Here is a 72,089-nt window from a genome sequence, read left to right on the forward strand (position 1 = left end):
GACAAGCTATTATAACGACATATAGAGACATTTGAACAAATTTAAACACCACATTCACACTGACTGATTAATTTGACCATCATTTTTAATAGAAATATCGAGGCACGTCAAGCACTTTTCACAAACGCATGAAAATTGGTGAGTAGTGAAGGTGGGCGATATAGCGTCAATGGGAAAATACATTACAGACTCCCCCCTTGGGCCTGTATAGCGCCAAGATTTATAGCGTCAATGGGAAAATACATTACAGACACACACACACCCCTTGGGCCTGTATAGCGTCCAGATGTATAGCGACAATGGGAAAATACATTACAGGTAAAGTGACGACACAATACTGAAGATTAGTAACAATGAAGAAGAGGCTGACCCCAATAGGGGCTAAAGAGCGGGAAAAAAATCTAGAACGTTTTGGCAGGACAGAGACATATAGAATCTATGTTGGGGTTTGAACCGAGACAAGGAAATCCCAGTCAAGGGTTTACCTTATTTGTCTCCCCACGATTCTTGCCCGATATTGGCTACTCAGCTATACTGTAGTTATACTTAGTACAAGCTGTAACGAATAGTAACATCTTTCTTTAGATTATTCATGGGTAATTAGAGATCTGTGTCCCTATCGTATATAACTATTCTTTTCTTTGGAGGAGGTGAAACTGTGTTTGACATACTTGTGTTGTCGTTAATATTGATTGTAAAATTACCCCCGTGTATAACAGACCCTCCAAAAAGGGACTCTAGCGGATAACCATGTGCTAAAGTTTCAAGTTCACGTATTCTTTGAACATTTATTTTTCTGTCCTGGAAATATGGCAAGTGCTACAGTGAAATTAGCTATGGATGAATGTGTTGACGGATAAATGATTCCTTCTGGCCGGTAAGTGCATTACTTGTCATTAAATAGTGTTGGTATATTTTTGATTCAACCGGGGCACAATTGTGATGTTTAACAAATATTAGAATAAAGCATGTTTTATATAACACTTTTCTGGCTGTTACTAAGTTTTCCGTAGTTGTTAAGAGAGTTGGGGGGCGGGGGGGGGGGCTATGAAGTGTCTAAGTCTATAGTCTATTTGCATGGATAAGTGTTTTCTGTTATAGTTCATTTCACACAGCATTGAGAATTTTATCCTATCTGTAGCACAGTCATTTTTCAGGTCAGCGTCATTAAATGTAGCTAACAGTATATAATTTGTTTCACACTAAGTATTTAAAACTAGTCAGGTAGCTTATAGCTACATTTAATGACGCTGACCTGAAAAATGTACTGAACTAGGCCTGCATATAGATAAAATTTACCATGCTGTGTGGAACAAATAGCATAATACCAAAAAGTTCGACATCGTATACGTTTGTGTCTTTGTCTCTCTCGAAATATTTTTTATGGTGTGTTCTCAAAGATGGATATACCTTAAGTTACTATGCTTTTGTTATAGATTTGTTGCTATTGTTGTTGTTGTTGTTTGATTTTAGTACAACTACGTCAGGCAGAGCAGAAGACAGCAAGGGTTTCGTTTTCTTAAAGTAGTTCTGAGCGCGTGGACACCTTGACTGAGACGACTGGTCTGAGATGACTAGACTGAGATAAGAATAGTAAGGTTAGCAAAACAGCTAGATTTCTCTGTCGCATGGATGAGAAATAGATAACACATACAACAGACAACATAATAACACAAACAACTATACAACCGATTAAAAAATTTTAGGCAAAAAAGCAAATCTTTTGAGGCATATGAGTGGCCCTGAAAAGGGCCTTTTGGTTATTCTTCTTCTTCTGTTTTCTCTAGTTCTTCCACCATCTCCTCACTTTCTCAATAATTCCTTTCTTCTTCTTTTTTTCCGTCTCTGGAATCCAGTTAGGATGTCCCATCGCTCTAAATTTTTCCTGTATATTCATCCAATTTTCATTCAGTCTTTCAAACTCCCTTTTTTTTCTTTCTGTTTTCTTTGTCCTTTCTTTCTTTATCTTTAATCTTCTTCACCTCTTCTTCCATCACTTTTCTCATCATTTCTTTAGTTGGTCCAGCCCCACTCCACAAATGACCACTCTGTCCAATGCAGTGTGTCTTCTAGAAAGTACCTTACTCTGATAACACCAAAAAGTGACTCCTTCAAGGTTCCCACTCTTGCAAATGGTGATTGAAACCTTTCAACTTTTCTACTGCCTCCTCTATCATACCTTGTACCAGATTACTGGTTACTTTCAGGCTAGCCACAAAGTCTAGGCTACCTTGATACTTTCATTCCTTCTCAAGCCTTTCCACCACATAGGCTGTGTCCATGATCCAGTACCAACAGTCCTTCAATTTGTTGAACAACTCCAGTGTCATCTTAGTTTATTCAATGTTGAATGGCGCAAACGATCTATCTATCTATGTAGATTAAAGAGGTTTGCGCTCTTCTGAGCACGTACCTCTGCTTCATGCCTACACGGTAGGCTATTTAATTGCTCCTAGGGGAAGGAATTGGAACCACTTCCCCCAGGCATTTATGTGCTCAGGGAGCACTTTTTAATTGAAGCCGTCAGGCAGTGGACCTAACAAGAGGTCCTAACTGTCTGAATTGAGGGCTTGAAGGCGAGTGGGAATAGACCCAGCAAACACTCAGTCTATTCAGTCGTTACTACTTTGCTGCATTTAGGTACGTATTAGTGGGAATGGACCCATCACACACTTATATGTTTGGTACTGAATTTCCAGTGGTATTAAGGGCGTGCACTGCACGCTGATTGTTTTTTATGTCCGGCCGTGGCAAGGGAGAAGAGAGTGGAAAGGTGGATCCAAGGTCACTGGTCGGTGCTCCTATACTTTAGGGTATCGGGTCTAAATTGTCGTCCTACACAATTTTGAAAAAAATCTGCTGTTTTGAGTTAGAGTTTTCCTTAGGAGAGGTATCTTAGGTGACAGTTTTTAGTAAAGTTTGCCACCTTGTGTGGCTGGTCCTGATGGTCTTGGACTTTTGAGACCAACTTATATGTTGGAATCCGTTTTTAGGGTCTTACTTGTCTAACTTATCGTTGTTTTATTTGAAGCCTTATGCTGCTGGGCCTGATGGTCGTTGGAGTTTTAGACCACCTTATAGAAGCTAATCTGAGGTATTTCTTTCCTAAAGTTGTTTGTTGGTTTGCCACTTTGTGCGTGGGCCCTGATGGTCTTGGGTGTTGGACCACCTTATATGCTCTAATTTTAGGGGCCTAGAATGTCTCGTGATATAAATATTACTGTCAGCTTCGACTAGAGTGTTAGATTCTCATAGGTATTAATGGTGTTACGTACATGCTAGCTTGTCAGGTGTAGTTTAGAGAAAAGGGAAAAGGAGGGTTTATATTGAATACATAAGAGAGAAGTAGCTATAAATGTTTTTATAAATAAAGCGAAATGTTTTATTTTTCTCCCCTTCTCTGAGGAAAAAGGGGGAAAAACAACAAATTCACCCCTTTTTATTTTTTTTTATTTTTTTCCCTTCCTTATTTATGTTCCTAGTTGCCTTATTTATTATGTGTTATTTTATGTGGTCATATATGTTTGGTGCTATTGTATTTTCAGGTTAAGTCTATTTGGTTAAGACAGATATATTTGCCGAATACTCGGGTCGCTAAGACTTGTCAAAGACATCTGATCTTACTTATTCCCTACATTTAAGTTTGTAGGCCTGAATACTAGTTATGTGATGTTATTTTCAGGCTAAATCTGTTTTGATAAGACAGATATCTTTGCCGAATACTCGGGTCGCTAAGATGTGTCAAAGACATCTGATCTCATTTATTCCCTAATTTTATGTTTGTTAGCCTGTCTAGTAGTTGTATGATGTTATTTTCAGGCTAAAACTATTTTGATAAGTCAGATATCTTTGCCGAATCCTCGGGTCTCTAAGACATGTCAAAGGCATCTGATCTTATTGGTCCTTACATTTAGTTTATTTAGCCTGTCTTCTAGTTGTAAATAATTGAATTATGGAATTTTAGTTTTATATTTTGTGTTGTATCCCAGATTCATGTATCAAGTTAATTATATTCATATATGTGAGATTGAGGTTAGGGTTATTATTCATTAAAAACTCTAGGTATATTTCCGGGGATCCAATCTTATTTTGCTCCATTTTTAGTTTGGTCATTTCTTTCTTTAGTTTGTGGCAGGTGTTGAATATACGTGTTATGTCTTCTGGAACCCGGCAGTGGTAGCAGTTTGAGTTGTGGGGTTGGGGTCCTATGTATTGCCCAAAGCTGCTTGCCAATTTGCTTTTTCCTGTATAGATCCTAATTATGGTTTTTTGATAATTGTTGTTGATTTTAGGTGGTTTCTTATTCCTGTTAATATCTTTTAGAATGGAGTGTAGTTTCCTGCCTCTGGTGTTTTGGTTCCAGCATTCCTGCTATTTGCTATCAATAAAGTTCTTCGTTATGCGTTGGAGTTCGCTGACACTGCAATTGATGGCTATATGTGTTGATTCATTTAGTTTTTGTTTCTCTATTTGGTCAGCTAACTCATTTCCTTGAATGTCAATGTGGGATGGTATCCACATGAATTCGATTTGTTGTTTGTTGTTATGTAATTCTGTAATTAATAAGTATGTTTGTCTGAGGAAATGGTCTCTTGATTTAGTATTATGATTTAGGATAGAAGATTTGACGCTCAGCGAGTCACTTATAATCACTGCTTTAGGTATGTTGTTGTACTTAATCCATCTGAGGGCTTCTAGGATGGCCCAGAATTCTGCTGTGTAAATAGAGCAGTGGTTAGGTAGCCTTTTGCCGATTTTAATGTTCAGCTGGGGTATTACCACTGCTGCTGCTGTTCTGGGGAGCTCTGATATTTTGGACCCATCAATGTATATTTTAATTGAGTTAGGGTATTTTGTCATAATTTCAGTTGTGATAATTGTTTTAAGTTTGAGTTCCTGTTCTTTTTATTGCCAAATTCCGTGTTTTGTGTGTTAATTAATGGTTTTATATTAGACCATGGCGTTGTGTCGTAGTTTGTTGTTAATTCGGCTTGATACTATTCAGTTGGTAGTTGGTTAATCAATTGATGTATAAGCTTTCCTGCAGAGACGGTAGTTACTCGTTTGTTACTGAATGGTGTGTTGCATTTATTGATGGCTATACGGGTGGGGTGTGCATTAGGTTGGATAGTTACTCTAGCTGCATCTCTTAAGGTTAACTCCTGCCTTCTTAGGTATAGGGGCAGTTCTCCAGTTAGTATTTGGAGTTCGGCTAGGGATACAAACGGCAGAGCACCGGTACAGGTGACCAGCGCTTTTCTTTGTATCAGGTCTAATTTTTTAAAGTGTCTATGTAGAGCTGAATTATATATTTGACACCCATAGTCCAAATTTGACCTTATTAATGACCTGTATAGTATTAAGAGTGTTTCTTGATTGGATCCCCATGCGGTCCCTTTAAGGTTCATTAATAGGTTTATGTCTTTATTGCATCTATTTACTAGGTCGTTTATGTGGTGTCCCCAGTTAAGATGTTCATCATAATACATGCCTAGGAATCGTGCTACCTTTAAGAATTTAATAATTTTATTTTGTATGGTAAGTTTTGGGTAATGGAATTTATAACTATGTTTGGTTGTAAAGAGGACTCCAATAGTTTTTTATGTGATAGTTTAAATCAAAATTTATCTGCCCATCTCCCTATATTGTTTAAACTATCTTGGATTTCACTAATGACTTTGTGACTTGTAGTGTTACCTACTCTCCATATTCAACTGTCATCCGCAAATTGGGACATTTCGACTAGGTTTGAAGTTATGTTTTTCTTCAAGTCATTAATCATAATGTTAAAGAGTGTGGGGCTGAGTATGCTCCCTTGTGGGGTACCATTCTCGAGTGAGTATATGTCAGAGTAAGTGTCCCCAACTCTAGTTATAATTTTGAGGTCAGTTAAGAAGTTATCGATGAAGTTAAATAATCGTCCAGCTATTCCGAAGTGGATAAGTTTGGCTAATAAGTCTTTTTTCCAAACGAGGTCGAACGCCTTTTCCAAGTCTATGAATACTTTAATTATGAAATTTGTTGGTCTTCCATTATTTGACAAAAATGGAGGGAAAAAAAACAATCAATCTCAAAACACCCAAAAGCAGATGAAACATGTCCAACAACACGGGAAGAACTCTCCAACGAAACACTGCAACAAAGGAAATAACTCAACGTGAACTAGAAACCCAACAATCATGCTCACCCAGGATCACAAAAGCAAACACAAAAATGAAGCAAAATAATAACCTTGGAGGCTGCAATACAAATCAAGTCAAAGATAAAAAAAACAAATTAACATACAACTGAAATCAAAACAAAAATCCGAAATTCAAGCCCAAGACCTTCAACACAGGAACGTATCCACCACTAACAAGACAACAGGAAATGAAGAGACAAACAATAGAATAGCATAATCAGCATCAGTGACATTTTTACATGAGGATAACACTGACAACAATACAACAGAAATACATACATCAACAACAAATACCACCATACGACACGCAACTCCAAACAACACCAAAAGGACCAAGAGGACAACATAACTGAAACAGACAATATAGTACCGATAACACCAATGACACCCATACAGGATAAGATTGATAATAATAAAGCAGATATCACTAAATCAAGATCACATAATAACCACATGACACTCAACCCTAATCAACACCAAGAGCCCTAAGAGACTAATGATCGTCATGAAACTATTGCATCAAATCGGGATCAATAAGAAGATAAGAAGGTGGAGGCGGTACAACTGGATACAGTTTGAGAGATTGTGTTCGCTCATGAGCACTGAAAGAGGAAAACATGTGAAAGCATTTATCTTCGGAAGTCAAACTGAGGGCTCTACCACAACGGGTCTCAAATCAGACCTTGACTCTGTATATTTCTTGGACAATTGGCATGCCATTAGAAATATACAAGATGCTCTGCCCGGAGAATGCAATTGTCTGATGTTAAGAGATTAGGGCACCCATCCCGGGTACTATAAGTTACAGTGTTTGGTTCCTTGCTCTGTATATGTACCAGATGGTTTTGCTATAGACCGTAAACAGCGGCTTGTAGTGAAAAGTTTATCTTTTGTTTTGTTCCTGGCACAGCTAAGATCGATTGGCCTGCTTCAACATTATTACATGGAGATTACAACTTATATACTGGCTGTTAGGGTTACAACACGGTCACAAGAAGACATGTCTTGGTTATTGCGGCCCAGACACAACAATTAGATAACACCAGATGAGTTTGATTATTTCCTCGAGAAAGAAGTCTTTATTGTCCCAGTAGCAAATCCTCTCAGCTTTGAGCGACATTTAGAGTGGAGAATCTCCTTTACTTCAGGAGAGAGAGAGAGAGAGAGCTGATGTGGAGACTGAACAATACACAAATCGCTTGTTGTGTTCTGATGAAAATGATCAATAAATATTTCATTACACTAGCAGCTGGGAAAGGTCTTTCAAGTTATCACTGCAAGACCGTGTTCCTTCATTTGATAGACATAGAAGTTTGGAAACCGAATAATCTTTTGACCTGTTTGAATCTAATTCTGAAAACGTTTCTGGGCAAAATACGTGGTCCATTAAGGACGTGACTACACAGTTTCCTGGTTCATCTAATGGACCAGGACTTCAAGTACCTTATTCAGATTGGATGTGATTGACTTGGACAAGCGTTATCAGACCTGTAGAAGCACCAGACCCAGCCCGATGCACTGCATTTAGTCTTAGAAGCGTATCAAAGAAGAAGCAGCAGCGATGTTAATCATAGTAGATTGATGTTTTGGACAATATATAACATATGGATTTGTTACCGAATGCTACTACCGTCTAGGCACCCGGCTGTGCTTTATACACTAATTCGTGGGTACCTAACTTGTAACACAGTTCTACAAGATTGCTTGTCCGTACTTATTGCACTTTTTTGTAGTCACTTTGGCTGTCAACTTGCATCTTCATGTATTTCAACGAACCGTGTGTGTTATACATATATAGTTATGGCACACATGTTCCTTCGGATTGGCACAGATTCTGACGTAACCACCGTTAGACTCAAGCTAGTCGGATTCTATCTCAAATGAGGATATGCATCTCTTGATAAAGGGGTACGAACTGCAGTGGAAGAGCACTTCAATAATTATGAATCATATCGTTCATCCGCGGATGCCGCATTTTGTAAAAATGAAACGTTTCACAACATGCTGAGAGAGGAAATGACACGGATCAAATTTTTAGGATTTGCATAACTCTGTCTGTGATATATCTACAATCAGAGATCCATTCCACTCTTCATCCCCTGTGTTATGAGATGTTCCAGTCAGTAGGCGCTGACCCAGACCTCAGTGAACCTCAGAAAGACTACTGGTATGACTGGGCGGTGGTGGACGCTATACCTTATATGCACTTTTTGTGCACCAAACATACTCGACCCTAGGGATGGAAACACACAGAATGGTGGCACTCCATAACCTGATTTGGTCAATAACGCAAGAGGGTATAAGACATCCGTAGACCTGTCTCAATGTGCTGGCTTACTCTTTGAGACAGGAAGGATGAGAAAATTTTGCTTTGGAGTGCTTTCTGTTATCGCTACAATTCAAGCCCGAACACAACGCGGCAGTTTGGCAAATCTGTGACATGTTGAACAAGACATGTAACAATTAAGTAGTGTTCTTACTGAAGTGTTGTTGAGCATAGCAGTAAATATGTGTCGACAAAAATAGGATAGATTACAGTCTTCGTTTCAATAGCTACCTAAGTATTGAATCTGTTTTGGAATGGTAAAATGACCGCACAAGAGACTCATATCAGAAAAACTTACGGTTACTGAAAAGGGATAATTCATCAAATTTTCTAGGATTTTATAATTGAGTGGAAAATAAACTAAACTTTTCTCTTTTAGTATATTCATTAATTTAATGAAACATGAAAATACTAGGTAAACAAAGTTTAAATGTTCAAGTCATAAAAGACGGAATGTTAGGTGTAATAAAGAGGCATTCTGGATTACATGTTTCTCCATCAATACAGTATTAGACATTGTAACACAAAACGGCAATACGGCAAATATTTAACCCGTTGAACTAGGCATATAGCAATAACGTTGTCTTCTAATCTAAGTATTCTTGATGACAAATGTACCACACCTATTCAATAGCTGCATACATACTGTATGAATTTAGCAAATGGGGAACCAATGACAGAAATCTACGGTCAAAGAGCTCATTGGGATGACTAGTTTAGTTCATGACATTCAGGAATGTTGGTGGTATGAAGAAAACATGGAAGACAGAAGAGCTTTCTCTGGGATAGATGTGCATGGTAACGTCACCTTCCTTTCAACATATATAAAAGTAGTCATTATATCATGGTATATAATTTAAACTTTTCCTTTGAAATTGGTATTAGACAAGTGGTAGGAAGGAGGATATGAATCTGTAGCACACGAAAACTCCAATGGATATGGTAACGAAGATTTGATTTGAAATTCTAGTAAATCCAACATTTTAGGACAGACTATATAAACATTTTCAAGAGCAAGGATAACCTCGATATAAAAGATATTTACATTGAAATATTCACTTTTTATTTTTCTGTCAATTTCGATAAAAGGGCATGTATCCTACAACGAATTATATCGTTTACTATCTCAAATCAAACAATAGTATCCCTAATGAACTTCTTATTTGACAAAAGAAGATCCATGTGTATTGCAAACAACTGCTTTGATTAGTTCCAGAAAGCTCACCATTTTAATCAATGTAACCGATCTTTCTTCCGTGACTAAAGATTTGAAATTATAGTAATTCCAATATTTTATGACAAACGATAAAAACATTTGTGAGAGCCCCGCATGTAAGTAGAATAGTCTGGAATTATGTGTATACAATGTTAATGCAAATGGTCCTCAATTAATCCCAACTAAAACCTTCTAGTGAAAACCGCATGTCTGGGAGTAGTGATAATAAGATGGCTGCTGTGGTGGCAATATTAGACAGCATATTAGCCCCATTTTAATTTAGGAACAACCAGACTTCATAAAATATATTTTGCGAAAACACCATGTTAATATGACCATCCATTGAGGTGGGATATAAGTAACAAGCTTTTCAAGATGGCCAATGTGACAGCGATATATTTCACTCGTAGGGAAATTTTAGGCAGATTCCGCCTGGATTTTAAGTGGATTCATGGTGTATTCGCCTAAAAAAAAATTTCAGACGGACTTAAGGCGGGCTGGGAATACGGCTAAGGAGACAGACTGAATTCGTCTAATAGTTAAGCTTACTAGTTCTCATATTCCTCCTAAATGATAACTGCTACACGGAGAAATTCTGATTGTCCAGTCCATTTTCCTACTGTAAGACGGATTTTGAACTTGACTGATTTTAGCAGAAATGTTAGGAGTAATTTTGAACTTTAACAAAAGAACTACAAGTATAGATGAATCTTTTGACTTAAAAAGTTTTGTGCAAGGCGGAATTTGGACTTGAGACTTATGTTTACTCTGAAAACAAGTTTTTTGCTTCCTATTAAAACATGCTCTACAAAAATCATACCCTAATGAAAATGTGGCTGAAATTTAAGTGAGATTGCAGTTAAAAATTTGTGACATTCACTCAAATTATGGTATTTCGCCAAATTTCAGTGAAATTTCCCTTTGAATTTACCAAAATTTCTGAAAATATCAGTGAAATTTTACGATTGAATTTTCACTGACTGCCAACATTTCTGAAAATATCACTGAGAATTTGTGATTGACATTTCACTGAGATTTTGCCAAAACTTCTGAAAATATAGTGATATTTTGTGATTCCAATATCACTGACATTTCAATAAAAAAATATCAAGATATAATATTTATTTTTTGTTTCTTGTACAATTTGAATCATTTTTCAGCAACATTTATATTTTCTGTTTCTGAAAGCTGTAGTTTTATTGTTCATTTTGGGAACAATAACTTCTTTACACATCTTTCCTTTTTATATTCTTTTTTCAAATTTTTGTTGCTGTTGTATTTTTGCTTAACTTCAATTGGATTTAATTGCCCTCAACCAAGATTATTTTCTTGTTGTCCGTTTAAAAGCTGAATTTCGCTTTTCTCCTTACCTGAATATGATTTTCCTCGATATGGACCCTTTTTAAATATTGTCACCGAAACCTTTTTTTCCTTTAAGATGCTCCATCTGGTCACATTCCTCAACGAGCTTTCTAATAAGTATTTTTCTGTATATTATTTAACAGATGATCGTTGTAAAGAGCTTTCTGATTGGTCAAAACTTTGTACTTGCTAAATGAATCATCGCGTAACGGAAACTGATGAGACTGAGCATGCCTGCCAAACATGGCGATTCGCATTTTCGAGCGGGATACGAATTTGAATAACCATTTGAAAAATGTGCGGCAATGAGAATGGCTTGAATCCAAAGTCGGTAGGAATGTAATTGGTCAATCTGTATGAAACTGAACGCCAGGACTCGCATTTTGCTATCAATGCCATAAAGAGCTTTACAGTAGTGGCTAACGTACTAAATATGACAAGAAATTGAACCAAGATTTCGAAGTTTTATAACTCCAAAATGATTAACTTCAGGAATTTAAGGAGGGACAACTAGTGGGAATTGTTGGTATGGTTGCTAGATACCCATGTCTATCAAAGATAGTCATATCTTTGCAAAGTTTTCTTGGCCCACAATTAGATTCATCCTTTATTATCGTGAATTGTATTACTGTATTGCTTATATTATCAAAATATTCTAAGCCTAGTTGCTTTAGAATTTAGTGTAAAATAAGAGTAATTACATCATGACAAACATTTATCTGCTTATGGAATTCAAGAGACCACACTAGCAGCATAGTTTGTACATAATCAGAAATCAAGTCTGCAGTACAACTTCCATATCTTTTGGATGTCATATAATTACATCATCTGTATACTTTTGTTTCATGTACACTGAAATATCACCATGCTTAATAAAGTCCTGTTTAATTCATATCTATTATTTATCTGAAACCTTTTGAAAAGTCTGTGAAAAATTACTTATACTTCAGTAACATACTATATAATGTTCAAACTTTAGTAAAATCTCAATAAAACTTTAGTAAACTCTCACAAAACTTTCAATTAAATGTTAGAGAACGTTTTGGCCGAAATTTGTTGGAAATCTCAAAAGAATTTCGGTGAAAGTTTTGGTCAGAATTTTAGCGAAATCTCACAAATATTTCTGTGAAATGAAAAAGACTTAAATGACGCCATCACATATTAGGTTTTATATGCAAGAAAGAAAATGAGGAGAAAATTTAAACCTAGATCTTATTTGATTATGTCTGTAAAAAATAAAATTTATGATCCATTTTAAAAATTATTATGAATATTTATCATTGATTGTCAATAATGTCTAAGCATCATTAGGCAGTTTAATAGAAATCTGAAGCAGATTTTTTTTATTGGATGATTTTTATGTAGACAATTTAGGCAGCCATTTTTTTAGATTGAAACCTTAGGCTAATTTTTTATTTCAGGTGGAATTTCAGGCGGGAATGTTTTCAGGCAGAATTTTATTTCAGGCGGAAATCTTAGATGGCATTTTTTTGTTTAAACGGAATCTTAGGACAACTAATCTGCATATTTCTCACAAAATTATGCTAGAAGTCCACCCAAAGTCCGCTTAAAATTTGCCTAAGCTTCTTTAAGTTTATGGTTAGGCAGAAAACGGAAAATGCTTAAGAAACCTGTCTGATATCCGCCTTAAGTCTCCCTGGAAAATTGTGTACAGGATTTCAGGCGGATTTTTGTTTCAGGTGGAGATCTTGGACGGATTCTTTTTACTTAAGCGGAATATTAGGATAACTAATTTGCATATTTCGCCTAAACTGAATCCACCTTAATTCCGCTTGAAATTTCCCTAAGCTTCCTTAATATGAACAGTTATGGTTTAGGCAGAAAGCGCTTAATAAACCCGTCTGAAATTCACCTGAAGTCCACCTGGAAAATTTCATACGGACAAAAGATCATCCCATACGTTCTTCTGGTCTGTAACCAGTAGAGCAAAAATCTTTTAACTGTTAATGCAAATTGTATTGACCCATCAACAATAACACTATTAATTTTTCTTTGCGTTTGTCTCGTTTTCAAATGCATCGAGTGAATTGTTGTTAAATCTAGAGCAATGAATAGACCACTAATGACTGTTCAGTCAAACGGCATACACACTTATGCCCATTGTCGAAATATGTTTCTCACCTAAATCGGTCAATTAACCTACCTAATAAGTACTGACAATTCATATTAATCCCATATAAAACTGGTTGCTGAAATTAGCCAGTGCTGGTTTTTAACAATCATAAAATGAAAGCCACCTTCATGCACATGTGGCATGGCCCTATTGTCAGCCAACTGTCATGTGATCAGCCTACTGCCAACTGAAAATCAATCATTTCTTTCGTAAACAATAAACTTTATTCCAAATGTCTATCCCTTGATAAATGCAATGAGAATAGGGAAAATGTGATGACGGCTGTCTGACTTTAATCAGAAGCACTTCTGATCATTACTAGATACATGTACAGCAGGCATGTTCAACCTATGACCTGCCACCTGGTTTTATATGCTTATGTACATCAGATGGCAAGGCTTTACAAAGTTACTTATCTGACCCATTCCCTGGAAGAAGTTGTACATGCCTGATATACAAGTACCCTTGCCCCATCCCATCCCCCACCCCTAAGTTTTGAACTATATATATATATATATATATATATATATATATATATATATATATATATATATATATATATATATATATATATATATATACATGGTTTTCAATAGACGCATACACTCGGGTTTTAACGCGTGGAATTTAAAAATAACCTATTTTTGACGTACGGAAAATGCGACTTGTGCATCTTTTTGACGCTCGTAAATTTGAGCTGAAACATCAATCTTAATTATCCTTGATTCACTTCCAGCTTAGTTTCTTACTAAGAGTACGATGTCCTAAACAAATTTAGTGTAAGAGGCACTGATTGACATGTGCTTGACAATAGTGTAGACCTTCACGGCCAATATTATATCGCACCAATGGAAGATATACATGAACTGGGCGAAGCTAAAAGTTCAGTGAAGTCAGGTTTAGATTCAAATGACTGGTTGGATTGTTTTGAGATTACGTTTGAAGTTTATGATAGATGAAGAAGAAACATTTATGACATGAATGGGCTATCTTTTGATGAAATATCAGCATTGGTATGTTTAGACATCAAATTATAATCAACTCATCAGAACTGGGGCATATCATTATGGCATCTCGTGAAGCGGGTTGTCAACAAAAGTGAACGAAGTTTAATTATTTTATTGGCAAGTAGCTTCACTTAGGGGAACGTTTTTTTAAGTCCGGAATAATTTATAACTTCACTGGATTCATTTCTGATAAAATATTGACATTTGTTTGATTTCGTTTTAAATTATAATCAGTAAACAAAACAGAAATATATGGCTTCTCGCTAAGCTAGTTTTCGTCGTGGGATTGTGTTTTATAGGCCACTAATTTGCTTAAATCGCCAAAAAGTTTAAAACCTCGAACGTTTTAATTAATGGATCATTCAGAAAGAAAAAAACTGAACGAACATAACACTCGGTGCATATATCTGAACTTAACTTTAAAATCACAATGGCGCAAATAAGTATCAGCAGAGAGGGTGAACAGACCTCTTGAAGAAACGTCATTTTGAAAACTAAGACCTCATACGAAACAAATAAAAAAATAAGGTCAATAACGCCAAACCGAAGCCTCTCACTTACCGAGAGTTTCTCTAATTGGGTTAGTTTTTTTGTTACTTTGTCTTTGTCGTTAGTGTTATTCGAAATTTGTATGTGTGTTGTCGTTTACCCATCGGACGTTTCACGAGGCCGCACCCTCTCGGCTGCTATAGTTAGATCATTATTATATCAACCAAATATTTTATGAAGTCTTGCACGATATCTTGATCGTGCAAATATATTGTTATAAATCCGTGCGGAGCAGATTATGTTTTGAAAAGAAATTTTTGAACTTAATCGTGTCCATATCCCCACTACGCCAAGTCTGATGAATGTTTCTCAAAGTACGTGTATCAACTCCGCGGCGATTTAATCATTCTTTATCAATCGTGTGGTTTTATTTTAGATATAATAATTCAAATAAATGTCTTCTGCTGATGACTGTTTTAATGAATATGTATTTTGGTTCAAGCGTGACAGTATCAGGACCTTGGTTTGGTAGTTATCTTGAATCTTTTGGTGGTAAACGCGCAACAACTAAATGTTTTAATCTAAAGAAAAAAAAATCAAGAAGTTCAATTCGATGAATTTTACTGCTGTTACTCTCGGAATTCCTAAAGGAACGGTTGATAGATTAAATGACGGTTGTAATGTTTACCGGAAGAAGGATCAATCATATTGGGTATTTTGTTTATGTACACGACGAAAGGCTGGAAGATTGGTTATCTGATCCTTTTGTTGATGTGTTTGATCATGTGACGAAAAATCTTTCAGAAAAAAGTAGAAGAAAGATAGATATTATAATATTTAATCATTCTGAGACTTCTATCACTGATGTGAAAACGGGGTAATTACAATATATATATATATATATATATATATATATATATATATATATATATATATATATATATATATATATATATATATATATAATCCCGTTTTGCCAATCATGAGATAGTCATGATACAACTATTATCTTATCAATCTGAGACTTATATCGTCAATGTTGAAAGTCCGCAAATTACTGTATATATATATATTTAATATTTGCGGACTTTCAACAATCACAAGACATGTGAGATATTTTTGCGTCGGGCGAAATGTCAAGATAGAATAATTATTTTGTCATTCTGAAGCTTTTATTGCTGGTGGCAAAACTATCCTAATTACTATAATATATAATATTAGGATAGTTTCACCAGTCATGAGATATGTAAGACATTTTTGTGTCGGGCGAAATGTCAAAATAGAATAAGTATTTTGTCAGTCTGAGACTTCTTGATAGTGTCTTCAGACCGAAAAAAAAAATATTATCGCGTTATAGCCGGGTTCCACTGTATTTACAGCGAATCTATGATGCAGTTTGATATCTGTTGCCAAGTTTGTCTCTAGTATATTATAAAATTCAGTACCTATGATAGTTTTCTCAAGCACACTATGAAGTCAAGTACCCAAGGAAGTTTGTCTCGAGTACGGGATGAAGTTAAGTACCTATGGAAGTTGTCTCAAGTACATTATGAATCAAGTACCCATGGAAGTTTGTCTCAAGTACATTATGAAGTCAAGTACCCAAGGAAGTTGTCTCAAGTACATTATGAAGTCAAGTACCCATGGAAGTTTGTCTCAAGTACATTATGAAGTCAAGTACCCAAGGAAGTTTGGCTCAAGTATATTAAAATAGTCAATTATCCATGAAAGTTTGTCTCAAGTATATTATGAAGTCAAGCACCCATGAAAGTTTGTCTCAAGTACAATATGGAGTCAAGTACCCATGAAAGTTTGTCTCAAGTACATTATGAATTCATGTACCCATGGAAGTTTGTCTCAAGTACATTATGAAGTACAGTACCCATGGAAGTTTGTCGCAAGTACATTATGAAGTCCAGTACCCATGAAAGTTTGTTTCAAGTACATTATGAAGTACAGCACCCATGCAAGTTTGTTTCAAGCATATTATGAAGTCAAGTCCACATGGAAATTTGTTTCAAGTACATTATGAAGTACAGTACCCATGCAAGTTTATCTCAAGTACATTATGAATTCAAGTACCCATGAAAGTTTGTCTCAAGTACATTATAAATTCAAGTACCCATGCGAGTTTGTCTCAAGTGCATTATGAATTCCAGTATCCATGAAAGTTTGTCTCAAGTACATTATGAAGTCAAGTACCCATGGAAGTTTGTCTCAAGTACATTATGAAGTCCAGTACCCATGAAAGTTTGTCTCAAGTACATTATGAAGTCAAGTACCCATGAATGTTTGTCTGAAGTACATTATGAATTCAAGTACCATGTAAGTTTGTCTCATGTACATTATGAATTCAAGTTTCCATGAAAATTTCAGTCAACTGATTTTTAATACCATAATTACAAGTTTCTTTTTAGAAACTCCCAATTTGGGCATTTTATTGTCATTCAGAAATCTGTTCTCTTTGGACACAACCAGCATGAATATTTTTGAAAATATAGTACATATTGTGTTTCATAAGGTAGTGCAAATGTACTGTCATGAATTGAAATATTTGAACTTGAACACAATCTGCCAGAATTATGTTACAACTTGGTAATCACAACAATGAAGCCCATTTTGCACATTCACCCCCCCCCCCTTTTCTTTTATAGACAATGGGAGACATGCAATAATTCATTCTGTCAACTTGTCTCAATATTGCACGATACATTACACAACATGATGGCATTTTGTGGACCTCAACCATAATGTTATGGTGTGATTGCACTGTACTTATGATGATATAATTTTTTCTAAACCATACTATATCATATACGATTCCATTACAAGACTGCCAAGTCTGCCCATTTACAATACCCACCTAGCTGGAAACTGATTATGAGTAGATCTCTAACTTTTCAGATGTGTGTGTAAGGTGGTTGTTGAACTTATGATAAAAAGCGAATGTCAAAGACAGATCCACTGTGTATTAAGTGATGAGAGCTCAAGGAATGTTCTACATCAAGGTCTGCACTGTTTGAAGTTGGATGCAAAGTACGCATGAATGGATAAATATTACATTCAAGTTGCTCATAAAGGCACCATTAAGTATAACAAAACACATCGTACATAAATAGATATATATTCTTCATTAAATTGTACAAATCATCATACTATGTTTAAAAAAAGAATTAGTTAAACTTCAGGCATACTTCTTTAAAGCATCATATTAAACCATCCATTCCCCTCCAAGTATTTTTTCCCCAGATAATGTCCTAACCATTAAGTATAAATACATTAATTGAAACCATACAATGACTAATGTATAAATAAAATATATGTTCATATAACATTAACACTTTGATCATTTTTCAACATTAAAGGATGAATCAATATTTTCATTAAGTCAGATTAGCACACTTATAACATGTGATCTTTCTGAGACATTAATACAATATGCTACCCTGATAAAACCAATTATGCCATAATGCACAAGTTATGATGTCATGTGTTTCACAGCTGACGTAAAATTTACCAAAAGCAAACATGCTGAAGACCCTCTTTGATACATACCTATAGATGAAAAACATTAAAATATGTTTCCACTGCTTTTCTCTTGAATACAAATGACTTTTAAATGGAGTGAAGAATGTATCTTCTATACTGTCCTTCCTGATTTTGATATAGTTGACCGTCATGAACTGGATTTCTTTCATATCATCACCAATCTCACTTAGAAGTTACTTCCATATAACTTCATTTTCCAAACACACTACTGAATCCTCAAATATTTCCCTCACTTACTTTACAAATTCATATCCATTTAGAAACTTTGAGTATTGAAACAATTAACTCTCGAACTTGTATGTATGTCTGTTTGTTCCATTATACTGAAAGTAAGTTTTGATTTTTCAATGAAAATTGTGTTACATGGGCATGACTCATACAAGGTGCCCTCTCACATCACCCACACTGCCCTGGTTGTGAGGGAAGACAACCCTCATGGGGGGTCCATTGTAACTTGGATTTGGCACAACATTCACATTATTTCTATATGAAGACAGGGATCCTGGAAGACAAAAGATTAATTTCAATATCAAGAATATATATATATATATATATATATATATATATATATATATATATATATATATATATATATATATATATATATAGACAGACAGACAATAACCCTCAAATAATTCTAATGAATGAGCTCACAAAGTCACATGTCTGTTGCTAACCTGACATATCATATATTGAATATAAGGTGACAATAATTATCCCATGCATTTATTTGGCCACTATGTTTTCGCCAAAGAGCACAAGAAAAATGAGATATGAAAGTTTATCTCCTGGACCCTATCATTAAATGATTGTCCCAGGGTCTGTACTATATAGAAATTATAGACCCTATAATTAAATGTGTCTTTATATGTCCTAAAACCCCTAGAAGAATATGAAACAGTAGGAGAGTTATAAAGGATAAAGAGAAATCAAAGAATTGATTTGCAAAATTAAAGTTGAATTAAATATTAGAAGCAGTCAAGATGGATCTGGTGCTATTTATGCAGTAAAAACCCAATGAATATCTATACATAATACATGATTTATAGTACCAAAAGTAGGCATAAAGCATTTTTATAAGAAGAAAAAAAACATGAAAAATTAGACAGAAATATAAAGCAGATATTGGTTTTTGCAGTTCATCCAATCATACCTTTACTCACATATCTAATTCTACAAAGCCACAAAACCAACTTTTTCCAGGATTAAAATGGTTTTACACCACATCAGCGAACATTTATCTGAAACTGCATTTCATACAGATCTGATAGGTTGCCTCTTTCACTCACGGGACTTATCAAATAGATTGATCAGGATTCCAAGTCAAGTTTATAACATCCAAGCTCCACATGTTCCCTTAAAACTGTATAAATTACTGTCAAGAAAGCATTGAGAGGAAAGCAGACTCTAAATGGTAGCTAGTACATATTAAATGGATAGAGGAATGTCTCCAAATTTGTTATTCTTTTACAAATGCTTGGACAGATGAGCTGATTTGAAAACTATGAAAAAGTAGGTAACCCAGTGAAAAAGTTGGGAACAGGAGGGCCACTTAAAAGTCTGATGACACATTATTAATTACATTATTTGCATGTTTTATGTTACATGATTCCTGTTAAGAGATTCTTTTTCAAGCAATGATTGGCAATAATGCCTCATATTCTACTCTCATGATGCCATTGACTTTAATGTCATGTCAGTTTTGTTGTGTGAAGCTGCTGATATAATATTCTATGTACTCTGAAATGAGTTAAAATTCAGATGTTTGAATTTAATTATGAAATAAACAATAACGATATATACTTGCTTATAAGTCGACTTAGAACTACATGACTGATCTGCCATTGCATAACATGTCATAGATCTGGGTCACTGTAGTTTGTTCAGAGTAATCAGTAGAAAAAACAACAGACCCTGATCTGAAAGAGCATTATGCAGTGGCAGATCAATGTCTATGCAGTTTACAGTAGACTCTACCTATTAGAAAAACTTCAATGAATGTGTATATGGGTGATATAGGGGTGGGATAAAGGAGGAATGTGTCAACAAATACCAGTCAAATGTATAGTAATAATGTTAGTTCACATCAATTAATTGTATATTTCACTTTATTAATTTATGAATTTAATTGTTTCACATTAATCTTTTACTCAGGAGATAAAGACAAATATAACACAATGTTTGATGTTGGCTGTGTTCTTTTCACCCTTATCAGATAATATTTGGTCGGTTTTTCTGTGGCATTTTAATTCCATTTTTCAGCACATGATATGCATTACATTGAGGCCAGTATATTCAGTGAAGGAAGAACCCAGGAAGGCCCTGAGAAGAACCACTGATCCACAGGAAGCTACTGGCAAGCTTTCTCACATACTCATGTTTATGAAGATGAGACTTGAATCCATGTGGACAGAGGTGGATTATTAGTCATCTGTAAAGGCAAGTGCAATAGACCACTTCGCCACATGGGACCCCTTTACATTTGAAAGTACAATTCAAGGAAAATGGTTAAATTTTGGTTACAGAATCCATCATAGCAGTAATGTGTATTATCTGGAATCATGTTATAATGAAGGATATTATAAGGATGGTTAGCCATATCATTGTTATTATCACATATCCAATTCATTAGACATTTTGTTTCTATTCCTTTTTCACTAATTACTTAATAATTGCTCATACTGTATGATGTCAGCGATATGATGTTTAGTAACAATCTTCAAATTTTCAAATTACATAAGTGCAAAATTATTTCATTAATGACATGATATGCCAAGGAAATATTTTCCATTTAGACTTCAGAATCATAAGACATAACATACATTGCACACAAACGAAAAGAAAGGTCATCAAACACTAATGTTTAAATTTGACCCATGGTGGCTCAGTGAATATTGTGCTGGATCAAAAGTTTGTGGAATTAAGTTATACCTTCACCTTGCACAGAAAGAAAATGTTTGCCTCTTCCATGGGCTTTACTCATCATAAAACAATTGGAGGGACACAGACATTCATACATCTACATTTATTATGGTGATTTTCTCTCAGACTCTTCAAGGTCATCTAGTTGGTTTGTTTACTATCAGGATGAAATGTACAATGTTCAAAGGTTGGTGAATCCAATTTATTATGAGAGTAGGTTGTGCTGCTGTACTCTGGTGGAGGCAGGAATACCGTCGTGGCATTCAGGAGAAATGTCACAGATGAAAAAATTATGTTTTAAGTATTATTATCATTTTACCATAAAATTATTTCTTTTAAAAATAAAAAGTGAATGGCTGTCAATTCTTTATATTTTCCTTTTGGTCCTTAACACTCAGAGCAGCACTCCCTCATCAAACTAGAGTACTGCAAATGATGCATTATATGCCTGCCATGTGGTAAATAGTATTATTATACCCATTTTATGCAAGAAGCTCTTTAATTGGTCAGATAATCAGGTGACAGTGGACAGTTTTGTAAATTGGTCCCTGCACAGTGTGTAGCCAATGAAATACCAATAGTCGGCAAGAAAGCAGACCTAGCAACTTATAGCAATATACATGTTGATTTAAGGCAAGTAGAATATCTCACAAACTGAGTGCCTGGATGAAAACTATTTTGAATTTATCAAGCTTTTAAGTACACAATATTTTTGAAAATTATCAAAAGGGAAAGGGTTTGTGTTTGCACTGTGAGCATCAAGTTTTCAAAAAATTGCCTTCGGACATGAAAAATGCATATATAAATGGGGTGAATGAACTTTATATTCTATGAATTTCCACTGACCTTGTTAGGTCAAGTGAACGATATTCTTATGTTTATTATTCCTATCCAAAAATATGGACCTTTCTCAACTCACTCCTGTATTTTATATTTTTGATGAATCTTTATGTTAGGTAGGTGAATGAAACAAACAATTTGTGCATAAAATCTGTCACTAGCACCTTTACGAATCAACCGTTTTAGTATCCATATTTACCGGTATCTTGTTTACTATGTTACTGTCACTAGGTAACATTGCCCTGAAATACTAAATAATGTACTGCACCTTACCAGTTCACAAAACAGGTTTTCTTCCTTCAGCCTCTGTGACCTTGATCTCTGATCTGAACCTTCTGGGTATTTCCTGCTTCTAATAATGTTATATGTGTATGGAAAATAATCTACATTTATCAACTGCGAAGGTTTATACATGAATAAACGTGTTTAAGAAAATAGCAGACAAATTATCAATGGACTTTAATCAATTTGCTTAACTCAACAGATATCCAACACAGAGGTTATATAAGCCTTTCCAACTCAATGATCTCGAGACGCAATAGTTCCGTTAGCTATACCAGATTGTACCTGTTGATAAGTAGATCCTACTTCATGTGGCCTTCAAAGAGAATGGAGAAAAAAGTGAACAACAAAAACAGGCAAAACATAGAAACAAGCATGTCACTGGGGATGACATATAAATATATGACAATTAGACAAATAAATCACTAAACAGATAGTTTTGAATGCATGGTATGCCCAGTAAATTTTTCGAATGAGGTTAGCTACCTTGATATTACCTATAGCAAAACTACCAGGTGTCTATAAATAGCACACATCAAAAGGCCGGGTATTTCCATTGATTTATGTTTCGTATCAATACAACATGGCGGAATGAGGAAAAGACTGTCATTATGAAATCATTTCAGCGTTACGGGAAAATAGTGGGACAAGATATGGATTACGGGTAGGTGCAGGTGAGATTTATAGAGAAAGTTATACAAATGCACATTAATATTAATACAAGTTTTACAGGTGTCTGAAACCAGTCCACGACTTTCAGAAAGAGACGTTTTTGTCAAGTTGTCGTTGTTGTTGTTGCCTGCAGGCTTTGGTGTTACCTGGATATGTTAGCAATGGGGTAGAGATTATCAGTTAGTTTCTTGATACATGGAATGTTATACAAAACGATTATAAAATCGTAAATAGAATCCTCATAATTTTTCTATTTGTCTCTGAAATTAGTCGTCATTTAGAAAAAGATCTAGATGATAAGGATGATGACAAAAAAAAAAAAACAACATCAGAGTAGTTGCATACTTGACATATTATTGTCATTGCTTCTTTCTTGAGCCTTTTGTCACATTTTTCAACAAAGTCATAAGCATGTGGCAAGGCGACAGCCCAGGCTGTCGTCATAAAGCGTATACATATGTTTCAAGACTTAATCCGACTTAGCGTACACCCCAACATAAATGTCCAAATATCTAAAATAGGGTGGCAAGGGTCAGAGGAAATTTTTAGACTATCCAAGACTGAAACAATATCAAAGGTACTACGACCCTAGGTCTTATAACATGGAACAGAAAGAAGTGAAACCATCAGTTTACGTAAACTCGACAAACAATTTATTTCTCTAGAATACAAAATGAGAATTTAAGAGACAATTATAGTAATTTGAATTAAATCGAAAATGATCCTAAATGTCCTATCAAATGTCCAAAAATAAAGAATGCTCCGAATGAATTCCTATAGTCTTGAATGTTCTGATGTAAAACAATGATGTGGTTCAGAATACATTTGAATGAGTTCTCAATAATTCCAAAGTAGGTTATATCCAAAGAGGATGAGTACCTAGTCATTCCAATTAATAATTTAATTAAATAATTCCCCTCGAAACATACCTCAACACAACTATAAATTATGATCACACATTGATTCCAAGAAATTGATCTAAAAAAGGAGTGAATAATACGTTTCTCAAATCAATATTTATACACATTTTCAATTGACCTACGCAGTAATAGAATGTGATGGAATCTCAATGAAAATTCCAATCTAATTGTAAACAAGACTGCTCTTGAATTCAAATGTAACGTCAACATTTTGTTTACCAGTACAACTTACAATCATGACACATTCTAAGTACACAATGTAAATTAAATATACATAACAAAAGAAATTATGGACAATTGATATTAGATGAGATTTAAATTGCATGTATATTAGAGGTTTAGAAAACGAGAAATCGTTGATCATGTCGACTAGAATCGAAACCCTGGATTGCATGGTTGCAAGTCAGTTCATTTTTGGGCCTATTCTTGGCGTCAGCGTCATCTATCATTATTATTATTATTATTATTATTATTATTAGTATTAATAATATTAAAAGTAGTAGTAGTAGTAGTAGAAGAAGAAGAAGAAGAAGAAGCATAACATCAGTTGCTCTGCCCAGTATTTTCCAGTTGTTGTTGGCTTTGTGTGCTCCGAAACTGTAATGCACTGGTAACCACATACATGATTTTTGTAAAAATGCATTTGGCACTTAAAAAAGTGAAATCGATTCATTCAAAAATCTGGATCAGTTTTGGGGTCCTATGGGAAAATCCATGTCAAACAGAATTAAAATATTTTGTGGGTCTCTGGGAATATAACATAGATGAGCGTTAAATCTTATGCTCACAAATATATATAATACCCTCAATGAATTGTACGGTTTAGCCTTAGATTACCTTGCAATATTTTGGCAAATCAAGCCAGAACACAAAACGTCAATATGGCAAATTTTTGACATGTTGAACTAGACGTGCAGCGATAAAATGGTCTTCTATATTAGTGTTCTTGATGACAGACACATGAATATATGTTGGGAAAAATCAAATATATTGGAAGACGCCAACTGAATAGCTGCATACATTCTGTATGAATTTATCAGATGGGGAAATAAGGACAGAAATCTATGTTTATAGAGATGATTGGGATGAATCGTTTAGTTCATGACATTTAGAATATTGATGGTATGAAAAACCATGGAAGACAAAATAGCTTTCTGTGGGATAGATGTGCATGGTAATGTCGTCTCCCTTTCAACATACATAAAATTTTTCTATCATGGTATATAATTTAAACTTTTCCTTTGAAATTGGTATTTGAGAAGTGGTAGGACTCTAAAGAATATAGCATCGAAGATTGGATTTTAATTCTAGTAAATCCAACATTTTATGACAGACTATGAAAACATTGTCAAAAACATGGATAAGCTTGATTTTTCAATTCCCGCACGTGTACCTTTAAAAAGCAGCCCCAAAACAGCCCTGTTTATATATTAAAATCTGAAGAGTAAATAAGAACCAAATACCATAAATTAAGTATCACTACAAACATTTATTCATCTGTAACTTCAAAGTGTTCCTCAGGTAGAACGTCCTCTTCGTGTATAGCAGATTCAGGTGTCGCGTAAAATTTCGAATTGAAATTACTCAACATTGCTGTAGATTGGTCAAATCCGTTGCAACAGATCGCGTTGCGCTTTCATATAGCTTCGAATGCGTCACAAAGCTTCCATCATGCCTTGCCCCATCCTGTTTCTTACTTTCGTTTTAATCAGATTCATCTGAGAGAAAGTTCTTTCGAAAGCTGCATTACTGTAAGGCAACGCCAACACACATAGAGGTGAAATGTCCCAGATGTAGAAAGTCAAAAACTCCGCAAGCGTCCGTATGATTTGCTACAGTTACCCAAAACTGCTCAACTTCGTTATCACTATAGTGTGGCCAAGAGATTAAACTTATTCGCATCCACTGCTGCTCCAGGTCTCCCAAATTTCCCTTGTACAGAGGTAAAAAGGACAACTTTGACAACGGCGGCTTCTGTGCTCCAAGGACGACAGAAGGTGAGAGATCAGCCACAGATTAAAGCTACTCAACATTTGCCGGTAATCTCTGACGCAGTTCCCTTAGTAGTTCCAACAGATAATGACGACAGCGTTCTTTTATTTGGTCTGCCAAAGAGCACTCAATTTTGGAGTCGTGCAGCAGCGAGTTGAATTCAATGCCAAAGTTGATCGCTGCTAAAGGTAAATGGTTAGACCTGTTCTCTAGATCAAACTCTATTATTGCTCCCCACGACGGAAATGTGGTTGGTCTTACAATTCGCAGAATCACGTTTTGATGCAACGTTAACAGTTCAGTTCAGTCAGCAACTTTACAGGACTTGCTTTGTCTGACTCGAATAATTTGTTCACTCTGTTCAATTCCTGGAGTACTGGCCGTGAAAACATCAAGTAAAGTTTATTTTCCGGTGAGCTGAACATCTGCTACAGTAGCTCAGTGGTGTAGTCGCGCAGCTCGTCTTTGACTATCTGAAAATGAAGTTTCAGTTCATCGTATTGATCAAGGACCACTGAACGCAGGCGGCGATAGACAGCCAACGAGTGTCTGACAATTTCAGAATTTTAAGTGGTTGTTCACCCACATTAATGCATTCGAATAACCGGTTATACTTCAGTCGGCGAATGGTAATGTGGGAAAACCAGTTGTATGTCTCTGATATCATAAATTCAACATTTCTTGGTATCGTCTTCAGTGCATGTGATGAACTTAGCTGAATAGAATGACATATACACTTTATATGCACAAGATCTGGACAAACTTCACGAAACTGTGTCATTACTGAATTGTTTTTACCACACATAGTGTTACAGCCATCAGTTGCTAAGCCCAAACATTTGTTAACTGGTACTTTATTGACGTTAAGAAATTCGGTAATTGCAGTAAATATCCCTTCTGCTGTTCCAGATTCAACTGGTATTATTCCAAGAAATGTTGTGACAATAGATTTCGGTGAAGAACTGTAGTATCATACCATGACACATAGTTGTTTTTGTAAGCCAATGTAAGTGCTTTCATCAATTATTAAGGAGTATGGTGTCTCCTTACCAAGGTCTGACTGGACTAAGTCGGAGATTAATTCTTCATGCACTGCTGTGCTGATGACGTTCTTGATTAGTGCAGAACATTTTGTTCGGTGGAGTGCTATGTCTTTACCGGAAATGTGCTCAACAATCTCTCCAATGTGATCAACTGTTGCAATACTGGAATGGCAGGTCACATGTGCAGCCAGTTTCAACTCAGCTACCTTAACGGAGTTGTCGACAATTTTTACATCACAGCCGACATCATGTAAAGTTCGGGTATTAGAAAATGGCGTAGCGTTGCGTTTATGTTTCGTCGTTTCAGCATGATTTGCCATGCATGATTTACCAAATCGCCACGATGGGCACGAATCGTACATTAACAGTAACGACATAATGATTTGGTATTGTCATCAGGCCCACTGCGTATCCAGTCCATTACTGCGGCATCTCTTTCAAAATTTTTGGTGTATCGTTTCTCGTACTGTGGCCACTTACCCATATTAAACTATAACTGAAAGTGATATTTAGCAAATAAAGAATGAACTACTACGATTTCAACCGATTAAATTTAACAATATTATAACACTGATAAAGTAATAATAGAGCCTCCGCCCTGCAGGATACAATTACCAGCATAGATATGCTATTGATATGCTAGCTTAATTTAAATTTGGAATTAGAAGCGCGTGTGAGATAACATCTATGGAGATACACCCAGAATAATGGATTCATTAAGATTTTTAGATATTATCGTCACTAGCGCTAATTTGAAATTGAATGCGTAGAATTTAATAGCAATTTGATGCAGTGCAAATTAATGCGACATAAATCAGAAACTAGCCCAAAAAACCGTAACCCGCAATCTCAAAATTTTTCACGCAACCAGATTTCGAAAGGAGCCCAATGGAACCAAAAAAACCGCGTATCTGGCAACTCTGCCACAATGAATCATCTAGTTTACTACCTCAGTTACAAAGAAAAAATATTAGTCCATCATGCATTGTTTTATTTGACAAGAGAAGATCCATATGTATTGCAAACAACAGCTTTGAGCAGTTCCAGAACGCTCGCTATTTTAATCAATGTGAACGATATTTATTCAGTGACTGAAGATTAGAAATTCTATTAAATCAAATATTTTTGGACAACCAATAAAAACATTTTCAAGAGTCTCGCAAGGTAGCTAATGGTTAGGGTAAAGCTGTCTGAAAGTGGGTGTAAAGCTTAAATTAGTTTAATACAACTGGTCCTCAATCGATTCCTTGGCAGAAGCTTCACTTCGTCCACTTCAAAACTGATCTCAAAATGAGACTAAAATGTCAATGAATTGGTTTACACGAAATCAATGTAATTTCTTCATGAGAGGTATACCATCACCACCATCAGTGGATACATGTACACTGCATACTATATGGCAATATTACCTTTTATTCAGAAGGATTAGCAATAACAAGATTTTGAATATGGCAACTGTGTCAGCCATATTTGATATCAGATTGTCACCATTTTGATTTAGGACCAAGTAGACATCATATGAGGTCTTCTGGTGAAAACCATATGACAACTATACTTTTCATTCAGGAGGAGCAAAAGTAAGAGTTTCAAAATGGTTGCCATTGTAGCCATATCAGACATCAGATCAACACCATATTCATTTAGGATCAAATAGACATCATAAAAGTCTTTTAGTGAAAACCCCATATTGATATAATCATCCATTAAGGAAGTGTGGCGATAACAATATATTCACAGTGATTGCCATATTGGCCATCAGATCAGCCCCATTTTCATTTAGAACTAACCAGGCATTATAAGAAATCTTCTCAGAAAAATCCCAGGACGAATAGCAAAATTTAAGGTTTTCAATATGGCCACTGTGGTGTCCATAATGGACATTAGATTAGCACCAATTACATGTTGGTCCAACTCGACACGATAATAAGTCTTTGAGTGAAAACCACTTGTTGATATGATTACTCATTCAGATAGAGTAGCGATAACAAGATTTTGAAGATGACTGCTGTGATGGCCATATTGAAAATCAGATTGGCACCAATTTCATTTAGGACCAATCAGACATCATAAAAAGACTTCTAGAGAAAACAACATGTCAATATGACTTTTCTGGGAGTAGTGATAATACATTTTTAAGATGGCTGCTGTGATGATAATATTGGACATCAAATCAGTCCCATTTTCATTAAGGACCAACCAGACATCATAAAATGTCTTTTAGTGAAAACACCATACTGAAATAACCATTCATTCAATAGAACTAACAAGATGTTCAAGATGACCATTGTGAAAGCCATATTGTCAGTGCAAGAGGCACCATTTTCATCTAGGTTCAACTTGACCATGCCTTTGATAGAAATCATCCACAAAGTTTAGGGGGAGTAGCGATAACGGACATGTGCTATTGGATAGATGGACTACAGACTACAGACAGAAGACCATCCCATAAGCTCTTCTGGTCTATGACCAGTACAGCTAAAATCTTATTAAGCTCTTCTGGTCTATGACCAGTACAGCTAAAATCTTATAACTGTTAATTTAATTAGTATTAAACCATCAACAATAACACTAATAATTCTTCTTTGTGTCTGTCTTGTCTTCAAATGCATCAACTAAATTGTTGTTAAAACTGGAGCAATGAATAGTCTACCAATGAGAGTTCAATCAAACAGAATACACAGCTCTGTCCACTGTTGAGATGGGTTTATCACCTGAATCACTTAATTAACCTAGCTAATAATTAATTACAAATCATAAACATTGATCCCATAGAAAAATAGTTGTTTAAATTAGCCAGTATTGTCAGCCAACTGTCAGGTAATCAGACTACTTGCAGTTGAAAATCAACCGGTTCTTTGGTAAACAATAAACTTTATTCCCACTGTATATCCCTTGATAAGTGCAATGAGATATTTTGTGTAGGACCATACTATAGAGATATCTAAAATTTAATGACTGCTGTCAGACGTTACCCAGAAGCACTTCTGATGATTACTAGATACATGTTCGGCAGGCATTTTCAACCTATGACCTGCTTATGTACATGATATGGCTAGTCTTTACAAAGTTACTTATCAGATCCACCCTTCATCTTACCTCTGAAAGTTAAGTTCATAAATGTAAATATATCCTCAGTCTTTCATTAAAGTTTTGTGGTCATTATATATATTCATATGCATAAATTCTGACCCAATTCTATTTATTTCCTTAAAAATTATGTGAACAGAGCCATTGGATATTTAGAGGTGGAGGGAATTACTATTATAATCAAACATAATATGCCCTGTTTTGCTGTGCCATAGTGCATTGTCACACTATCATTTTCCAAATGACATACAGCTTATTCTTGCTTCTGTCTTTTAGGCCAGTGGTTCCCAACCTTTTAGAGTATGAGGACCCCTTCTTAACTTCAAAAACTTGTGTGCATATCCCCACATGCTAACAGTTGTACTTTTAGGCTCCTTTGGAATTACCCCTCCACCACTATTTGCTGAAGACCACTCTTTACTCATGAAATCAAATATGGACATGAGCTGAGATAAAGGCTACTGTTTACTACATGTATTTACAGTGAATCGCTGATGCAGTTTCTTATCTGTTGCTAAGATTGTCCCCAGTATACTGTGAAGCTCAGTACCCATGAAAGTTTATCTTAAGTATATTGTATAGTCAAGTACCCATGCAAGTTCAGACTCGACCCTTGGTGGCTGATTGAATGTTGTGCTGGACCAAAACGTTGTGGGATTAAATTATACCTTCAACTTGCACAGAGAGAAAGTGTTTGCCTCTTTCATGGGGTTCATTCATCATAAAACAACTGGGGGGACACAAACCTTTGTATCTCCATGGTGATTTTCTCTCAGACTCTTCAAGGTCATCTAGGGAGGTTTGTTTACTATCTGGATGGAATGTACAATGTTCAAAGGTTAGTGAATCCAATTTATTGTGAGTAGGTTGTACTGCTGTACTCTGGTGGAGGCAGGAATACTGTTTTGAAATCCTCCTCCTGGAAAGATGAAGAACAAAAATGTTTTAAACATTATTACCATTTTACCAGGAGAATATTTTTTTTTTTAAGTGAACAGGTAGCATTTTTCTCTCTTTATTTTTGGACCTTAACACTCAGAGCAGCACTCCCTCATCAAGCTAGAGTACTGCAAATGATGCATTATGTGCCCGCCATGTGGTAAATAGTTCTATTATAATACATTTTATGCCTGCCATGTGGTAAATAGTATTATTGTAATACATCATATGCCTGCCATGTGGTAAAAAGTATTATTATAATACATTATGTGCCTGCCATGCAGGAAATAGTATTATTGTAATACATCTTATGCTGCCGTGAGGTAAATAGTATTATTATAATACATTTTATGCCTGCCATGTGGTAAATATTATTACTGTAATACATTATATGCCTGCCATGCAGTAAATAGTATTATTGTAATACATTTTATGCCTGCCATGCCATAAATAGTATTATTGTAATACATTTTATGTCTGCCATGCGGTAAATAGTATTATTATAATACATTATATGCCTGTCATGCAGTAAGTAGTATCATTATAACACATTTTATGCCTGCCATGCGGTAAATAGTACATTATTATAATACCTGTTATGCCTGCCATGTGGTAAATAGCATTGTTATAATACATTCTATGCCTGCCATGCAGTAAATAGTATTATTATAATACATTATATGCCTGCCATGCGGTAAATAGTATTATTATAATACATAGTATTATTATAATACATTATATGCCCGCCACGTGGTAAATAGTAGTATTATAGTCATTTTATGCAAGAAGCTCTTTAATTGGTCAGATACTCAGGTGACGGGGGAGAGGCTCATAAATTGGTTCCTGCACAGTGTGTAGCCAGTGAAATACCAATAGTTGGCTAGGAAGCAGAGCTAGCCACATATAGCAGTATACCTGCTGGTTTAAGGGTAGCAGAATATCTCACAAACTGAGTCGGCCTGGATTACAACTATTTTGAATTCATCAAGCTTTTAAGTACACAATATTTTTCAAAATTATCACCCAGAGAAAGGGATCATGTTTGCACTGTGAGCATCACGTATTATAAAAAATGGCCTTCGGACATGAAAAATGCATGTATAAACGAGGGGTGGGGTGTGAATGAACTTAATATTCTATGAATGTCCACTGACTTGTATGGTCAAGTGAATGATATTCTTATATTTTATTGTACCTATCCAAAACTATGGACCTTTTTGACGTCACTCATGTATTTTATTTTTTATGAATATTTGTATTAGGCAAGTGTCTGCAACAATAGATTTGTGCATAAAAACAGCCCGTTATGAATCAACTGTTTTAGTATCTTGTTTACTGTGTCACTGTCACTAGGCAACATTCCCTAGAAATACTAAATGATGCACGGCACCTTATCAGTTCACGTCTTTTGGCTTCAAATGCAAGCCACCAAAAAAATGGGCATGGTAAAATACACAAAACAGGTTTCTTCCTTCAGTCTCTGTGACCTTTACCTCTGACCTGACCCACTGAATAGGTCCCTTTTTCATCTGAAATACAAACTACTATGATATTACCAAAGTCTAGATGTCAAAACCAAAAACTACTATATGCGAATTGTTGTTGTAGTCGTTATATACTAGGGTTTAATGCCATTTTTCAGCACAAGATAGGCTATACATGGTGGCCAGTATAAATGGTGGAAGAAGAACCCTGGAAAACCCCGGAAAGAACCACCGACCCACGAGAAACTAATGGCAAGCTTTCTCACGAACCCACATTGGCCGAGCCTGAGACACGAACCCACGATGAAACAGGTGATATGGCAGTCATCTGTAACGGTGTGTGCTGTAGACCACTCGGCCACTTAGGGCCCTTGCTATATGCGAATCCTGGGATTAATAGCTGTGTCATATGAAAAAGAACAATTAATTGGTGTTGTGTAACTTGTATAATCGTAATGCATGTAGTTGGACATACCAAAATCTTTGAATCATCAAGAGTTACTGTTTAAGCAAATATAGTAATACCGGAAGAACCATATAGTTTTTGGTTAGTTTTGGGTATTTCGTGCTTCTAATAATTTCATACGTGTATGGCAAATAATCTACATTTATCAACTACGAAGAATGAATAAACGTGTTTAAAAAATACCAGACACGATATCAATGGACTTTAATCAATTTGCTTAACTCAACAGATATCGAACATAGAGGTAAGCCAAGATTTTCTGAATAATACCTTCCAACTCAATGATCTCGAGACGCAATAGTTCCCATTAGCTATACCAGATTATACCTGTTGATAAGTAGATCCTACATGATACGGCCTTCACAGAGAATGGAGAAAAAAGTGAACAACAAAAAGGCAAAACATAGAAACAAGCATGTCACTGGGCATGAAATATAAATATATGACAATTAGACAAATAAATCACTAAACAGATAGTTTTGAATGCATGGTATGCCCAGTAAATTTTTCGAATGAGGTTAGCTACCTTGACGTTACCTATAGCAAAACTACCAGGTGTCTACAAATAGCACACATCAAAAGGCCGGGTATTCCCATTATGTTTCGTATCAATACAACATGGCGGAATGAGGAAAAGACTGTCATTTTGAAATGATTTCAGCGTTACCGGACAATAGTGATACAGGATACGGATCACCGGTAGGTGCATGTGAGATTTATCGAAAAAGTTATACAAATACACATTAATATTAATATAAGTTTTACAGGTCTCTGAAACCAGTCAACGACTTTCAGAGAGAAACGTTTTTGTTATGTTTTCGTTGTTGTTGTTGTTGCCTGCAGACTTTGAAGTTAGCTGGATATGTTAGCAATCAGGGTAGATATTATCAATCAGTTTCTAAATACATTGAGTGTTATACAAAACGATTATAAAATCGCAGATGGAAGAATCATAATTTCTATTTATCTCTGAAATTAGTCGTCATTTTGAAAAGATCTCGATGATAATGATGATGGCAAAAAAGACAGTGTAATTCCATACAAAACATATTGCTGCCGTTGCTTCTTTCTTGAGCCTTTTGTAAAACCGTTCAACAAATTAATAAACATGTGGCAAGGCGACGACCCAGGCTGTCATCATAAAGCGTATGCAAATGTTCAAAGACTTAATCCGACTAAACATAAAAGTCCAAATATCAAAAATGGAGTGGCAAGGGTCAGAGGAAATTCAGACTATCCAAGACTAAAACAATATCTACGGTACTACGACCCTAGGTCTTCCAACATAGGACAGAAATAAGTGAAACCATCAATTCAACTAAACTTGACAATTTATTTCTGTAGAATACAAAGTGAAGATTTAAAAGATACGTATTTTGAATTAAATCGAAAATATTCCTAAATGTCCTATCACAAGTCCAACAATATAGAATGTTCCGAATGAATTCCTATAGTCTTGAATGTTCTGATGTAAAACGATGATGCAATCCAGAATGTCTTTGAATGAATTCACAATAATCCCAAAGTAGTGTATATCCAAAGAGGATGAGTACCTAATCATTACAATGAATAATTTAATTAAATAATTCCTCTCGAATTATATCTAAACACAACTATAAAATATGATGACACACGGATTCCAAGAGTCTGATCTAAAATTGGAATGAATAACAACTTTTTTTTTTGTTCCTGGGTAGTAAGTGTTATATCTTAATTGCTTATGCCACAAAAGTATAGAAAATGGCTATTATTGCCCACAAACTTTGCTTTTGTGACCAGGACAGTGATAATTTGAAATGTAACTATTTTCCAGAACATTCCAGGTAGATTCAGTGCGGAGTAAACTTGTAGTAATTTCTAAACCTTTCTACAACTTTCTAGTAATATAAATAGTAGTACAAATACAAGGGCCTTAAGCCCACCAGATCAGTGCAGTTCCAACTGTCGAAGTGGATACATTTCTGCATTTTTATTAAAAGCAATCGGCAGACGCATTTTGCTATGTTTGAGGCCAATTTATCAAGACAAGAGCGAAAATGTATTCCGTTGAAGCATCTGCTAAGATGTGTGAGGCCTACAAGGCATATTTCGGCATGCCTGTCGGGGATCAAAACAATCCCCGGGCACCTCATTTCACCTGCGAGCACTGCAGAAACCTCTGGAAGGTAAGATGGACAATTGTTGCTCGAAATTTTATGTTATAAAATATGTTAAAATTTTTTAAATTGTAAAAGATTTTAATTTTAAAATGTTTTAAATTTTTCAATGTTATTTAAAAATATCTATGAAAAATGTTGCGAGAATCTCTTACACATTAGTCATGAGTGAAATAAATGTATTTTTGTAGGATGGTACAGAGGGGAAAAGAGAGCCGTGAAGTTTTCTATCCCAAGAATTTGGCGGGAATCCACTGACTACTCAAGCAGCTGCTACTTCTGCGTGGTTGACCCTTCCAAACGTCGGACTGGCAAGAATGCACATGCTATCACGTATCCGGACCTTCCTTCAACCATTGCCCCTGTGCCACACTGCCCTGAGCTCCCCGTACCCACTCCTCCGAAGAGAAAGCAACCGTCTTTAGAAGAGAGCAGTAAGTCAGTAAGTCATAAGCAATTACAAAATAACACTTACTACCCAAAAAAACAAAAACTGTGTTACATAGTGTAATAAGTTTATCAAATCCATACTTGTATGCACATTTTCAATTGACCTTCGCCGTAATAGAATCTGATAGAAAATTCCAGTCTAATTGTGAACAAGACTGCCTTTGAACTCAAATGCAATGTAACATTTTGTTTACCAGTACAACTCACAATCTAAGTTCACAATATGGGTTAAATATACATAACAACAGAAATTAAGGACAATTAACAGAAGATGAAATTTAAATTGCAAGTGTATGACAAGTTCAGAATACGAGAAATCGTTGATCATGTCACCTAGAATCGAAACCAGGGATTCCATGGTTGCAATTCAGTTCATTTAGTTCTTGCTTTGTTTTGGGGTCTATTCTTGGCTTCAGCGTCATCTGTTATTATTAATACTAGTAGTAGAAGAAGAAGTATAACATCAGTTGCCCTGCGCATTATAATTTCCTGTTGCTGTTGGCTTTGTGTGCTCCGAAACCTTCCTGCATTGGAAACTACATATATGATTTTAAAAAAATGCATTGCTCACTTTAAAAAAAAGAGTGAAATCGATTCTTTCACAAATCTGAATCAGTTCGGGTCCTGTGGGAAATCAGTGTCAAAAAGAATTAAAATATTTTGGGGGTCTCTGGGAATACAACACAGATGGGCGTTACGACTCTATGGTCACAAACTTAAGTAACAGAAAAGAAGCAAAATTAGCAAGTTTTATAAAACTTAACAAACAATTTAACTGTCAAAGTTATAAATAAAAAATGCGAGAGGAACTTATAGTATTATGATGTAACTCCAAACTAATCCCAGTGAAGATCGAGGAAAGTCCTAAATGAATGAAACGTTCCTTATAAATTTCAATACCGGAAATGTACTGGTCCTCCAGGAACCGTGACGTTGTCAAGATGGCTTGGTCCAGAATTCCTACGAATAATCGATAAGTCACAGAATAATATTAAAGTCCAAATCATGAGCACTTTCTATTTTCCATTGAACAGTCCAAACAAATGTTTTTTTCCTCTAGTAAAACATCTAAGTACAACATAAAACATGTCTGCAGACTAACAGAACACAATAAGTGTGAATGACTCAAAGAATCGAAATGAATTTGATTGCTTAATTTTCTCTTTATATACACCATATATTGCGACCTTACTTCGCAATAGACCCCACGTGACACTCGCAACCAGTGCTACAGAATTATTCTGGAAACGTAGAAATCCCACCAGTCTTACTTACTTACATTGGATTGAAGTGGCTTTGGCATGTGCCACTGGTTTCTGATCGCACGGCGACCTGATCATTGTTCATGGGAGAAGGAATGAGAGTCTCATCCCCCAGGCGTTTATGTGCACACGGTGCAATGATAATTTACGCGGCAGCCGCGAGAGCGTTTTGTGTGTGGACCCACTGCGGTCTGACTGGAGGGCTGATTCATGACAGGGAATGGAGCCACGCACTCATGATACTAATAAAATATTTCTGTTGACCTGTTTGGTTGAGTGGGAATTTACTCGCACTCACTGTTTTATGTTAATATATCGGAATTTTCTTTTTGGTGTCCGGACGTGGCAAGGAGGAAAAGCGCATGGAGGCTATCATCTTGAATTCAGATAATTATTGTTGCCAAAGATGAAAAGGATAATGTCCTGTGCTGTTTTTTTTTTTGAATTCGTGTGAATTAGAAAAATTCTTTTTTATTATTTTATTTTATTTGTATTTTTTCTCTTTTTTTCTTCTTCTTCCTAAATTTGAATATTATTTTTGGTGGGGCTTTACTAGATTGTTTTGAGTGGGCGATTTCAATGAACCCATGTGAAGTGCAATGCTCTTCAATGAACCCATGTGAAGAGCAGTGTCCGTGTGATGTGAACGGCTGTGTCGGTCTGTGAACCCACGAGACCTAGTCGGCCGTCATAATTATTTACCTGAGTTTGATATTGGTTTTGAATGATAATTTAATTAAGCTGTTGATTATTGATTATATCTTATTTTTGAGTCCTGTTATTCCTAGAAATCTTAATATATTTTGAGACTTTAAGTGCTTACTTGGATTAGATGTATGTAGGAAGTCTGGGTTTTTATAGGGTGATCTGATTTTGTTTTGAGCTTTCTGGAAGTTGTTCCTTGCTTTCCTGAATTTTGTGCAATCATTGAATATATGGTTTAGATCTTCTACAGTATGACAGTTATGACAGTTTATGTTTGCTGGTTTGGGGCTGACATATTTGCCAAAGCTCGCTGCTAACCTAGTGTTTCCTGTCATAATTCTGTTAATGAGTTTTTGGTCTACACTGGAGCCCTTAGGTGGTCTGATTGATCGGTCAACTTCTGGTAGAAGAGTGTATAGTTTCCTTCCTTTGGTGGAGGTATTCCAATGTTCCTGCCATTTTTGGTTTATGCAGTTCACAGTGAAGCTGTGTGCTTCGGTTGTGCTATATCTGAATGGGATAGGGCTGGGGTCTCCTAATTTGGTTTTTGCGATTTTGTCGGCTTGTTCGTTTCCAGGGATCCCTATATGCGATGGTATCCACATGAAGTCAATTATCTGATTTCCTATGGATAGTTCTTTGAGCATACCGAAGGCCCTGTCAAGGAAATGCTCTCTGGTCCTAGTGTGGCGATTTTTGATTGATGTGATTACACTAAGAGAGTCGCTCATTATGACCGTATTTGGTATGTTATTATGTTTTATCCATTTTATCGCTTCAATGATTGCCCAGAATTCACTGGTGAAGATTGAGCAATAATCTGGCAATCGGGATCCCATTTGAATGTTGTATTCTGGGATAACTATTGCAGCCGCCGTTCTTGGTGGTTCAGCTGTTTTGGATCCGTCGGTATAGACTTTAGTGAATCCTTCATATCACAGTTGGATGTCATTTGCTATTATTGTTTTAAGTTTGTTTTCGTGTTCATGTTTGTTCCCATATTCAGTGGCCTTGGTGTTGACCCTCGTGGTAGTTTGCATCCAGGGGGTTAGATTGTTTTTTTTTTTATACGTATTCTTATTGTTGCTGAAGGATAGGTATTTTCTCCCTTAGCTCCAGGGCGAGTTTGCCGCCTGGGATATTTGGTACTAGTTTGTTATTAAATGTGATGTTACATTTATTAATTTCGATTTTGGTAGGATGAGTGTTGGGGTGGTTATTTAGCCTAATTGTGTACCTGAGTATTGTTTCTTGCCTTCTCAGGTATAATGGTAATTTCCTGGTTAGGATCTGGAGCTCGTCAAGGGAGGTTGACGAGAGTGCTCCGGTGCACACTAGTAGTGCTTTACGTTGTATTGGGTCCAGCTTTTGTAACCATGTTAGTTTAGCAGAGTTATAGACTTGGCAGCCGTTGTCCAGTTTTGATCTAATTCATGACTTGTATATCGTGAGTAGAGTGTCTTGGTTTGTTCCCCAAAACTTCCTTTCAGGTTTCATAATAAGTTTAGATCATTATTACAGTATTTAATTATGTATTCTATGTGTTGTTTCCAAGTTAGGTAATTATCAAAATACATGCCTAGGAATTTGGCCACTTTAACATATTGAATTAATTTTTCCTGGATATATAAGTTTGGGTATACTAGTTTATAGTTGCGTTTTGGGGAGAAGAATATTGCTACCTTTGTTTCATGTGAGATTTTGAACCCCCAATTATCCGCCCATTTCGCTATGTTGTCTAGACTAAGTTGTAATTCTTTTATAACCGGTTTGCTAGCGGGGTTTCCGGCTCTCCATATGCTGCTATCGTCGGCAAATTGAGATAGATTGACTTTGTTGGAGGCCAGGTTACGGTCTAGGTCGTTTATCATTAAGTTGAAGAGTATTGGGCTGAGTATACGCCCTTGAGGGGTGCTGTTTTCTAGGGCAAATTCGTCTGAGAGGGTGTTTCCTACTCTTGCTATAATTTTGCGACCTGTTCGGAAGTTATCTATCCAGTTAAAAAGTCGCCCCATTATTCCGAAGCGGTTATGTTTAGCAATCAGACGTTTGGTCCAGATCATGTCAAAGGCTTTTTCAAAGTCGAGAAAAACTGCTGTAAAATTTCTGTCTGTTTTCCTTGTTGAGTTGAATTTATTTTTATATCCGCTTCTAGTCGGAATAATTTGTCAATGGTGGAGCATTTTTTTCGAAAGCCACATTGGTTTTCAGATAGTAAGAATTTGCTTTCGAGGTGGGGTTTCAGTCTGTTTGATATCATGGTTTCCATTAGTTTACAGACTTTGTTTGTGAGGGAAATTGGTCTGTATGAATTTTTATCTTTGGGGTCTTTGCCTGGTTTGGGGATGGGTATTACTATGGCTTGCTTCCAACTTTGTGGAAGTTGTCCTGTGTCTATTTATAATGTAAGGATTGTTTTGGTAATATTATTGGGTACATTTTTGTATATTATATAACCTATTTGATCCTTGCCTGGGGATATTTCTTTTCTTTTGCAAGCAAGTGCTTTGTTCCATTCACTCATTGTGATTTCACATTTTAAGTCCGAATCGGGATTTCCTAGGTCTTGGAAAATTTGAGTATGTGTTAGCTCTATCTCTTGCCAGTGGTCTTGGAAACTTTTGGAATAGTTGATATTGCTACTTATATTTGAGAAATGTTTTGCTAGTATGTTTGCCTTATCTTTATTGGTAGTAATGCCTTTAAGTTTGGCGGTTGTATATGTTGTTTTTCCCCTAATTGCTTTAATTTTGTCCCAGACTTGCTATGAATTAGTATTTAGGTTGAGTTTAGAGTAGAAGGCTTGCCATGTGTTATTTTTTGCTGTTTTGATTGTATTCTTTAGTAACTTTTCTTTTTCTTTATAGCTAAGGTAGTATAATGCGGTTTTAGTTTTTCGGAACTTATTTAGAGCTTTCTTTTTGGCCTTATGCGCTGTTGTGCATAGTTCATTCCACCATGGTACTTTGTACTTTTGTTGTTTGTTACTTTTAGATACTCTGATTAACTGCTTTTAAAATGGTAGTTATTATATTGTCATGATGGTTGTCAATATTTGGATGTTCTAGGTGTTCAATATTTATTTGATCTAGCAGGATTTGGAAATGATCCCAGTTAGCTTGATTATATTTCCATCTGGGTGGGGTTTCAATGGGTATGTGTTGGGTTTTTATTTGAATAGTGATAATGATTGGGAAGTGATCGCGTCCCAGTGAATCTTCTTGATCTACACCCCAGTCAGTGATATGCGTTAATTTTGGGGTGCTTATGGTAAGATCTATGGCTGAGAGGGACCCATCCTCAGGTTTTAGTCTAGTTTTGGATCCGTCGTTAAGGATGACTAGATTGTCATTGGTTATCCACTCTTCGATGTTTTTTCCCCTTATATAATTCTTATTCTCTCCCCATAATTCATTGTGGGCATTAAAGTCCCCACAGATGATTAAGTTGTTGGTTTTAGCTTTGCTAATTTGATGGAAGATGCTTAGGCTAATTGTAGGGTTATTGCCCCCTGGGTCACGGAGATTAATAATTTGGATATCTGTGTTAACTGTGCTTACCATTATCGTTTGATGTTCGATGTTGTTTATATTGTTTGTGGTAACTGGAGTTGGTAATGTTTCAACATATGTTATTGTGTCGATAATAAAGATTGCTAGACCTCCTGCCTTTTGTCCTTTGTGGCGGTGTTGAAAAATTCCAGGAGAGTATCCTATTATTTTGGGTAATTTTGTTTGTTTGTTGGTAAGGTGTGTTTCCTGGATACATATTATATCTGGTTTATTAGTTGCCTGGTTGATTTTTTTTTTTGTAATTCGGGGAGGTTTTTGAATAATTATTTACTATTCCATTGCCAGATGGTTAGTTTGCAGAGAAAGTAGTTGCCCATTGTTCTAAGTGGGTTAGACTGTCCTTGAGTGACCTAATGATGTCATTTAGTGTATATGTCATATTGTAGCTGTTGTTTCCTTCTGTAGGGTTATTTAATAATTGAATATTTACTTGAGTTGTATGCTTTGATTTTTCTTCCCCCTCGGGTGGTTTAGGTTTATGATATTTCTTTGTGTGACTTCTGTTTGTATGGCTATTGATTTTTTAATTGAAGTGTTTATTTTAATAGGGTTAGTGGGTTTCGGATGGTTGGTTGTGCCGTTTGTTTGGGGTTTCTTTAGGTATATTTACATTAGGTTCTTTAGGTGGTTGATTAGTTTTATTTGCAATTGATTTTGCGTCTTGGTAGGATATGTGTTTTGTGTCCATGATCTCAATGGCTAGTTTTTCTTTGATGGTATATCTGCACTCTGGTGATCTTGGGTGGTGTTCTTCCCTGCAACTTGGGCATTTTTGTTTATGTGCGTGGCACTTGCCCTGATGTTTACTACCACATCGGTGGCATCTATGGTCAAATTTACATCTGAGGGCGAAGTGTCCCCAGTGTTAGCATTTAGTGCAGAAATGATGTTTGTTTCTGAATGGTTCTAAACGGTGTCTCGCTCCTGATGGGCCAAGTTTGATTAAAGTGGGCAGTGGCTCCTTTGATTCAATGACAGCTTTGATTGTTTCCTGACCTTTATCGTTTTTAATTCTATACGTTTTTGGTGATTTGGGTGCCGTTTGCCTGGATTGTTTGGTATAATGTTCCATTTGGGATGTCTTTTTTATGTTCCCCAATCTTGAGTTTGTGTTGGAGTGGGGTATGGACTTGGTTTAATGTTTCTCTTGGTGTTGGGGGGAGGGTCGGCTGAGGCCGGTGTTGTTAATTCGTACTGAGTTGTGTCCTTGTGCGTGTCTACCTGGAGGCTATTTACAATCTGGCTTGTTAGTGTTGGTAGAGTTTGTCCCCTATTTATGTTATGTCCAGGTAGGGGGAACTTGTTGGTGGTGTAGCGTATATGTGTGACATTGGTATTGTGTCATGTAATGTTTCAGATTTGTAGGGATTGTTTGGGTCTTTGAAAAAGATTTCAGTTTCGGGGCAATCGGAGAGATTGCTTGTATTGTTTGGAAGGGGGGCGGGGTGGTCCTGATTGTACATTTGAGTGTTGTTTTGATTACTTGCTGTTGGGTTTGTGGTTAACAGTTTGTGATCCTACCAATGATAATTGGGTTTGGGGGGCTAGTTATGCTCTGTGTGCATTTCTGAGTTTGTGGGCTACAGTTTGCTAATTGATTTGAGAGGGTGTTTTGTCACCTAATTTTACCTCGTCTAAGTCTAAATGCTGATTGAAGTTGTGACATTTTGTGGTAAATTGATAAGCCTATTGATTAGAAGAAAAGCAGAGTTTGTTAGGTTATAGTAGAGAAGGGGTTTGGCTATCAATCTTCTTGACAGAAAATCTGAGTAGTGGTTTGCGACTGCTGACAAACGTACTAGGATTCTGTCCAGGTGGTTACTAGTATGGATCCTAGTACCTGTTTTCGAAGTTTTCCCAGAGAATTGTTAGCTAGTATAGAATTGTTAGCTAGTATAGATTGGAGTATAAAGTAAGCCTTGAGCAGCGTTAGGAGATGCTATTTTTTCTTATAACTGTGGGTCTCGCAGTGATTTCTTAGTGCTAGAAATGTGTGAGGACACAGTCCAGGCGTATGCTAGAATATTTCTTAGCACCTGTTGTCAGAAAAAGGAGTGATTGTTATTTAAGGAGAGGGTAGATGAAAAGGAGATGTTAATTAGAGATTAGGTTATTATCTTACTAGCCGGGAATCTTACAAGATTTTCCTGAGCTGGAGAAATTGCATAGACTCGACCCAAGTGTTTGCTAGTATGGAACCTAGCACTTGTTTACGATAATAATCAAACGTGATTAATAAGTTGTCCCATCAGTCACTGAGCAGCTACGCCATAGGCGCCATTTTAAGTCTTATTATTAAGATTTTTATTAATGCAATAAAAAAACTCGTACCATTGTAATTCAAAACACGTGGTCTACATTTCAACAACCACACTTACAAACAAACAGATAAGGGATATTAAGAATATGTAATGGTGGTTTGCACACGGTCTTCATAACTAATACTTTCCCTAACTGACTAGTGGTCACACACACACACACACACACACACACACACACACACATGTGTAAGCAGTGTATATAGTAGGTGGTATGGTGATAAGGACAAAGGCATTTTTTGACTGATAAAACGTCGTTATGTATGTACGTAAGTTTTCGGATAAATACACAGTGAAGGACATGTGACATGCATATTTCAATTGCAAAAGTGTAACAAATTCCCATTGACTGTTATAGTATGCATAGGAAAAAACAATTATACTTTGATTTATTCATATGAGAAAGTTCAGCTCTACATACAAACTAATTTATTTAAGATCCTATTTAATACCAATCATATTCCTTCTTTCATTAACATCTTTCATTTTATACTGCACAGTTAGGATACTTTGTACAGTGTCTTTAATATGAATGAATCTGATTGTAATTTTCTCAGATACAATTGCAGATAGAGCTTGTAAAATGTCTTTAATATTTTTATTTTTGTTATTTTAGATGAGATGGCAGACAGAGAGATAAGTGAGGCAAGGTCCAAGATATCATTGATCGTCATGAAACTATTGCATCAAATCGGGATCAATAAGAGGATAAGAAGGTGGAGGCAGTACAGTTGGATACAGTATGAGACAATGTGGTCGTTCATAAGCAGCATTGTAAGTGGAGAATATACGAAATCATTTATCTTCGGAAGTCAGATTGAGGGCTGTACCACACCAGGTCTCAGATCAGACCTTGACGGAGTATTATACCTGGACAATTGCTCTGCCATTAGAAATATACATGATGCTGTGTCCGAACGATGTACTTTTCTGATGGTAAGAAATGAGGACACCCATCCCGGGTACTATAACGTACAATGCTTGGATCCTTCCTCCGTAGATATACCACCAGATGGTTTTTCTATCGACCGCAACCAGCGCCTTGTAGTGAAAAGTTCATCTTTTTTTCTTCCTGGCTCAACTGTAATTCATGGGCCTGCTTCATCAACATCATATGGACCATTGAACTTAGATTGTATAATGGCCATTAGAGTTACAACACGGTCACAAGAAGACATTTCTTGGTTAGTGAGGCCCAGACGTTGTAACTGGATCAAACAAGATGAGTCTGATTATTTCCGTGAGAAGGAAGCCTTCCTAGTCCCAGTAGGAAACCCTCTTTCCTTAGAGCGACATTTAGAATGGAGAATCTCCTATACTGCAGTAGAGAGAGAGCTGATGTGGAGACTGAACAATACACAAATCGCTTGTTGTGTTCTGATGAAAATGATCAATAAATGTTTCATTACACCAGGAGTTGGAGAAGGTCTTTCAAGTTATCACTTAAAGACAGTGTTGTTCTACTTGATAGACAATACAGACATGGGGTTTTGGAAACCAAATAATCTTTTGACTTGTTTAAATCTAATACTGAAAACAATGTCCTTATGGGTGGAATCTGGATTTTGCCCGAACTACTTCATTACTAATGAAAATATGTTTCTAGGCAAAGTATATGGTCCATTAAGGAGGCGACTATACAGTTTCCTGGTTCATCTAATGGACCAGGACTTCAAGTACCTTACTCAGATTGGATTTGATGGACTAGGACAAGCATTATCAGTGGCATGTAGTAAGCCACTGACTCAGCCCCATACACTGCATGCAATCTTAGAAGCGGTTCAGAGAAGACATGACAACGATGAATATTACAAGCTATTCGTTTTTTGGCCAATATCTACGCTATGTGCTTTCTATAGAGAACTTCTACGGTATGGTCACACGGCTATGTTTCACACACTAGTACATGGGTACCAGAGTTGTAGCACAGTTCTACAACATTGCATGTCCATACTTATTGCACTTCTCTGTAGCCACTTTGGCTGTCAACTTGCATCTTCATGTATTGCAACAAATCGTGTGTTTTGTAGAGATATGGAGATGGCACACATGTTTCTTTTGAATGGCACATATTCTGACGTCACCACCGGCAGACTCAAACTAGCTGGATTCTATATCAAATTAGGATATGCGTCTCTAGCTTTGAAGGTACTGGATGAAGTGGATAAGCATTTAAAACATTATGTATCGGTTATTTCACTCATGCGTCCCATTGGATGGAAAGATGAGACATTTCACAAGATAATGACAGAGGAAATAAGAACTGAGCAAATCTTTAGAAATTGCATAGCTCTATCTGTGATATATCTACCATCAGAGATCCACTGTACTCTACCTCCCTTGTGTTATGAGATATTCCGGTCAGTTGGTGCAAATCCCGACCTCAGAGATCCAAACAATCACTACTGGTATGACTGGGCGGTGGTGGACGCTATACCATGGATGTACTTCTTGCAGCACCAGACATACTCCGCTCTGGGGATGGAAGCACAAAGAAAGGTAGCACTCGACAACCTTTTCTGGTCAATAACACAAGAGATGATAAGCCATAAAGAGACCTGTCTAAATGTGCTGGCTTACTGTTTGAGACTGGAGGGACTGGCAAATCTGGGTTTCAAGTGCCTTCTGTTATCGCTAGAATGCAAGCCCAATCACAACGCAGCAGTATGGCAAATCTTTGATATGTTGAACGAGATACGCAACAATTAAATAGTGTTCTTACTGTTGTGTTGTTGAGCATAACAAAATAAATATGTTTTGACAAAATAATTATATTGCAGTCTTTGATTCAGTAGCTACACACATAGTAGAATCAGTTTTGGAATGGCAAAATTACCACACTAGAGAATCAATTCAGAAAAAATTGACGGTCTATGAAACAGATTGTGTTTGAAAATTTTCTAGGATATAATAATAATAACCTTTCTCTTTTAGTGTATTCTCTAATTTTAATGAAACATACAAATTTGAGGCAAACAAAGTTTAAATGTTCAAGTTATAAAGACATAATAAAAAGTTACGTGCAACAAATAGGCATTCTGTATCATACTTTTGTCTGTCTAGATAGAAGTAGTCATTGTTGTATCATTATATAAAAAAGCGCAGCGATAGCTTTTGGGTATCTGAGGATTTCCCCAAGCGTATCAGAGACAAAAGGAAAGCACTGTATGATTATATGACTCGATTTAGACGAGAGGGTGAGTACGTTTCCATCACGTTTGACAAGCTCATCATCGGACAACAAGTGTATACGTATGACTGGAGCAGTGAGCAGGTGAAACAGGCTAATAAACACAACCCTAAACGACAGAATGACACATCACATTCTTATGCTCAAGCGACCCATGTGAGAAGTACGCTATATGGTGATGCATAAAATGCCTCTTATGGACACCAGAGTTCTTTTCTTCATTATTGTAAGACATCTGATATAATTGGTTTATATGAAACTTGGGGAAACTCATAAAAGTTTTACAGTTTTCTTGAAGATTACATCACTTATAGTTGTGTTCGTAAAAAGGTGGGTAAAAGTAGGGATTCGGGAGGTGTAATCAGTTTTTGGCTCAAAGCTGTCGTAATAAAGATTTTTAAACAAGAGTATTTGATACGTTTAATGACTGGAGTTCTGTTACTTAAGTCATCAACTCTGCATACTGATAAAGATATAATTCAGTTCCATCTTCATTAATATTGTAATAAATTGGAGAATATCATGGTAGTCAGGTACATTTCCACTGAATATTCTCCAATATATAACAATATTTATGAAGATGGAATTGCATTATTAAGCGAGTAGTTATTTACGATAAAAAGCCAATATAAAAATTGTTATCTTTTCTAATTGGGAGATTTTAATGCTAGAATTAAGACTTTTGAAGATTTCATCCCGGAGGATACATTTGATTTTGTGTTTGGATGCAATGTTGATTATGATACAGATAATATTTAAATGCATGGGCATTCAAAAGACGATAAATTGTATAACAATTTTGGCTTATCCTTAATAGATTTATTCAGAAAGTGTAATGTTCGTATTATGAATGGTAGGCTCATCAATGATAAAAATGGTCAGTTCTCATGCATAAGTCATAATGGTTGCGGCGTACTTGACTATATAATATGTTCTTCTGAACTATTTAGGTATATCACCAACTTTGGGATGGGACTCGAGATGAATCAGCACATTTTCGAATATATTGTTCAATTAGACCAGCTCAGTATGTGAGAAATGAATATAACTTTTCTCAAACTGTGGATCTTAATGACCATCAAACTTATTGTGATGTAGAGAACATTAATAGTGATACTTGTACCCTTACTAAATGGGAATGTTTTCGTCTTACTGAAGACAATATACAGTCATTTGTAAGAATATTTAGCACAGACTTTGAAGACATAAAAAATGATCTATTCAGATATCTTGAAGCTGATATTTACTTCTCTGTCGGAATATTAGTTCAGTTATATCAGAATATAGGTTCAATTATGAAAACCAGAGGTACGGCGCCTAATATGATAACAAAGCGACCGCTTAGGCGGGATACAGAATACGATAAGGCGAAATATAAAACAAACTACTGGTTGAGACTCTTTAGATTATCAAATACTGAAGCTGACCTTACGCTGTATTTAGAGTATAAAACAGCTTTCAAATCAATAATTGCAATTAAGAAAATATACACTAGATAATTCCAGATGAACAAATTAACTCAAGCGAGGAAAACCCCTCTACAATTCTGGCGTATTTTGAAACGGGAAACGGGAAACGCATTATTCTCAAAAATAGTAAACATTTAAATAGATATGAATATAAATCTAAAAAATGTCCGAACACCCAAAAGTTAAAATACTTATTTGGAATGTACATTAGGTACAAGGCAAGGTTGTGTTTTAAGCCCCATCATGTTTTCCTGTTTTGTTAATGATTTGATTACACAGCTGAAGCTCGGATGCAGCAGAGATTTATCTCAGAAGATATTGATGATTTTTTTGCAACACTTTACGCTGATGATGTTGCTAACTGCGCCGATACAGTGAAGCTACTTCAGAACCAAATAAATGTTATCGACCGTTTCTGTGATAAAACTGGTATGATGGTCAAACTCAGTAAAAGTAAAATCATTGTATTCATAAATGGGGGATATCTCAAGCAAAAGGAGGTATGGTTTTTCAAAGAAAGTCGTATTGAATGTGTGCCTTATTGCAAGTACATGGTTTTAATTTTTAAGCCCAAAGTTGGTTTGAACGACAGCAAAGCAGATACTATCATCTCAGGCAAAGAAAGCAACTTCAAAGATTTTGAATTATCAAAGTCGATTCGGCTGCTTTAGAGCAGAAGATGCATTGAAAATTTTTGATTTGGTAATAAAAACCAATTGCTTGCTATGAGTCAGAAATTTGAGGATATGAAGTTTAGTAGAGATATTGAAATTGTGCAATACAATTTTCGCAAACAGTATTTAGGTGTTCCTAAATCTACCAATAATACGATGTTGTTATGGGAGTGCAGAAGATGCCCACTTTGTACCTCGTATTTTTTAAGTTGCATTAAGTACTGGTTGAAGGTGGTTAGAATGCATTCAACTCGATACCCACACCAATGTTATTTATTGTTAAAAAGAGTTGATGAAACTATCCGTGTCACCTGGGCAACCAAAGTATTTCGTTTCAGTTTTGGGTATTTTTGGCTAAATCAAGCTGTTGGAGATGAAAAACAATTGTTCGCACTATTTTTGCAAAGAATTAAGGATTCAACACAACAAAACAGGGGGTTCGAGTCTCAGATTCAGCCAATGTAGATATGTGAGAAAGCATGCCAGTAGCTTCTCGTGGGTCGGTGGTTCTTTCCGGGGTTTTCCCGGGTTCTTCCTCCACCATTAATACTGGCCGCCATATATAGCCTATCGTGTGCTGAAAAATGGCGTTAAACCCCACAACAACAACAACAACAACAAAACAGGGCAAAGTGATATTAACAACTCACATAAATGTAGGTATTATAGTATGTATAAAACCGAATTAGGACCGGAAAAATACCTCTCATGTGGATTAAAGTATTTTCTTAGGAAATTACTTGCTAAATTTAGATGATCACCCTATACTCTGAAAATAGGTACAGGTAGGCATAGCAGGATTGAGGGAAATAATAGGCATTGTGAACTATGCCGGAAAAATAATGTTTAGTTGGTAGAGGATGAATTACACTGGTCAACAGTGAAATCATTACTGACTTGAAAAGGCCCTAATCTGTAGTATTTTGGTGTGCCGAACACGAATATAACCGTGAAAAATTTGTATTGGCTCTCGTTTTGAAGATATTCATATACCTCATTTTCTATGTTTCACTGTGTAAATTTCTCCAGTAGGACTGCAGCAACATCCGGAATAATGATGTAACATTGCATAATACCATCATGCTCACATCATCCACAGTTGATTGCATCATTTTCTGATGCAATGCAATACTAATGCCATGCGGCTGCTGAAGTAAGTTGACGTCAGCAGTGTACTATACATGTGTAGGCCTATTATACTAATGCCAGGCGGCTGCTGAAGCTGACGTAAGCAGTGTACTATATAAAGCCCAATCAGATAGGTTCAGCATTTAAAATATTTTAGACGTTGTGCGAGACAGTTCAAGCTACTGTTACATAAAACTTATTATTTTATCCATTTACGTACAATAAAGAACAGTAATGCCTCGAAAGTGTGTTAATACCGCGGACAATTTTTGCTATATTTGTGGGGAAGTGACATTTGCCAACCAGAAGAAAAGTATCAATTCTCAAGTGAAGAAGGCATATCATCTTTACTTCGGATGCAAGGTTGGTGACCAAGACAAGCCTTGGGCTCCGCATATATGCTGTGCTACATGTACAACACAGCTTTCACAGTGGTTGAATTGCAAAAGGTCATCAATGCCGTTTGCTGTCCCAATGGTGTGGAGAGAGCCAAGCAACCACCTAAATGACTGTTACTTCTGCTTGGTTCCTCCTCTTTCCGGCGGAATAACGAAGCGAAAGAAGTCGAGAATAGTCTACCCAAACATTCCGTCTGCATTGAGACCAGTTCCACATGGTGAGGGACTTCCTATTCCAGAACCTCCAGCAGAATATTCTCTTGATTCATCTGACGAAGACAAAGGTGAGTCGACCTGTTCTTCTCCTGGTCCATCAGCATGCAGTGATCCAGATTTTCACTGTGGTGCATCATCAACCCCACACAGAATAACACAGGAAGAACTAAATGACCTGATTCGTGATTTGGACTTATCAAAGAACAAGGCAGAATTGCTAGGATCAAGACTCCAACAATGGAATCTTCTAGAAGAAGATGTCACAATTACTGCATATCGAAAGCGCCACCAGCAATTGGAGCCTTTCTTCAGAAAGGAAAGTAATCTGATATTCTGTTCCGATATTGAGGGCCTCATGAATGCTTTAAAAATCACTCATGACCCACGAGAATGGAGACTATTTGTGGACTCTTCGAAACTGAGTCTCAAGGCTGTGCTTTTGCACAATGGAAACATTCTTCCATCTATTCCAGTAGCGTATGCTGTCCACATGAAAGAGACATACGATAACTTAAGGCAGCTACTGAATTCCATTGAGTATAACAAGTACAGCTGGCACCTCTGTGGTGATTTGAAGGTAGTTGCCCTTTTAATGGGACTGCAGCAAGGATATACAAAATACATGTGTTTCTTATGCGAGTGGGATAGCCGAGCAAGGGAAATGCACTACATGAGGAAGGAATGGACTCACAGGCAGAATGTAGCCATTGGAGAGAAGAATATCCAACACCCAGCTCTGGTTGAGGCTCAGAAAATCTTGCTACCACCCCTTCACATCAAACTAGGTTTGATGAAGAACTTCGTGAAAGCCATTGACCGGACTTTGCCAGCATTCCGATACCTGCATGAAAAATTCCATCGACTCAGCGAAGCAAAGATTAAAGAGGGAGTTTTTGTGGGTCCTCAGATTCGAGAGCTTTTCAAAGATGACCGGTTCAACAACTTGCTGGAAGGTGACGCGAAACAAGCATGGAATGCTTTTCGCCTAGTTTCTACAAACTTCCTCGGAAATGTTAGGGCAGAAAACTATAAGGAACTAGTAGAAGACATGTTGATGAAGTATAAGAAACTTGGCTGCAATATGTCTCTAAAGATTCACTTCCTTCATTCCCATTTGGATTTCTTTCCTAGCAACTGTGGTATTGTTAGTGATGAACACGGCGAACGTTTTCATCAAGATATTGCAACAATGGAACAAAGATACCAGGGAAAATGGTCCACTACAATGCTGGCTGACTACTGCTGGACACTCCTCAGAGATGCTCCCGAACAGCTGTACAAGAGACAGGCGAAGAAATCTAAGATGTAGTCAATGACTTGATTTTTTATAAGTAGGCTATTACAGTTGACCTTTTACTATTGGAATGCATTTCGTTATGTAAACATTAATTTCTTGCAGATTACAAAAGAACTAGAGCCAATTTTGCAATTTGACTGTCATATTCGTGTTCAGCACATAAAAATTGATAAGAATTGACTAATTTTATTTCAGTAACATGACTTTTGTAAAAATTTGTTGTCCAGTGTTACATTTTGTTTATGTCTGTCCAGCTTACGACGATATAAGAAAGAAATACTTCATTGAAATTTATCTCTTTCCGTCTTTAGAAAAAATTATATCCCTAATGAGTCATAATAATATATTAATTATAAGAAATCTTACTTAATAAATCAATTCGGCTTTCTGTCTTAGACAATCTTTGATAACTGAACGAATGGTGAATAACATACTTAGAGGCAGTAACATTTCTTTAAAAATAATGTACCGATTATTGGAAATTATGTATCTATACTCATGATAAACACCATATTTAACTTCTTTAAACCATGTCGCACATTATATGTACTTGTAATGTATTTTGTAATATGAGCCGGCGACCTAAATTACTGAATAAAGTATTATTATTATTATTATTATTATTATTAAAAAATTAAACATAGTCTTGTAATATTAGTGTACATGATGACAGCAAGATCAATATGTGTTGGGAATATCAGATATATTGTAAGACACCAATTCATTAGCGGGATACATATTGTATGAATTTATCAAATGGGAAAATAAGGATAGAAATCTACTTTCATAGAGATCATTGGGGTGAATAGTTTAGTTCATGACATTCAGGAATATTGATGGTATGAAAAACCATGGAAGATAAAAGACCTTTCTCTGGGATAGATGTGCATGGTAACGTCACGTTCCTTTCAACATATATACAATTAGTCATTCTATCATTGTGTCATGGTATATAATTTAAAAGTTTCCTTTGAAATTAGTAGTAGAGAAGTGATACAAAGAAAAATAATAGTCTGTAGCAGATGAAAACTCCAATGGATATATAGCATAGACGACTTGATTTGAAATTCTAGTTAATCCAACATTTTAGGACATACTATAAAAACATTTGCAAGAGTAAGGGTAAACTCGATATAAAAGATATTTCCATTGAAATATTTCACTTTTGATTCTTCAGTCAATGTGGATAAAAGGGCATGTATCCCACAACGAATTATATCGTTTACTATATCAAATCAAACAATATTATCCCTTTTGAACTTTTTATTTGAAAAAGAAGATCCATATGTATTGCAAACAACTGCTTTGCTTATTTCCAGAACGCTTGCCATTCTAATCAGTGTGACCGATCTTTCTTCCGTGACTAAAGATTTGAAATTATAGTAATCCAATATTTTATGGCAAACGATAAAAACATGTTTAAGAGCCCCGTAATGTAGGTAGAGCAGTCTGGAAGTATGTGTTTAAAATTTTAATGCAACTGGTCTTCAATTAATTCCTTGACAGAAGGTTTGTCTCATCCGTATGGAGCCTGATAAGAAAATGAGATTAAAATGTCAATGCATTGGTTTACACCAAATCGATGTATTTTCTTCACCAGAGGTATACCAAGAACACCATTAATGGGTACAAGTACACGTAAATACATTGCAATATTACTTTTCAATCAGGGGAATTAGCAATGACAAGATTTTGAAGAATGGCCACTGTGGCAGCAATATTGAAGATCAGATTGGCACCATTTTGATATAGGACCACGTATACACTATAAGAAATTATCTGGTGAAAACCACATGACAACATTATTTTTCATTCAGAAAGAATAGCCATATTGGGCATCAGATCTGTACCTTATTTATTTAGTACCAGCTAGATATCTTAAGTCTTTTAGCGTAAGTCTGTGGCGATAACAATATTTTAAATATTGCCACAGTGATTGCCATATTGGCCATCAGATCAGCCCCATTTTAATTTAGAACTAATCAGACATTATAAGAAAGTTTCTGGTAAAATCTCCATGGCAATATGACATTCTATTCAGGAGGAGTAGCAATAATAAGGTTTACAAGATGGCGACTCTGGTGGTTATATTGGACATTAGATCGGCAAAAATTTCATTTTGGTCCAACTAGACTCCATAATAAGTGTTTGAGTGAAAACTACATGATCATTTGATTCTTCGTTTAAGTGGAGTAGCGATAACAAGATTTTGAAGATGGCTGCCATGGTGACAATATTGAAAATCAGATTGTCACCAGTTTCATTTAGGACCAATCAGACATCATACAATGTCTTTTGACTTTCAAGACGGCCATTGGTACAGCCGTATTGGCTGTGCAAGTGGCACCATTGCATCTAGGTTGAGCTAGAACGTGAATTTCATAGCAATTATCCAGAAATTTAGAAGGAGTAATGATAACAGACTTGCGCAATTGGATTAATGGACTACAGACTACAGACAAAAGTCCATCTCATAAGCTCTTCTGGCATATGACTAGTAGAGCGCAAATCTTATTAATGTTAATGTAATTTGTATTGAACCATCACTAATAACACTAATAATTCTTCTTTGTGTTTGTCTTGTCTTCAAATGCATCCAGTGAAATTGTTTCTAAAACTGGAACAATGAATATACCAGAAATACGTTCATCACCTGAATCAGTATATATATATATATATATATATATATATATATATATATATATATATATATATATATATATATATATATGCTTAAATTCTGACCCAATTCTATTTATTTCCTTAAATATTATGTGAACAGAACCATTGATGAATTAGGAGTAGATGGATTTGCTGTGGTAATCAAACATACCCGTATTTACTGCATATGTTGGGACACTATATTTGTTGAGACATCATAAATTAATTTTTAAAGTACTTTATTTTGTGCACTATGTTCCAGGGCACATCGTTTTTGTTCGAGTCGTAAGTTGTAGGACACCTTTTAAATCATTCGAAATTACATGTCGGAAAATGCACTCCTACTGAAATTTCATTAAAAAATATAAAACTGTGTACTTGAGATAAAACTCTTTAATCTATTGCAGTATCATCTCATCAAACTAATCCTTCTCCTACAGACGTATGATCCATTTTTAGGTGCATTAATATTGTGTGTCAAGATTTCGACTGCCTAAGGGTTTCCACAGGGTTTAATTCGGCGCTGTTTCAGAGGAAATGACAAGGGATAAAACCTTTAGGATTTGCATAGCTCTCTCTCTCTCTCTCTCTCTCTCTCTCATCAGAGATCCACTGCACTCTATCTCCCCTCTGGTATGAGATGTTCCGGTCTGTAGGTGCTGACCCTGACCACAGAGATCCGCAGAAACACTACTGGTATGACTGGGCAGTGGTGGACGCTAGACCCTATATATACTTCTTGCAGTACAGGCATACTCAGTCCTGGGGATGGAAACATAACAGAATGGTGGCACTCCAGAACTTGTTCTCGTCAATGCCACAAGAGAGGATACCACATACGGAGACCTGTCTAAATGTGCTGTCTTACTACTTGAGACAGAAGGGACTGCTAAATCTTGCTTTGAAGTGCCTTCTGTTATCATTACAACTGAAGCCGGAACACATCGCGTCATTATGGCAAATCGTTGTCATGTTGACCCAGTGATACAACAATCAAATAGTGTCTTAGCTGCAGTGTTCTCAAAGATATAAGTATAAAAATGTGTTGACAAAACTCTGATATATTGTAGCCTTCGTTACTGTAGCTACATATCTATTTAATCCGTGTTGGAATGCTAAAATAACCGAACTAGAGTCTCATATAAGAGAAATTAACTGTCTTAGAAAAAGACTGTGATTGAAAATGGTTAGTTTAAACTTTCTAGGATATTTTGACTGAGAGGAAAATAAACTAAACTAGTTTATTTTTAGTATATTCATCAATTTTAATGAACTATAATGTATAAGGCAAACAAAGTTTAGACGTTCAGGTCATAAAGGGCAAAAGAAGGTTCTGTGTAATAAAGGATATTCTGGATCACATTTATGTCCTCTTACATTCAATTACAAATTATTTCATGTTATATTAATAATAATAGTTATATATATATATATATATATAATATATATATATATATATATATATATATATATATATATATATATATACCACCATGTCGGTCATTTCTTCGCGTTGGGTAATTCTGCGCAACGATACGTAATTTCTGTAATCATTGGATCAAGTGTTGTCTTTGGTCGCAAATACAAATTCTATAAAGAAGGAACGATCGTCCTTTAATTAAGAAAAGCGACATTCATAAAGAATAAAAAAAATCCCACATTTCTATTATATATGCATATGAAAATATAACTGAACTTGTAACCCAGAAAACCCTATTTAATATTTCTCTTTTAGAACCATGCAAATAAATACATTATGTAAAAGATAGAAATGTTTACCTTAGCCCAATACTGCATCTTAATCCAAGTTTCTAATTTGCATATAGCTGTTCCACACCTACGTTATCGTCTGCTATCCTACTGTCAACTTGCCGCTTAAACGGATTTTCAACAAATACACAGGCTGATAGTATGCTTCTAAATTCGTTGGTATTATTTTTTGAATTGTTGTTTCTCTTTAACATAAGAGCATATTTTCATAAAGTGTGGAAATTATACTAATTATTTTACAAGGTTCATTTTGTTTGCTTAATATCTCTTGTCATTTAGTGGCAAAATTAAGTTGAATTTTGTAAAACTAGCTATAAACCGGACCAAGTTCCTCGGCTGAAATACTGACAAAACATGTACACAGTAATGCATTTCGTTTCCATAGCCCGACGTATAAACATTACATCTTTTCAAAGCCATGCGCAGAATAGGCCGAATATCGCGAAGTGATGAAAACACACGGGTAGTATCCCGTGTGTGCAAAATTGGTGTTATTTTTGACAGAATGTTCTGGTGACAATTGCCGCTGTTTGAATGGTAAGCATTGCAGTATTATATATATATATATATATATATATATATATATATATATATATATATATATATATATATATATATGTAAACTTACCCTCTAAGAATTATTAGATTTAGCCTTAAAATGCCTTCAGGTATCTCTGCACCAGAACACAAGTCGGCAATACGGCAAATTGTCGGTCATTATTTTTCCCCAAGTAAAAGTTAATCAATAAACATGTTTGTACCACAAAAAAGAGTTTTGATTCTGTTTATTTCTATTAAACTATATAGGACCTGATTTTATGAAAATTCATTTTTGTAACTGCACATTCTATTCATTTCATCTGGGGGAAATCATACCTTGCTGCATTTGATAAACAGCTCAGACTTGAATATGGATAATTCTTGGAAGCATCTTCACTGAAAAAAGCTTGTTTTAGTTGCAAGAGCTGACAGTTCAGTATTTGCTGATATCCTGGGCGTATGTCTACTCAGTATGGTTTCATAGCTCACGAGCCAAACGAATACATTGATGTACAAAAAAAAAAACTCTTGGTAGGAATCTGTCTGAACGGACTGAATCAGAGAACTCGTAGGTCTTTTCGCCGCTATTTTAAGAAAGATGTACAAATGAGTTTATCCTTCTCTTCGTCACCACGGTATGGAGCAAAACATTACTCCTTAGGTGTCACTCAACATTTTCGTAATTGCATAGGCTTAGATTTTTAAAGAAAATCAATTTCCCTATAATTCTTCACTGGTTATAGTGGCATTTAAAAAGATCTTGTATATCACATTTATTGTTAAGTGAACTTTTGATATAATTTATTTTGGTATATGATTGATGGATGTATTTTCGGTTATAGAATATAATACCTGATCTTAGATCAGATGGGCATCTCTCCATAAACTGCCACCTCCTTTTGGCTATTTTCGCTTCCTGGACTTCAGATATAAATTGTCAAAAGGAGCCTATAACTTTGTTTTTTACTTTTTAGAAATATTTTGTAATTCATTCATTGAACTTTCAGAAGTTAGTGTTGTCTAACCGGCAAAATTCGTTTTCCCCATTTTAAGAACTGCTAATGATTATGTGTATTGTACACTAATTCAAGCTGATTTTTTCAATTGAAATTGAACACGAACGGTTTTGGGGGCTCTACGAGAATTCAGTATTGACGGTTTGCAGGGCCTTACAAGAATTTGACATGGATGGACCCAGTGGGGTTTAACATCGCAGCAAATTTGGATCAGTTTGGGGTACTGTGGGAAATGGATCTTCAAATGGACGAATATTACTGGGGCCTCTGGGAAAACATCATAGATAGGTCATTGTGATGATGTATGAGACTTGAAGATAGAGGATTGAACACTATTCCATATCTTGGAATTTAACAAAGAGATGAGTAAATATGGACGTCTACAAGAATTTAGCTATACCTTTGTATGCTACCCGATAAACTGCCCGATTAAGAAAAGTTACATAATAATAATAATAAATAAAAACTTCTATCGTTTGACTTTAAAGACGTGCAGTGGACTGTAACAGCCGACATCGGAACGTATCTAGTATCTAGTATTCTCTCAGTTAAAAGAATTATAAGTGGATAAGTACAAACGGTCATCCTAACAATGTCATGATACAAAATACCAGATAACGTACAAACGAAATATAGTACATACATAATGTGGACTTACATTTCCATCCATACGGAAATTCAAAGTATTATTGCTGTATGCCCTGCATTTTAGGTAACAAGTAAAGTACCAGGTTATTACTACGGTATGCCTTGTATCTTAGCTAACAAGTAAAGTACCGGGTCACTAAAACGGTATGCCCCGTATCTTAGCTAACAAGTGAAGTACCAAGTCACTATTACGGCATGCCTTGTATCTTAGCTAACAAGTAAAGTACCAGATCACTATTACGGTATGCCCTGTATCTTAGCTAACAAGTAAAGTACTAGGTTACCGTTACGGTATGCCCTGTATCTTAGCTAACAAGTAAAGTACCAGGTCACTATAACGGTATGCCCTGTATCTTAGCTAACAAGTGAAGTACCAGGTCACTATTACGGTATGCCCTGTATCTTAGCTAACAAGTAAAGTACCAGATCACTATTACGGTATGCCTTGTATCTTAGCTAACAAGTAAACTAAGGATGACAAGTTAATACTACCGATTGGTGATAGGAACAGGGCAAAACTAACCTTCCCACCAGGAGGCAGTAACGGCAATAAAGTGGTATGAACTGTAACTTACCTAACAAGTAAAGTACCAGGTTACTAATGCAAAATGCCCTGTAGCTTAGCTAACAAGCAAAGTACCCGGTCACTATTGCGGTATGCCCTGTATATTTGTCTAAAGTAAAGTACCAGCCTAAACAAGGAAGGAAAGTTAATACAACAGATTGGTGATAATGGCAGGGCACAACTGACCTTGCCACCAGAATGCGATAATGTCATTAATGTGGAATCCCCTGTAATTGAGCTGGCAAGTGAAACAGTAGTTTGACAAAAGACGAAATCAAATGCAACAAATGGTTGGCAGGACTTGACCAGAACACGTTTGATATATCCCTGTGATATTACTGTAGAGATAATCAGGACTTGACCAGAACACGTCTGATATATCCCTGTGATATTACTGTAGTGATAATCAGGACTTGACCAGAACACGTTTGATATATCCCTGTGATATTACTGTAGAGATAATCAGGACTTGACCAGAACACGTTTGATATATCCCTGTGATATTACTGTAGAGATAATCATGACTTGACCAGAACACGTTTGATATATCCCTGTGATATTACTGTAGAGATAATCAGGACTTGACCAGAACACGTCTGATATATCCCTGTGATATTACTGTAGTGATAATCAGGACTTGACCAGAACACGTTTGATATATCCCTGTGATATTACTGTAGTGATAATCAGGACTTGACCAGAACACGTTTGATATATCCCTGTGATATTACTGTAGTGATAATCAGGACTTGACCAGAACACGTTTGATATATCCCTGTGATATTACTGTAGAGATAATCAGCATCAGATAACATTAAATTTCACCTTCTACCTCCAATTATTGTCTTTCTTTGCACTTTTAATTACACACACACACACACACACACACACACACACACATACATACATACATACATACGATACATATCTATATATATGTTTCAGATCATAGTTGAACTTCTTTGCCAAAGGAATGTAAACTTTACATTTTTATTACGAAAATATCCTTATTGAGAATCTCCCATGAATTTATCACATAAACAAATGTTCTAATTTGAATATTGACTAGGTCAATTAAGGTCAGTTAAGGTATTTATCAGTTGAGGCTACGATAGCATAGGTACAAATAACGCTGGTGTATATTTTCAATCATGTATAGTAAATTTTCTAGATTATGAAGGTTTATACATGAAACATTGTGTTAAAAAAACATAACCAGTTTAATTAACTCAAGAGACAACGAACAACCACGTAAGCCAAGTTTTCTGTAATTAAATCTTTTCTACTCAATGATCCAAGGAAACATTAATTATCTTTAGCTCCCCCAGTATGTACTTGTTTATACTTAGATCCAATTCGGTATCGACTTCAAGACAAAGGAGAAAAACGAGTGCAACAGAAACGCAAAACACAGAAACAAGACAAATGACTGGGCATGAAATATATTTTATTGGCAATTATAAAAATAAATCACTAAACAGATAATTTGACATTAAGAGTGTACCCAATTCATTTTCTAAATGAGGTTAGCTACCGTGACATTACCTGGCAAAAATCACAGGTGTTTATAAACAGCATACATGAAAGGTTTGGTATTCCCATAAATTTGTGCTTCATGTCAACACAACATGGCGGAATGAGGAAAGCATTGGTATTTTGAAATCGTTTCAGCAATATCAGACATTTGCGGGGGAGCATAATGATCACCATATAGATGCAGAAGAGATTTATAGAGACAATTATAAAAATAAACATTAATATAATTTGTAAAGCTCTCTGAAGCCAGTAAACGCCCTTTGGAAAGAGACGTTTCTGTTGTTCTTGTTGCTTTATGGTGGGGGGAGGCTTTGATGATAACTGGATATGTCAACATTAGGGGTAGGGATTACCAATCAGTTGTAGATACATGTTGTGTTACACAAAACGACTACAAAATCATAAATAGTAACATTTCTACTTGTTTCAGAAATCAGTCCATTTCATTTAGAAAAGGTCTCTATGATGATGAGTAGGAGGAGGACATCGATCTTGTTCCATACTGGAATGTTGTCGTCATTGTTTTTTTCTTCATTTTTTCATTGCAACTTTCAACAAATTCGTCAGCCTATGTTGGACTTAGGCCGGTTGTTTTTCTAATCGATAGTTCTAAGTGTCGCTAGAGGCATTTAGGTCCCTCGTCTGGAACGCTTCTTCTTCGATTTTATCTCACATCGTGGGTCTATTGTCGTGCAGTAAGCGTCTGACTTTTTGAATAACAAAAAGTTTTAATTCATGCCACAAACTGCAAGTGTCGTGTCAAACTGTTCGCAAAAAAGTGAGCATATTTTTCCTAAAAATAAAGAAAGTCGGAATGCGTGCCAAAGGCGTAGCGGAGCAGGATTTAAAGAGTGGTCACCAACAAGCAAATTTACCAAAGACGACTATGAAACTGTAACATATCATTGTATGTTTATTTATTTTTGTTTTAATGATAATAATTTGTATCGTATTATTTGCAGTCTAATAACAGTTATCATCATGAACATGATGTGGTCACCATAAAGAATAAGAAGCAGAGGAAGAAGAAGAATAGCAAAACCAAACATTAACAACTGAAATTATAACAAAAATACGGAGATTATTTGCGATAATAATAATAATAATAATAATAATAATAATATTATTATTATTATTGAAAGGATAATAGAAGCACAGTAGAAAAAACTAATAATAATAATAATAATAATAATAATAATAAATTGTACTTAGCGTAAATTCAAAATCAACGTGTTGGTGGGTGTTTGTGCAGCGCTTCATTATTTCAAAAGGTACAAAACAATATAAGAATACAAATATAATTGATACAAACTTCAAAGAGAATGGAGATAAACGGTCTAAAGTTTTTAGAAGTCGTCTGCTTCAGAGATAATATGTGCTATTTATTATGGCGTTTGATGTGCTGAATTCAAATATGACTATTAAAACAACTGATTTGCTACTGTTTCCAAGATATTTAAGTTGTTAGATTTTACGTCTATGTATATTGTACAGATATTAGAGTTTTAATCATAAATTGTAAACCTAGGTCTTTTCATGTGTTTATGGTTGCTATTACATGATAATATTTCACCTGTCCTGTTTATGAAACACTTTTTTAAAAAAAAAGCATAAGGGTTATATAAATAAAATTTATTATGAAACAAAATGCAAAAAAGACTATTATGTATATATAAGTACATAGTTTAGTCCATATTCAGTGTCTACTCGGCGCTTATTGACTTGTCTCTTGTATTCATTAAATGGAGCATCTCTTGTCACTGTCCAGCAATAGTATGAAAGCAATGATGAACTCCATTTGCCCTGATAGCGTTTTTCAATTGTTGCAATGTCCTGGTGAAATTGCTTGCCGTGCTCATCGCTCACTGCTCCGCAGTTCTGTTCAAAAGAATCTAGATGAGAGCGCAAAAATTGTATCTTATGTGACATGTTGCAACCAAGGCTTTTGTATGTCTTGAGGAAGTTTTCCATCAACTATCTGTAGTTGTGTGCCTTGTTGTTTCCGAGAAAATTTGTTGCCACTAACTGGAAGGCTTTCCATGCCGTCTTTTCCTTGTCATGAGGTACACGGTCAAATGCATCATCTCGAAGAAGTTCACGAATCTGAGGACCAACAAAGACACCTTCCTTTATATTAGCTTCACTGAACCTTGAAAATTTTCCACGGAGGTACTTGAAAGATACCTGTGCTTTGTCCATGGCCTTGACAAAGTTCTTCATCAGACCCAGCTTGATATGCAAGGGTGGTAACAAAATCTTCCTTGATTCAACAAGTGGTGGATGCTGAACACTTTTCCTCCCAGGCTCCAATGACTGTCGGAGTGACCAATCTATCTTGATGAAGTGGACATTTCTCACATGACTATACCATTCGAAGAAAAAAGCAGTAATTTCTGGATCCAGTATGCAGAACAAGCAAGAGAGAAAGAACCTTCAAATCGCCACAAAGCTGCCACTGATGTTGGTCATAGTTTATGTACCTCAAAAGTTGTTTCATGTTTTCATTTGTTTCCTTCATATGGACTGCATGACCAACTGAAATTGATGGCAAAAACATTGCCATTATGCCGGAAAACAGATTTAAGGCTCGTCTTCGATGAATCAATGGACAGTCTCCACTCATCTGGAACATGAACGATGTTGAGGGCTGCCATCACAACATCGATGTTGTTGCAGGCTACACGATCACCTTTCATGACGAAGAATGGGACAAGATCCTTTTTACGGTCACAGATCATGGAAACCCAAAATCACCTGCCACGAGATTCAACTGACGTTGTCTGGAGCCCAACAGCTCTGCCTTACTCTTGGATAGTTCCAAATAACTGACAAGTTAAATCAGTTCACCTTGTGTTATGAGGTGTGGTTCAGAGGAGGAGGATGAGAGAAAATATAGGTCATGTGACATTTATGGTTCAGGACTAGAAGTTTCATCCTCTTCCTCTTCCTCGTCTGACTCAAGTGAGAAGGCTTCTGGTGCATCAGGAACCGGCAGTCCTGCTCCGTGGGGTTCTGTGCAGCTAGCTGATGGAATGTCCGGATAATGCACTGTCCACTTTTTCATCTTTGACACACCTTTCCCAATTGGAGGCACCAGGCAGAAGTAACAACTACTGATATGATCTGCTGGCTCTCTCCAAATCTTCAGCACCGCAAAAGGCATAGATTTCCTTTCCTGTTCAACCACTGGCGAAGAATTATTGCACAAGTTAGTGTTAATATTAGTGTTGTTGATGCCAGCAGTATGAATATGTGTTAGGAAATTACGATGTATTGTACGAGGACAATTCAATAGCTGTATACATATTGTGTAATTGTATCAAATGGAAACATATATAGGCTTAGGACAGAAATCTACGTGTGCTAGAGCTCATTGGGATGAATAGTTTAGTTCATGACATTCAGGAATGTTGGTATGTGAATAACCATAGAAGACAAAAGCTTTCTCTTGGATAGATGTACATGGTAGCGTCACATATCTTTCACCATACATAAAATTACTCATTCTATCATGTTATCATGGTACACAATTTACACTTTTCTTTTGTAATGGGTATTAGAAGTAGTACGAAATGAGGATATCAGTCTGCAGCACGGGAAAATTCAAATGGATACAGCAGGTAAGATTTGAAGTTATAGTACATGTAGCATTTCAAGGCAGACAATATAAACATTTCCAAAAGCAAGATTAAACTCGATATGAAATAGTTTTGTTTTGAAATATTTCACTGTGATTCTTCTGTCAACTAGGATAAAATGGTATGTATCCCGAAATAAATCATTGACCTACCAGCTTGTAGTGTAGGGATTAATTTAACTAGCTTTAGATAATACTCAACTGTTTTGACAGTAAAAGTAATCGGATATTCAACACAAAACTAAAATGGTTATACACCAACAGCTGGTTTATGTTATGCCTTCGCTAGGGATTAGATTCTATGAAGAAAACATATTATCAGGGCAGTCTTGTCTCCTGTTCACAACTGTGATGATAACTTGTAATTAAGAAATAGTGTTGCCTACTGGAGGTATTTATTAAATAACAAATAACATTTCATTGTGGCAGCGGTAAAACACAAGACTGCAACTATCAGAGCTAAATATAGATTCGTTTAAATTTACAATCTGGACAAATTTGACTTTTCAAGACACGAAACCTGGGAAAAGTGGTTTCAGAGATTTTAACTATTTCGTCAAGCGTCCAAACGCAGCAAAAAGACGAAGAAATTCAAGCTAATATCTTGATTTACTCTATGGGAAGTAAGGTTGATGACACACTGTCTTCGTTCAACCTGACAGAGGAATATCAAAAGTGGAAGCCCGTGGCAGATAGATTAATGCCATATTTCGTTCCAGAGAGGAATGTAACTTTTGAAAAGAAAACATTTAATCAGAGAAAACATGACGATGGAAAAAAGGTGGCGGGTATAGTTACAGTTCTTTACATATGTTAGCAGATAATTGCAATTTCGGGCCACTACATGTTACATTAAGAGATCGACTAAGATTGGACTAAGGGATTCAAAACTGTCTGGAAAATTGCAGCTAGATGCACATCTTACCCTAGAGACTGCCAATAGTGAACTGAATGGTCAAATATATCTCTTGGTGACTGATTATTTTTCAAGATATATGGAAATAGCAAAGTTGTAGAGCACAGGTTCGATAGCAATCGTCAGTCATCTCAAATCAATCTTTTCCCAACACGGTGTACCAGAAGTATTAATTTCAGATAATTGTCCACAAGACACTTCCGCAGTACTCGAAGAATTTGTGAAATATTATGGATTCAAACATATTTCAACTAGTCCAAAATATCTATAGTGTAATGGTCTTGCCGAAAGGGCTGTTCAAACAATTACAAAAATGCTAAAGAGGCAGACGATCCTTACTTAGTTCTTTTAGCATATCGTGCAACACCATTAACGAATAGCTATAGCCCTGCCGAATTACTGATGAGAAAAATATTGTAAACTACTTTGCCAATGGTAACAAAAAGCTTACAGATCAAATGGTCAAATTTAAAGAAACTGAAAAATCGGAAAGCTATCAGAACCAAATGAAAACAGAAATTATTATATTCGACGAAATATAAAATAAAAACTTAAAGTATGGAAAAAGGTATTGATCAAATATAATTTTTCTTCGGGCATTGTTAAATCTGAGGCATCTACACCTCGTTCGTGCGTTATATTAACGGGTGAGGTAGAGATACGGCGTAACAGAAATTTCATTCCTATGCCTACCACAGTATCACAGCCTGCTGAAATGAATATTTCAAACAATGATTGTTTCTCTGAAGTGGATCAAAACAACCCATTACCATTCAGTCACAAAGGACAGTGCACACGTTCGGGAAGATTGTCAAATGGACCTGGGAGAATGAACTTGTAAAAATGAAACTTAATGCAGCTTGTTTTGAAATGTGGTCACTATATCACGTTTCATTTTATATGTTAACATAATCAGGAGGGGGTGTAGTGTTGGCTTTAATATAATTAGCTTTAAATATCAATCGACTGTTCTTGACAGTAAAAATAAGCAGAAATTCCATACTGGACCAGAAATGATATACATCAACATCTGGTTTATGTTATATCTTCACTAAGGTTTAAGTTCTATGAGAAAAATGCTTTCAGGAAGTCTTGTATTCTCTTCACAATTGTTGTCTTGTAATTAATAACTATTGAAATAGCTGACTGGAGTTATTCTTCAAGAACAAATAACATTATATAAATCAAACAACATTATCCCTTATGAAAGTTTTATTCGGCAAGAAAAGTACTATATCTATTTCAAACAACTACTTTGATTAGTTCTAAAATATTTGTCGTTTTAAATCAACGTGACAGATCATTCTTCCCGGATTAATTCAACAAATGATAGCGTGTTCTATCACAATAAGCAAACTATCAGTATACATCGATATAATGTATATACTGCATGAAATATCTTTTGCCTGGGGCTTACCTTACCACCTTACTCGGGTGTGTCGAGGGAGCATTTCTAAAGCTATAAACTATTGTCAATCAATTTACATAATAAAATCGCTGAGCAAATTCTTTTTTCTCTTTTTTAGTTGCCCACTTCGGCTGGTAGTGTGAACCTTGGTCATAGAGGTTTTCACGCTTGACGCAAGGACGCAACATTTCTCTCACACCCTTTAAGATGACCAAATTCAATCCTCTGCGCTTTCATTTAAATGCAGAACAAGTATTCATAATGTATAAATTCACAGAAGAGTTCATTCAGGATGTCCATGATATAACAAACGATGTTCAGTTATCAGTTCTGACAGATATACGCGACTGTCAAAATTAAGCAGCGCTGATAGCCCTTGGACCAATATCTAATCTTGTAACGTCACCATTCTGGCTATTAGTTGAAATAAAGGAAGCAATTCAGTGGATCTACTTGGTCATATGCATATTGAAATGACCACCTAAGTTCTAAATCAAATAGTCTCTATATTGTCGGTCATTCTTGTTCAAAAGTTAGAAACGAATCATTGTACCACAACAAAGAGTTTTAGATTCTGTTGATTTTTACGATTGTGTATTACATGATTTTATAAAAATTCATTTTTGTAAAGTGCACATCCCGTACATTTCATCTGGAGAAATGACACCACTTACCATTTAAAAAACAGTTCAGACTTGACTTGCATAATTCTTGGATGCATCTAAACTGCAAAATAAAAAGCTTTTTTAGTTGTAAAAGCTGGTACTTCATTTCTTTATGTATGTCCTGATTGTATGTCTACTCAGTATAGATTTTAGCTCATGAGCCAACCGACTCTTGGTAAAGGAAGGCACCATTTACACTGGTCAACAGTGAAATCATTACTGACTTGAAAAGGCCCTAATCTGTAGTATTTTGGTGTGCCGAACACGAATATAACCGTGAAAAATTTGTATTGGCTCTCGTTTTGAAGATATTCATATACCTCATTTTCTATGTTTCACTGTGTAAATTTCTCCAGTAGGACTGCAGCAACATCCGGAATAATGATGTAACATTGCATAATACCATCATGCTCACATCATCCACAGTTGATTGCATCATTTTCTGATGCAATGCAATACTAATGCCATGCGGCTGCTGAAGTAAGTTGACGTCAGCAGTGTACTGTACATGTGTAGGCCTATTATACTAATGCCAGGCGGCTGCTGAAGCTGACGTAAGCAGTGTACTATATAAAGCCCAATCAGATAGGTTCAGCATTTAAAATATTTTAGACGTTGTGCGAGACAGTTCAAGCTACTGTTACATAAAACTTATTATTTTATCCATTTACGTACAATAAAGAACAGTAATGCCTCGAAAGTGTGTTAATACCGCGGACAATTTTTGCTATATTTGTGGGGAAGTGACATTTGCCAACCAGAAGAAAAGTATCAATTCTCAAGTGAAGAAGGCATATCATCTTTACTTCGGATGCAAGGTTGGTGACCAAGACAAGCCTTGGGCTCCGCATATATGCTGTGCTACATGTACAACACAGCTTTCACAGTGGTTGAATTGCAAAAGGTCATCAATGCCGTTTGCAGTCCCAATGGTGTGGAGAGAGCCAAGCAACCACCTAAATGACTGTTACTTCTGCTTGGTTCCTCCTCTTTCCGGCGGAATAACGAAGCGAAAGAAGTCGAGAATAGTCTACCCAAACATTCCGTCTGCATTGAGACCAGTTCCACATGGTGAGGGACTTCCTATTCCAGAACCTCCAGCAGAATATTCTCTTGATTCATCTGACGAAGACAAAGGTGAGTCGACCTGTTCTTCTCCTGGTCCATCAGCATGCAGTGATCCAGATTTTCACTGTGGTGCATCATCAACCCCACACAGAATAACACAGGAAGAACTAAATGACCTGATTCGTGATTTGGACTTATCAAAGAACAAGGCAGAATTGCTAGGATCAAGACTCCAACAATGGAATCTTCTAGAAGAAGATGTCACAATTACTGCATATCGAAAGCGCCACCAGCAATTGGAGCCTTTCTTCAGAAAGGAAAGTAATCTGATATTCTGTTCCGATATTGAGGGCCTCATGAATGCTTTAAAAATCACTCATGACCCACGAGAATGGAGACTATTTGTGGACTCTTCGAAACTGAGTCTCAAGGCTGTGCTTTTGCACAATGGAAACATTCTTCCATCTATTCCAGTAGTGTATGCTGTCCACATGAAAGAGACATACGATAACTTAAGGCAGCTACTGAATTCCATTGAGTATAACAAGTACAGCTGGCACCTCTGTGGTGATTTGAAGGTAGTTGCCCTTTTAATGGGACTGCAGCAAGGATATACAAAATACATGTGTTTCTTATGCGAGTGGGATAGCCGAGCAAGGGAAATGCACTACATGAGGAAGGAATGGACTCACAGGCAGAATGTAGCCATTGGAGAGAAGAATATCCAACACCCAGCTCTGGTTGAGGCTCAGAAAATCTTGCTACCACCCCTTCACATCAAACTAGGTTTGATGAAGAACTTCGTGAAAGCCATTGACCGGACTTTGCCAGCATTCCGATACCTGCATGAAAAATTCCCTCGACTCAGCGAAGCAAAGATTAAAGAGGGAGTTTTTGTGGGTCCTCAGATTCGAGAGCTTTTCAAAGATGACCGGTTCAACAACTTGCTGGAAGGTGACGCGAAACAAGCATGGAATGCTTTTCGCCTAGTTTCTACAAACTTCCTCGGAAATGTTAGGGCAGAAAACTATAAGGAACTAGTAGAAGACATGTTGATGAAGTATAAGAAACTTGGCTGCAATATGTCTCTAAAGATTCACTTCCTTCATTCCCATTTGGATTTCTTTCCTAGCAACTGTGGTATTGTTAGTGATGAACACGGCGAACGTTTTCATCAAGATATCGCAACAATGGAACAAAGATACCAGGGAAAATGGTCCACTACAATGCTGGCTGACTACTGCTGGACACTCCTCAGAGATGCTCCCGAACAGCTGTACAAGAGACAGGCGAAGAAATCTAAGATGTAGTCAATGACTTGATTTTTTATAGGTAGGCTATTACAGTTGACCTTTTACTATTGGAATGCATTTCGTTATGTAAACATTAATTTCTTGCAGATTACAAAAGAACTAGAGCCAATTTTGCAATTTGACTGTCATATTCGTGTTCAGCACATAAAAATTGATAAGAATTGACTAATTTTATTTCAGTAACATGACTTTTGTAAAAATTTGTTGTCCAGTGTTACACGACCGGAACGACAGATTATACTGTACAGCTCTATCGACAATCAAAACCGTTTACATAAATTTACTTAAAAACACTCTTGGTGGAATAAAAGGCGGTATTACCACGCCATCAATCTGAACAGACTTACCAGAGAAATCGGGGGTCTTTTCGCATCCATTTGCAGGAAGAGGAACAGACGGGTTTACTCTGCTCCTTCGTCATCATAGTATCGATCAAAACATCATTCCGAAGATAGCACTTTACAGTTTCGTATTTTCCATAGTGTTAGATTTTTAAATAAAAAGAATTTCACATATTCCCCACTGGTTATACTGGACATTTGAAGAAAAAATGTCCTTTTATATATTAGGCATTGTTAAAAGAACTTTTAACTACCTTCAGTTTTGTGTATGATCGATGGGTGCAACTTGGTCATAGAGCATACAGCTTCGCCTTATTGCAGATTTGAACCTGTCTAAACACTGCTAGGTGCACTTGGTCATTTTCACTTTCCTGATCCTTCAAGAACTAATATGGATCAGTCCAAATGGGAATTAACATTACAACAAATGTGGATCAGTTTGGGGTGCTATGGGAAATTGATCTTAAAATGAGCTCTCTGAAAATGTGTCATAGATAGGTCGAAGAAAGAGTGCGGCAAAGTAAGAAATTATAATCCCCACATTGGGGCTTATGCAAACTTAACAATACAGACGGCAATATGGGTGGTGTTGACGCATGGAACTTTGTGGGCCACTACAGGGCATATGGAAATTTATCATTATCTATTGGAATGAAAAATGAGTTGGAGAAACTATAGCAGAATAAATTAATAGCTGAAAAAGGACATGAAAAAGACACAAATTACAGACAGTGGCTTTTTTATGCAATTAAAAATTATACCCTTGCAATCTAACATACGTTTTCTACAATTCGACAATCACTTACAGACAAGCGGATGAGGTATAGAGACGATATGTAATGGTAACTCACGCAAAGTATTCATAACCAAAACCAACCCTTACCGACCGTACCGACGAGCTCTCTCTCCCTCCCTCCCTCCCTCTCTCTCTCTCTCTCTCTCTCGAACGCAATCACATGCACACCAATTCATGTGTAAGTAGGATATCAAGAAGATGGTAGGATAATCAACACAAACCCTTCTCTGACTGACGAACATCTTTCTGAATACATGCATGTAGTCGGAAAGACACTTGTAAGTCGCATGAGTGTCATGCATGTTTTAACTACAAAAGTGTAACAACATTTTCCTATTTTCTTTTATGGCATGTATAAATAAACAATTAAATGTTTTTACTCTATTCACACATTGACTTCGAAATTTTCAGCACTGATTATAAAGCGATTTATGTAATATCTGAAAAGATCCATTTACTCTAGTCATATTCCTGTGTTAATTTGGTATCTCGATTTATTTATGTTTCATATGTACGATACTTTGTACAATGTCTTGAATATGAAAGTATTTGATTGCAATGAGACCTTTTAGAACAGAATTTTAGAAGAAATGTTTGATATCCTGAACAGTAAATAAGGAAACATTATGGATGCATTAAAATATTACCACTTTTGTTGGTACCTCTTATTAATATTGCTTCGACGTTCGATGATACTTGGAAGGAAGTATTTTGATGGACAAAATAACAAATTAGACCAGGGAAAATATTATTTGCCGCAAAACCATATTCACCAGATGAAAACAGCACTTATCCCCTCGACCATATCAGGAAACCGCAAGACTGAATTAATCTTTGCGATACAATTTTGTTGCTTCTGAATATAGGGATGATTATGTTGTGGATGCAATTCTTTTGGGGGAAGGGGATTTTACCATCACAACCAATACAACAATACTATCTTTAGTTAGACCCAACTGAGTTATATAACCCTGAGATATTGCTCTAGATATAATCAGCAAGAGATACTTCCAATTTCATCTTCTGCCTCCAATTAGTATCTTTCTTTGCACTGTTGATGATAACATACATACATACATACATACATCAGGGATCTACAAATCAGCTTGCCCGACACCCGGGACAAGCTTAGAGTTGGCTCGGTCAAGCTCAAATTTTTAAGTCACGTGCCCACGAGTCAGTGAAACAAATTATAGTGTTAGTATTCCGTTTGTAATGCCACAATACATATTTCCATCTTGTAGTCAATTTCAAGGTCACTTGCATTTTCTCGCACAGGAGTGATTACATGAATATTTACTAAATGAAGCCAGTTTTGATAAATAAGGAATAAATATTGATATTCTAATGTATCATTTATATTTTAAATGTAATATTTGTACGTATCCGGGAACAGTCAACGTTCAGGCCCAAAACCAGAGGCTGGGGAAGTTTGTTAGCTGTCAGAGTATAAAGATTGTTTT

The 72,089-nt window shown here is 36.0% G+C and overlaps 1 protein-coding gene across 1 annotated transcript; it reads left to right on the plus strand.

Moving 5' to 3' along the window:
- Nucleotides 1-22,909: 22,909 nt before the first annotated feature.
- Nucleotides 22,910-46,972, plus strand: LOC149802259 (uncharacterized). Its single transcript, XM_089956690.1, has 3 exons — nucleotides 22,910-22,982; nucleotides 35,259-35,501; nucleotides 43,991-46,972. The coding sequence occupies exon 3, from the start codon at nucleotides 43,996-43,998 to the stop codon at nucleotides 46,081-46,083; it is 2,088 nt and encodes a 695-aa protein (XP_089812816.1). The 5' UTR covers nucleotides 22,910-22,982; nucleotides 35,259-35,501; nucleotides 43,991-43,995; the 3' UTR covers nucleotides 46,084-46,972.
- Nucleotides 46,973-72,089: the final 25,117 nt, after the last annotated feature.

The sequence above is a fragment of the Sinohyriopsis cumingii genome, chromosome 4 (assembly GCF_028554795.1).
Source record: "Sinohyriopsis cumingii isolate HCF-2022 chromosome 4, ASM2855479v2, whole genome shotgun sequence".
Classification (NCBI taxonomy): domain Eukaryota; kingdom Metazoa; phylum Mollusca; class Bivalvia; order Unionida; family Unionidae; genus Sinohyriopsis; species Sinohyriopsis cumingii.

What these genes read in the sequence shown, in the direction of transcription:
- LOC149802259 (XM_089956690.1), top strand. Translation starts at nt 43,996, where the DNA reads ATGGCAGACAGAGAGATAAGTGAGGCAAGGTCCAAGATATCATTGATC.